Raw genomic sequence first — 62,364 nt, 5'->3', positions numbered from 1 at the left:
AAGAAGGACATGGACCTGTTGTAGCAGGGGCCTTGAAGATGACCAGGGAGCTGAAGCACTTCTCCTATGAGGACAGGCTGAGAGAGTTGGGATTGTCAGCCTGAAGAACAGAAGGCTCCGGGGAGACCTTATAGGCCCTTCCAGTACCTAAAGGGGGCCCTACGGGAAAGATGGGGAGGGACTCTTTATCAGGGGGTGTAGTGATAGGACGAGGGGTAATGATTTTAAACTGAAAGAGGGTAGGTTTAGATTAGCTATTAGGAAGACATTCTTTACCATGAGGGTGGTGAGGCACTGGAACAGGTTGCCCAGAGAGGTGGTGGATGCCCCATCCCTGGAAGTGTTCAAGGCCAGGCTGGATGGGGCTGTGAGCAGCCTGGTCTAGTGGGAGGTGTCCCTGCCCATGGCAGGGGGGTTGGAACTAGATGATCTTTAAGGTCCCTCCCAACTCTAAGCATTCTATGATATTATATATAGGGTTTGTAAAGCTGCTGAGGTATCTATTTGGTTGCGATGGGCATCATGTAGCAAATCCAGCCTTTTCAGCAAACCCCGTTTTGCTGTTTGGAGGAGAGGTTGCAGTTGGTGTTTCTATTGGAAAGCCCACAGTTGTGCTGATCTGCGATGGCTTCAAATTCTGTTGGTGCAGAATGGGTAAGTTACACGGCTACAGGCCTGCAGAGGAGTGACATGCTCCAGGAGAAAAAACGTTACACAAAACACTTGTGTACTTCCAAATCCTGAGTACATCTGAAGGGAATGTGGCACTAACATTTCATGTCATCTATCACAAAGAGTTCAAGTTTGCTTTTTCTTTTATATTTATTAGTGAGGTTTATTTGGAAGATATTCTCGGATGTAGCCAAGAGAGAGGTTATCGCTAATGGAGACCACGACATCTGCTTTGCCCTGCCCTCCTGCCCAGGAGAGGACTGACTGGGAACGGACAGACTGCCCAGGTATCCCAAGCCGTCACTTCTGGGCACGGGAAAGGACCATTCATGGATCCTGCTCGGCCCCGGCTCTCACACATGGATTCTCTTCATCACGGCTGCCTCAAGCGCTCTGCGCCGCGGCGAGAGGCCGGCCCCAGGGAAGAGGCAGCGGGGTTTCACAGCCGCTGGCTTATTCGGGAATGGCGGCGGGGTCCCCCCACGCCGGTTCCCCCCGTCAGGTGCCGGTGTGGCGGGGGGAGGCCGTGCACGGCCTGGCCCGCCTCTTCCCGGCGGCCGCAAGGTGGCGCAGGCCCCGGCCCGGCCCGGCCCGGGTGGGCCGTTGGAGCGTTCAGCGAGAGGCGGGAACCGGCCGTTACGGCCGTTGGCCCCCGGCGTGAGGCGCGGCCCGGCTGCCCGAGCTGCTGCCGCCGGGCAGCGCCGGTGCGGGCTCCGCGCGCCGTGTCCCTCGTCCGGGTGGCAGCGGGGCGTCTTGCGGGAGTTCCCTGCTCGGCCCAGGGGATCGGGCTTTTCATTGCCCTCCCTCGGCGCTGGCAAAAGCTGAGCCATTCGGTTCTGTTCATCTCTCCGTACCGCACCTACACGGCCTGCTAACTCTGCTCTCGAGTCACAAAAAATAAGCATAAACCCCCTCATTTTCCTCGCCCAGTGTTCCTCTGTGCTGCGGCAGGAGTGCACGGGGCTGGGTCTTTAATGGCTTTCCATCTCAGTGGCCAAAGAAAGAAGAAAAAAACGTTTTTTACCTGGGAAAACCTAATGGCCGGGCTTGTCACCGGCTAATGAACTGTACCCTGGTGGGGCTCTGACCACCTGGTGGTGATTTGAAGCCAGGCCGGCAAATCAGCTAGCAGGCGGGGCTGGGGCTTGCAGGCAGCTGAGCTTGGCTGTGGTGGCTCTTCCTTGCTGACCGCGTGCGGAAGAGTACATGGGAGTCCACCCTGGAACGGCCGTGCGCCCAACACCAAAGAAGAGAAATGGGGAAACAGAGGCAGAACATCACATAGGTACAGGTAGCTCTCATTTTGCTTGGATCAGTGTGTCTCAGCAAAGCGTTTAATCAGTCTTGGTAGTCTCTTGCCTGGGAAGAATAGCCAAGTGGTATGCTTAAACCAAGGGGAGTTTGGGGGGGAGTACTGGGCGTGGGGCCCGTTCCTGAGGAAAGGTGGCCAGAGAGAGGTCTGGGGACACAAGGAGCAAGGGTGAGAGGCCAAGGAAGAGGCAGTGTTTGAGTCTCTTTGGCCACAGGGAATTTCAGAGCACTTGTATAACTAGAGTACCAGCCTGGCTCAGAAAGGCTCCACCATGGCTGTAGGTGATATTGCCAGAGTTATATGTATGCCTGTGGTGGCTATTGAGAAGCTCTGATGGCAGCTTCAGGGTTATGGGAGATGCTTCTTTGTTGCCTCAGAGATTTTACCTGCCATCAGCAGAATAAAGCAACTGTTCAGGTTCTAGTTTAATTACCTCTTTGTTTGTATTCTGTTTTATGATGGTCAGTTGTTCCTTATGTAGGTTTTATTGTGAGCATCATCATGGCTCCAAGGCTCTTGAGAAGAGGTGAAGGGGGAGCAGAAAGCATTATGAGCCTAGACTGTGCTCAGCACAGATGAAGGGCTGATCCCAGTTGGCCAATGTGATTTTGGACACCACAAGATGCTGACTCTTCAGTCAGGCTTAGTGTTGTATCCTCTGACTAATCGACATGCAGGTGTTTAGAGTAGCAGTAAGCGGGTCAGAGAGCCACCATATCTTCTCGAGCATGCTCCTGCTTGCCTGGTCCTGTCTTTGTCCATTGTCACTCTCCTACATCTTAAGAACTAGAAGATGGTGGGGGGCTAAGGAAAGGAGCAGTGCTCCCAGTCTGTTGAAAAGCTTGTGTGACAGGGAAGGAAGTGGTTGGATATTTATTCTGGGTGACACCAGCTGGCTTGTGTGTGGATATGGAGTAGCTTTTCACCCCCTCTCTGTCTCTCCCTGATACCTTCCCAGAGTTGCTTGCCATTTCTAGAAGGCAGCTTAAGGCAAAAAAAGGCAGGCTTAAAACCGCTTTAAGGTGAGGGGGTTAGTGTTTTGTGTGGAAATGGAGATGCCTATCATTAAATGCTTTCCTGAAGGAAGAGGTGTTAAATGATAAGTTGTTTCTCCACTGTGGAGAGGGAGAGTAAAATTCCAGATTTCACACCTTTGCAGACCCTTTGCTTGGCTATCATTGTTGTCCTTTAAATGACCACTTAGGAACAAAGAAAAGCAAACCAACTGGAGCTCTCCAAGCATCGTTCCCCGTGTCCTCCCTGCCCTGCTAGGCACAAGGACTCCCTCTCCTTTGGATCTAAATTCTCCTTCCATTTTTGTTCCCCCAGTCATCTACGTGATTGCTCTTTGGTTGGTACCCTTGCCAGGCTGTTACCATTTACAGGGCACAAGCTGGGCAGCCTCTTCCTTCCCCTGAACACAGGTCCCTGATTGTCACCTTCCCAGGTGTAAGCTGTTGAAGAGGCTGGTGCCACTGTAGCACTTTGTCCCCTAAATACACTCTAGCTTTTCATGTCTATGAGATGACAGATAAAAGACAGAAATACACAGATTTTTGGTTGTGGATTTTTGTTTTGTTGGTGTTTTTTTTTTTTTAAATTGGAGGGACCGGAGGCACTATTATAAAATAATAAAAAATACATTATTTTTTGAGAGTCATCATCCAAAATTCCTGTACTGTAGCAAATCTTCTTCCCTGGCACCTTTATGTCTAAGCAGGAGGGACGTCAAAAGTAAGAACACAGAAGCATTAGTATAATTATAGCAGTGCCTGGTAACAACACTTTCATTAAGGACCTCTCACATGTTTTCACATAAACTCCTATTTTCAGATTGTAAAACTCAGCCATAAAGTTCACCTACTTGCTGACACTAGGCACTTAAGGTTTAAGACTATCAACGCTTCAGTCAATCAAATTTCTGGTTAAAGCAAAGTCCTAAAAATCATCCTACGTATTGTAATTTGAATTTTCTCTTTTTACAGTCTCTGCAGTTTAAAATACAGAGTGATTGAGTGAAATTATTTATAATGTGCAAACTATACAGGTTTCCAAATGAAATGCAAATGAACAATTAGTATATTTGATTTACTACCTAAATTTTTTTTGGCCTTAAAGCAGGTCTAATACTGATGGGTGCTGAGGACCCCTCAGAAGCCCAGCTTCATGTTTTGAAGATGATAGGAATGCCTTTTTAGTAGGGAAAGGCGATGGAGATGGGACAGACAGCTGTACAGGGCTAGCACAAAATAGTCACTGAGCAGCCATGAAACAAAAAGTTCACTAACAAAAAATGGGACAGTATTTGCAGCTAGGCAAAAATCCATCGCCAAGCTGGGGTTTGTACACATGGTCATAGCTAGAGATAAACCCTTCTTGGCAATTTTGCCTCCCTCAAAAGCTGATATAGCAAAGTATTTGCAGTATCCCAAGAAAACAAGGATTATGATGAGCAAATTTAGTTGCACTGCAAAGGAACTGAGGATGAAATTAATTTGTCTAAAGGCAGAGCTCTGCAATATGCATGTTTCCTTGTAACTCTATGCTTCGTTTATAGCCGTCTCAGTTTAGATACTGTTATCTGAAGGAGGCAATTCTAGGAAATACTCAAAAAATCCATCTAGGGAACATTTTGAGGATGTCCAGAAATCCACCGATCAGGTGCATTTCAAAAAACCTCTGTACTGCATAAATCAGGGCCATCCTGAAAACACCTCATGCCTGCTCCCTCAGCAAAAAATACTTTGAAAGTGCCTAAATTGGTGGAGTTGGCTAGAGGGCCCCCTCTGTGCTCATTTCAGTATGCTTTCAGCGTCCCACCTTATGGAGGAATAGGAAATGCCCAATCTGAGGACCAGTAAGGGAATGCCCAGGCCATAAGGAGTCCAGTTTGAAAACTACAAAGGTATCATTGCCTTGGGAAGCTCTAGCAAGTCTGCAAAAATCCCGGATATCATTTTTAAATGGCTGAGCAGCACCAGACTTGGATTCCTTTGGATGTGCACAAGGTCCCCAAACAGAGGCCACCCCGATGTCCCTCTCCAGCATGAGTTCTGTTTCAAAATTATTTCAGTGGTCTGATGGACAGACATTTATATCCATTGCTTTTAATTCTTTCTGTGGTATTTTGAAAATCTTTGTCCAAAAATGAAGCTGTATTGAAAACAGTCAAGAAGTAACTCTTCACTTTCTAACTGCCCCTCGGATCCAACGACAAAGCTGGCTTGAATGACGAGATACAAACCCCGCAACCTTTCTTCCTGACTCACAGTCACTTGTGAGAAACTGAAAACCTCCAAATGATGTTCATTTCCGAAACAGCCTCTTCAAACAAAGAGGAATCATTTTTGAATGGAAATGCCACTTTTATTAAGCTGGATAGCATTTGCCAATTTTTTTTAATGACAAATGAAGTAAATCTGTTGGATGTAGAGTAATTTGAAAACCTATAAATTGGGAGATGACATAAAAAGTCATAATTGCAGTTTTCACTGCTCCGAGGTGTATTCCTCAGGCACCACAAGGTTTTGAGAAATAGCACAGGGGACAGGTTTAAAAGAGATGACGCTACGTTGCGGGGAGGTTGGAAAGGTGATTATGGGATGTTGTCTAAATAAAAAAGGGTCCCTTTAAAAAATAACCAGCAACACTGATTGCATGTCCCAGTCCCTTCTTTGCCATCTTTTCTCTTTTGGTCTGTGTCATGGTTTAACCCCAGCCGGCAACTAGAACCATGCACGTACACCCCGCTCCCTTCCCTTCTCCCAGAAGGGTAGGGGGAAGAGGGGAAAAAAAAGGGGGAAGGGAGCAAAAAAAATCGTGGGTTGAGATAAAGACAGTTTAATAGAAACAATAACATAAAAGGAAAAATAATAATAACAATAACAATGGCACTGGTCACTCTCACCACCCAGTGAATTGGCACCTTCCTGAGCAGTGATCACGGATTCCTACCCCCTGGCCAACCCCATTTATATACTGAGCATGATGTCTATGGTATGGAATATTTCATTGGCCATTCCATTGTTCTGTCTATGCTTCTATGGGAAGCTGAAAAAAGTCCTTGAATAGTGTAAACATCACTTAGCAACAACTAAAAATAATAGGTATTATTGACATTCCTTTCAGAGCAATCACTAGAAAGAAAACTAACTCTTTCCCAGCTGCAACCGGGACAGTCTGGTCCTCTGACCCTGAGGAACTGAGCTCTGAGTTGTTCTCCTTGGGGTTGGGCTGGCGCCAGGCTGTGCACACACCAAGACTGGCAGCTTCAGGTGGGGCAGGAAGGGCAGGTATCACCCTGGGTCTGGGCAGTCCTGCCCAGAGGTAGCACACAGGACCTCTGCTGTCTCTCTATGGGTGCTTGAATTCTGTGTGCAGTTTTGAACCCCCCTGCAATGTGAGAAAAACATGAATAAACTGGAGCAAATTCAGCAGAGAGATCACGAGATGGTCAAGGGGCTTGAGCACTTTCCATGTGAGGAAAGACTGAGGAAACTAGACTTGTTTAGCCAGGAGAGAGAAAAGGTTAGGGGAGATCTAACAGCAGCCTTCCCAAGGTCAGCAAGAAGATGGAGACAGGCTCTACCCAGTGGTGCATGATAGGAGGATAAAAAACTGAAACATAAAGTTTCAGGCGTGAACTGAAAGAAGCTGGGAATAAGACAAAAGTGTTTCACCATAAGGACAGCTAGGAAGTCTCCACCTCTGCAGATTTTCAAGACAAGACTGGACAAAGCTTTCAATAAACTGATCTGACCTCGTATCTGACCCTGGACTAGAGATCACCCGAGATCTCTTCCAATCTGAATTATCCTGTGATTTAAAACCAATCAGAGGAATCACATCCCAAATGTGCTTCTGCTGAATTGAAAGGTAGTGTGGGCAATTGTTAAGGTGTAGAGGTTTACATTCCCAGCATTTAAAATTATGGGTTTATTTCAGCCTGATGGACAAAATCAGCCAGGTTTCAGCCCTAAGAGTTTCCTAGCACATGATGATAAGGAAGAGAGAAAAAATGATTAAGCAACTCCATGGAGGGAAGTGAACTTTCAGCTGTTCTAGGCTAGTTTACAGAATTTAAGGTGTATGTTACCTGTGTTCTTGAGGAACTTTACACTGCCAACGTGATACAAAGCACTGTTACTAATCCCAGGAGTAGACCCTTTATTGCTAGAAAATAATCATTACAGAAGAACTCAAAACAGTAATTCACCCTGAAGCAGAGCATGATTTAACACACTCTCCTCCAATGCTTCCAGAGTGCAGAGGTGGAAACACCACAGGGGCTGCATTCCTCCCAAACAGTGCACGTGCTTGTAAATGTGCTCTCACAGCAGGCAACTAGGAAACCATCAAGCCCCTGAATATGATACAGATTCAAAATACTGAAGTGATGGGCTTGGTTGTCAGCCGGAGTAAATTAGTGTCATTGTCTCATCCAAGCCAGGTGGCACCAGTTGAAGATCTGGCCCACTAAAAGTAGCTGGAGACTCTAAGAGGTGCAGAGGAATTACTGCTAGTAGGATCATTTAGCGGGGAAAGAAGATCAGCGGGTGATTTTCATGTCTGTCTTCTCTCATCACTGCCAGAGCGCTGTGTCGTGATGTGAGAGCCATAGCTCTGCTCATGGTAATAATACTGGCCCCTGGTGCTTTTGTTCTCAGTATGTGGCAGCCCTGCAAGGTTGTGAGAGCAGCGCTCCACTTGGCTGCCCTCCACAGCAAAATAGGCCACAGTCCCAGTGCTGTTGCAAGCCGGTACATGTGGTGGGCAATTTTCTTAGAGACTGGGCTAGAGATGCTGGACATGATTCCCTGCTGCCAGGTCTGTTCCTAAGTATTTAAACTGTGAAGCAGCACGATGCCCTAGTGATCGGCAATGCTGCATCTCATGAGTGTTTCACCTTCTGACACCGAGGAAGTAATTGCTCCCTGATGACTCTGCCTGATCTGGCATAGTTTGACCCTTGGTATTTGTCTCTAGGAGATGATCTTTGGGCTCTCCTTCTGCCTTCTGAGCTGACCAGGGACCATGACCTCTTCCCTGCCTTCTGTAGTAGTGAGAGAAACAGATCTTACACCCACCTACAGTCTTTTTTCAAGTTTGCTTCAGAGAGGGTACACATTGGTCATAAATCAGTAGGTGGCCTTTGCTGCTAGATCAAGAGGCTCAGGCATTCTTCATTGCACCTAAGCTACTGGTACATCTGTGATTTTTATGTTCAAGAAGTGAAATTATAGGATATGCAGGAGGCATGTATGGCATCTATCGCTTTCAGCGTCCACTAAGTGTCAAGGGCCAAATCCTGCTCATTTCAACTGAATCAAAAGACCCAGTTTTTTCATCTAAGAACAGATGCAAATTAAATGGCTGTGAATTTTACAGCTGATTTTCAGACACGACAGAACTAGGATCAACAACTTTTGTTCCACTCCAATGGAGATTTCACAGCCGTGTGCTGCTGCTACTTGTTAACATTGCCTTAATTAGGCATGGCATTCCACAGCACTTTGGTACTGAAGCAGAGTTTTGATGTAGTATGAGGAGGTCTTCCACGTGTTTGAGAAACCTTACTCAGTAATTGGAAAAACACAGTGGGTCGAATCCAGGTGAAGCATCACAGATCAGTCATTAATGTCTCCTCGCAAGGATTGCTTTCATGGCAAGGCCACCTCGTGAGGAATCGGAGAGCAAGCCACGGCTGGAATCCTTTACAGAAAGCCTACCGCCTTCTAATGGTGGCACAGGGCGAGTTCACAAGGAGCTAATTAGATCTATGTAAATAATTAATGGTGAATGCAGCCTTCTTTTTATGTCTGATTTATCAAAATCCATGTGGCCAGATCCCTTCACACCCCCAGGGGTCAGGGGACTCTGTGCCAAAGAACCACACCAGGGGACTCAGCAGGGGTTGCAGTGCAGTGCTGGACAGGATGGCTGCTGTGCAGATGGCCAGTGGATCGGTGTTGACAGGGTATGCTCACGGGAGTGTGCTATATGTGTGCACTTCAGTGTGCCTGGGGTGCAGCAGTGCCCTGTGTGCCCCGAGTGCTGCACAGCCAGTCCATGGGCTCCTGCTGAAGCAGCCGTAGGGATGGAAATGCCAGGGGAGGAAACAAGGTGGGCAATTGTTCCTGAAGCTGCTGTTAACGTGGTACTGGAGTTACCGTATTAACATTCTGGAGTCAACATGCTATTTTATGTCCTGAAGGGGCGGCAGATTTATTGTCCTCCTTTATGCTGGATTGAAATAAAACAGGAACATAGGAACCCTTTTGCTTCTTTTTTGGTTATTTTTAATCTTCAAAAGTTACGGAGCTTCTAGAAATTTTAAAATAGTCATGAACAGAGGTCAAGGCACCCTAGAAAAAAAAAATGAGTAAAATCTAATAATGTTATATACTAGCTCCCCTAAATAACATCGCCTTCTTAGTCTGATCCCCCTCCTTTTTTCTCTCTCTCTGAGCTTTGTCTCTTTTAATGTTTCTGTCATTTCTGTCTAGCCTATTGGACACGCTTTTGAAATCTGAGGGATAACTAATCCTAATGTTTTTGTTGCTGACTCTGCACCTTTGGGAATAGACAGGAGTCCTGATACGAACTGAATGTTTAAGACAAAGATCAAATGGAAAATGGGAACAGACAGTATCCAAGTGGATTTCAATACAGGAAGACTAAGCAAACATGCGTCTTAAGGAAGAAACAGAAAAGAGTATGTTTTCTAAGTGAAGGAAAAGATGATTTTTCTAAACGTACATAGTGACACTAGTGTAATGCAGTTTCCTATTGCAGGTGAGGAAAAATGTGCCTTTTAGGAAAGGTCTGAGAGCATATGGAGATACGTGGGAGTGTAGCATAGGAGAGCTGAGAAATGTTGGGACCTGAACAAATTTTCAGTGGTGTTAGCACACAGTAACCATCTGTTGTCTCTTTTGCTTCTGGAAGGCCTCTGTCAGCAGACAGGAAGCAGGAGCTTCGCCTCATCTGTATTTCCAGCTTTCCATGGGAGACAGGCTGTTTGCTAGGCAGGCACTTTCTCCTCTTTTGAAGGCGGGTGAGTAAAGAGCCCATCCCCTCTGCATCACCTCTCATCGTTTATACAAGCTAACCCTCGGCTATTGTTCATGCCTATGTGAATAGTGCTCTGTACAACACCATGTGCGGCTCTGAGGCTTAGATGGGAAGCTTGTGAGCTGCAGATGGCTGTGCAGTGACAGCGTGGGGCTGCGGAGGAGGCATGCAGCTGAGCAGAGATGCTCTGGAGTAACGGTGCAAAGATAGCTGGCTCCCCACATGTCCTCCCTAGAGCAGAATCTCCATCCACAGTGACCTGTGTAGACTCCTCAGACCTCTTTTCACTTGTAGGGAAAACAGAAAAGAAACTAAAGAGGCATGATTTAACATCCATGCAAGAAAGTGTAATCAGACTTTTGTAGGCTTTGAGAGGCAAGGGAGAAGTTACGGAGGTGAAATTTCTGCCATGGAATTTGGAAGATGATTCTGGTAGTCTGATATGTAGTTAAATTAGATTTGATTTTCTAATATGAAAATCTCAGGGAAGTCAAGCCTCTCCCTTTCAAAGTAATTCTTTATTGTTTCCTACATTGCTTGAATTACGTTAAAAGCAGCAATGTCTGCAAGCTGTGAACCACGAGGTAGATTTCTCCTGGTTTTCTGACTTGGAGATTATGTACCTATGAGTTGGCCAAAATAAAAGGGCAGTTTTTATATGAGGGATTATGCTTTCTGGCTGCCTGTGGCTGCAGGGAAACCCACCCCATGACCCAGGACATTCCTCTCAGCTCTATATTCTGTAATGAGAATGGAGATGGCATTTTAAACTGTGTAAATTATTGCCTGCCTCCTTGTTTAGAGTGGTTTGGCCAGTTACTGCCAAGTTATTGGCCAAACCTAGTGAGAAGAGAGTTCAAAAATTATGCTGTCACCTCTGCGCTTGTCTAAACTGGCACAAAGTGAAAATTGCGTCTTTCTGTTTCATGTTTTTCTCTCCGTTTGTAGTCTTTGAAGACGAGCCATTTGAGCTATTGAGTCATTTGAGCTATTTGAAAAGTTAGGAAAGACCAAGAATCTGATACCCGTTTACACTCACGTCACAATACCCTGTACTGACAACACAAATGGCCTTTAAACTGGCTGTAAGTGTACATATACATGTAAAATTTACAGATAGTAAATTAGTATTTATGTGTGCAGGGACCACTATTGCAATGCAGCAATAGTGTAAGTTATACACATATGCGCGCAGGATGGGGAGTTCACCCAGGGCCCTTGCTAACTTTAAAACTGCCCCCTCCCACCCCAACTTGTAACTGTCTTTCTCTTCTCTTTCCTCCTTAGTTCCTTTGCCCTTGATTGCATCTATGTCCAAGAGCACGAGTTATCCAAGGGCTAGGATAACTAAAAATACAATCGACTTATAACACTTATCACATTTCCCACTGAAAGGGCATTCTTGCTGTTATTTCAGTTTGTCTTAACCACTTCCATAACATACATGCAAACAAAGCCCACTGAAACACGGAAAGGAAGTACTCAGTGGATTGTACGCTGTAACTATGTACTGCAACTTTGTTAGGGCTTAGATGCATGTGCATTGGTGAACAGGTGAATTGTTTGAGATGTTACCGGATAGAAAGTCACTACAAGCTTGGTACAAGCTATTTGTCATGGTTTAACTGCTGGAGATGAGGATGCTGAGGGAGAGGGCTGTGGGAGGGGAAAGCCAGCGATGGCAGCACACGCAGAAGGTCCCGTCCCAGTTCTGGCTTGGTAATCACAGGACTGACGCTGTACTGCCACTTCTATTCTGTCTTTTCCAGTGTTTTGCTTGTTACAACAAGTAACTTTAAATCTACCAAATTTAGGACTTGAATCTGGAAACACATCATCCCCCCCTGATTTGGGGGATGGATCAGGCCACATACCCAGTTCTAAATATTTGCAGAATTAGAGCTGTCAATCACAGAGCTTTAAAATATTTACAGAAATGTCTTAAAATCAACATAAGTAAAATGGCTTGTCAGTAAGGGCTGTTGGCACTAGTGTGAGATTAAATAGTAAAAGAATATCCAATACTCAAGATCCTCTGGAACACCTGGAACTTCTACCTAATTCCATAATTTGCTTTGATTTCAGCTTTTCTAAGAACTTGAGGGGTTTTAAATTAAAAAAACCCCACCCAAGAAACACATACGTTAACTGTGGATATTACCTGACCACTACAGCATACTTGCAGCCATAACTCCTTTTAAATACATTGGTTGTTTTGAGCAGCCCAACACAAGGGAAAATGAGATTTCTGGTTTCAGGACTGTCTTTCTGTCATCTGCTGTAAGCTGTAAATTCATTTAAATTTTCAAATTAGTTGAAAACTTATGCCCAACAGAATAAATAAAACATTTATCTTTAAAAAAACCCCACATTCGTCATCACTTCCACCTACCTTAGTATCTAGATAGCAATAAAAATAAAAAATGATTCAGTCTTCCGTACATTTGTTTAATAATTATAATCATTCACTGGGCTAAAAGTATTCAAAGGAAATTAAATGTGCAAGTAACAGGCCTCATGACTATGCAACAAAGTGGGAAATTTTCAAATCACAGTTTTAAAGCATGTGTGTTAGTTCACTCTTCTCTATTATCTATTTAGAAATCACTGTCACAGCTCTCTTATTAATGTATGAGGCAGAAAATAAATGTATAATAATTTCAATCAATTTCATAATTTTTAAGACATTGCTTTTAAACTCTCCATAATCATATGCAAAATGGCAAAGTCAGTTCCACTTAATTTATTTCATATGTTATTCCAACAGCATCGCAGATAGTTCATTGTTGCATATCTCTCCAAATAATGAGTTCAGGACATCCTTTCCTTCACAACACTTCATCCGCATGCTGCACACTTCATATTGGGTAATTGTCTGATGAAGAAGGGAAGCAGGTAGCCCGAGGCTATTAGAAAGAAGAAGCGTCAATGAAAAAATGTTGGACACAGGTGTTACCCCCTACGGACAATGGAATATTTGGAGGATGAATAGAAAAGGAAACATGATGCAACTAATCAACAGATGATTAAAAAAACTGTTTAACTTGCCTCCCTCATCAGGATGCTACCCGTCACCACAAGCGTTCTCTCCCAGGGTGGGAAACTTCCGGACAACCATGAGATTCCCATAAAAGGTGCTGGATAAATTTAACTGAGCTCTGTCTAAATGCTGCACTTGTGGGATTTGCTGGAACAACGATTAACATGAGCCTAACAAACCACTTATTAGCTAATCAGTGTATTTTTAAAAAAGTCTAAAGAAACTAAAAATTCACCAAAAAAGTGTTTAAAATTACATTGGAGTAAATTTAATTTCTTGTCCACTTGTGTGCATGCTTTGCTGGACTGGCAACATAGTAATCACATAAAACGCATCTACTCAGAAATACCCCCGTTTCTTCTCAATCTACCAAATGTGAGTAGCCCCCCCCACCCCCAGTGAAGCACATGTTCCTCTTCTGATCATTGCAATGTAAAAGAACAGTACGTTCTTCCTCTGTATATTTGGAGGGGCAGACTGCTTGGGAGGCTGAGAAGGCATCTTGTCAATTTGCTAAAATTCAATCTGCTTCTTTACAAAATGTTTTATGCTTGACACCGTATTTCAAGTGAAGTTCCCATGTGAAGTTTTGTTCAGCTGTACCTGCAGGCTTGAGTGGTGTTGCTAATTGCAACAGTAACATTAGCTAACCACCAATAAAAAAGGTTAGGAATGTTTCGTAGCCCATTAAATTGCTATCATTTTTCTATTAGAAGATGAAGTCTGTATATAGAATTTCAGAGTAAATAATCATATCTTGATTAGATGTGAGAAAATAATTTGCTTTGAGGCTGGGGGGGGTGAGGGAGCTTCATTGGAAATTCAGGCAACTAATTTAGGTTCCACCCTGAAGGTCATTCATAATTGTCAGAGTTTGGCATGTTGTGTTTTCTCTGCTACATACCATCATGTAAAGCAAAGAGAAGAGGAGCTGAGCAGTACTGTATTGCTGTGTGGAGCCCTTTTACACTTGGGAACGTGCCAGGTCTGTGAATCCCCTGTGTCATTTGAAAAAAAACCCCACATCTATCAAGTAAGAGAGACTGAGACTCAGCCTGTGAGCCACTGAACTAAGACAAATAAATTTAAAAAAGAACAGTTATAAATTATACTGGCATTTCATATGGCCATCACATCTGAGTATCTTCTTTATAAAATCAAGGTGGGTAATGCAGTTTCTTATGGATATTTAAGATTCTCTGAGTTTTTACTGTGTGTTTCTCTAGTCTGTTTCTCTGCAGGGAGCAGAAATATCCACCTAACTGCAGTCAGACACTGTTTTAGGGACCTTTCTGTAATGGTATAATACACTTGAACTACACAGCAAAAGAAACTTTTCACAGAAGCAAACTAAAATGCAAAGCTGAAACTAGTAAACCTTTGGCAGCGTGAAACTAACACCAGCATCATGAGTGGGCATTACAGCAAGGTAAGGGGAAATGTGCAGGTTTTTAATTTCAAATCTCTCTCGTAAAACATATCCAAATATTCAGGGCATTTTTTTTTGTAAGCACGTAAGTCAAATTTAGGCCTGCTCTCAATACACAAGAAGCCCAGTGGGAGTGAGGGGCAAAATACTGACCTCCGAGAAGCCCATGGCAGTATTTCCAATGACTTCAATGAAGGCTGGATGAAGCAGGATTACTTATGTACTTAAAGATAAACCTGTGAACAAATATTTGCAGACCCAGGGGCTTTTTGTTTTATTTTCAGAGTGGCAGAGCATTTCTGGTTACAACGGACATCAAAGGGAGCTGTGGGTTGCTCAGCCTTTCTGGAAGTGGAGGCTTTTAGCTCTGGAATTGTCTGCTCAGTCTGGGGCCACCAGGAGTCCTACCTATCCCGGGGGACTTAAGGGTGTTAAACTGGACTGGCTCCTGGTTCTGCATAGGACATCTGATCCCCTCACCAGTCACACACCTCTGACCTGGCATGTGCAACTGGCTATCTAGGGAAGGAAGCTCAAGTGCAAAACAGGCTAGCCTTCATCAGCTCACATCCCTACATGTAACATGCAGTAATTCAAGCATTTCCAAAGGACCCTGAGGGCTGGGAAGTGTGGCTGTGATCCAGGCATCCAGCGTGGCCCAGGATTTTGTGCTCTTGTTGACGTGCCGGTGGCAAGGACAATGTGGCCATAACCTGGGTAAGATGGGGCAGCATTCAAAAGTGAAATTTTTTTCTATCTGTGTTAACAATCCTGTGCATCGTGCTGTTGACACTTGAGTCAACCTAGGTCTGTGAAATGAACGTGTATTTCTTTATCACTGAAACACGAAGATGACCACATCTATTCGTGCTGCCTTTCAGCATTACTGTAAGAGAAGATTTCAAGGTTGTGCTTTGTTTGGGTTTTTACAGGTTTCCTTCCCAGCTGTAGGATGGTCACTAAATCTCTGTCTCTCTCCCAGGCTCACCCCGGGCTCTTTTGTTTTCTTATCAGCAGTGGGAGTGGTGCAGGAGTATAACACTGGTCTGATTTTCCGAGGATCTGAAAACACTCCGCTGGCATTAACTTGACTGGAGTTTGAAGGGTCTGATTATTTAACAGGTTTCTGTCTTCAGTTCTGCCAGTGTAAAGTTGGTTGAAAAAAGGGAAAATTGTAAACAATTTATAAAAACTATACTCCTATATTCTGGCAAGCATCAGAGCTGGTTCTGTTTTTTCTTATCACGAAACATTCCTCGTATTCCATTAACTCTAGGAGGTGTAACAGCAGTATGCTTTTGACAACATTATTCATTGCTTTTTCGTAACTACCTTTCTGCATATTCAAAGTGCTGCAGAAACACTAGTTTTTTTGTTTCCCTTTTTCTTTTTTTAAACAGGATCTCTGAATTGAGCAGTATTTGTAACTTTTAAAACATAATAATACATATGTATCTGAATTATGTGAATAATATAGAGAGTAAACAATTATTCACAAACACTTTGAAGTAAAGTTCTTTCATGTCACTTTTCCATTAGCATACAAATATCGTGCTGGAAAGCTGTCAAGATTTTTATCTCAAGGAAGCACTTACTGCTCCTCTTTAAGAAGATGAACCCTCCCATTAAGATCACAATTCTTGTGAGCAGGAAAAACAGCAAGTGCAAACAAACCCCTCATGCTTTTCAATATGAATTTTTAATAAAAATGAAATTCCTAGAGTATATTGTCTTAATGAAGTCAGCAAGATTAGTCAAATGCTCAAAGTTAAGCATGCGCTTCTGCACATGTTTAATTAGGGTCCTGAACAAAAAAATAATTTGCAGGCTCAACTGCAGTTTACACTCCCTGTGGCTCCTGCCGTGTTCCAACACTTGCGTGAATGGTGGCACTCATATCAACACGGCCAACGTAAGTATGCAAAGTACTTAATCAAATTGTTCCAAGTGAAAGCTTGCTTCTTGTGGCAACGCTTAATAAGGTAAGAGAAAAACAGATTCGTTTCTATGCAGATATTTTAAGAGGATATTTTATTTGAACTACTGTTCGTAACAAATACTGTGAGTAAGTGAAAATGGGACTTAGGTGAAGCAGGTGATTAAAATGATGTCCAATATTTAATTCATTTTAATAGCATAAAAATTATTAAAACCCAAGTTGTCAGGATCCTGCTAGCTAAGAGTTTTATAAAATTGTTGGGGTGGTTCCAGCCCTGTTATAAATTGTCAACACTTTTCCTATTTCTGATAAAAATCAATTGCTATTTTTTAAAAGATACTGAAAGATTTATGAGCAATTTCATTTGCTGGTGAGTCTAAGAAAATAGTGGCTGCAATATAAATATAAGATCTTTTTAGAATACAAATTCATAAACAACCTGGAAAATTAAGGACTTTGATCAAAATTGTTTCTCATACTTTGAATTCTACAAGAATCATTGGAGGTCTTAAATAGAGGCCCTATCCTATAAATACTTAAACTTGTGTTTATGCACATTCATGTCATCAATATTCTTTTATTTTGCGAGAAAATGGGCAACACAGAATTGAGCATCTGCATGTACATTTTTAGAAAACACCTCTCCACTTTATTAAAGCTATCAAGGGGCTGGTTTGGATCTCTGATTTATGATTTTTTCCTATAATTTCTATTTACCATGCATTTTATTCTTCTGTTAACATCTTCCCCACATAAATACCATACTATTTCATGTGAATTTTAAGTTTTTACAGGAATGCAGATGCACAAAATAAGCTAACTGATAATAAAAATCTCTACAGTCTTCAAGCTTTCTTCCCTAATCATTTCAGGTGTTTTTTTTTCCCTGCCTGAATCTCATATTAGCACTTTGTGAAGTTACTAAATTCTGCCACTCTTCTTATTCAATTACATACAGGTGTATAACATTTTGCATATGAAATTGCTCAGAACTTGCAGAAGAAAAAAAAGGAAGCCACAAAAATTGAGTCCTGAGTTCAGATCACAGACAGATTTCAGGAATGTCAATTTGTTTGCCACTGATCCTTTCTTTCTAACGAGAAGTCGTCAGAAAGTGGGGCCTATTTTTTTCTTTCCCCATAACATACTGGGTAATGATGCAGAGAAAGATAACAGATTGCAGAACTAGTCTGCGATGGTCCGAAGTCAGACTTTAAAATTAATTGAGTCCCAGAATGCAATTGTGACATAGTAAGATTCAAAGGGAAACACAAGTGAAAATATTTTCTACAGGTCCACCTGAAAAGCTTGAGATCAAAGGTGTATAGGTGGCAATAAGAAGGAAATAAATTTGTTATTAGTATTTCTCTGGGAATAATAAACATTCATTAGCTTCTCTGGAGGAGTTAGAGCTATTGGTCATAGGATGAAAGGCATGAAAGCTTCTAAGCTGTCCAAATCATTACTATCTAAACCATACCTTAGATGATCAACTGGATAAAGAAAACAACGAAGTCAGGCTGTTACATTTTAAGACCTTTTTGACTGAAACATTTTTGAGCTGTGCACCCATGGTCATAAAGGTACAGTCAGCCAGAGATTCATGCCTGTGAGATGCTTGGAGATCCTCTGCTACACAGAGGCTGGAGCCATTAGCGATTAAGGATCCTGCAGCTGAGTCGCTGGACAAGCAAGCAAATCAAATTCTGTGAGAAGAAAATGTGTTTGTGTAAGAACTCAGAAATCTGAAAAAGAAGGCCCCCAGATGTTTGAGAAAGGTTTTAAAAAACAATTGGTAAGCTACTTTAATGAGGATGAAAGCCATAGCAAAAAAATGCTCTAACAGAGAAGTACAACATCACAGAATAATATTTTAATGCAGGCCTACAGCATTGAAAGGTTCTTCAGGGCTGCAATGGAAGGACAGGGTCACGGAGCAATTTCTAGCTACTTCTTGGGAAGCAAAGAAGCAGTGGACTGTCTGGGCTCTGCCAGAGGAGCAGATGAAGGCAGCACACGTAGCTCACAGTATCACATAGTTAATCCCTGTGCAGAATGGTGAGCATGCACAGGTCTACAGTTCCTATTTGTCATAAACTCTTCCCATCGCAGAACTCACCCTTACATTTAGGAAAAGAAAACATTATTTCCACAGACTACCAAAACCAAATAATAACTGTCGTGGAAACAGAGTTGGTTTTGAATGGGGAAATACACTGGGAAGCTTTTTGTCAGCATTCCTGTGAATGGTGGAGGTGGGATTATCCCCCTTTTCTACAGGCAAAAGTTAAGACACCAAGAGATTGTCACAGATGCTGCTAACTTTGAGTGCATAATTTGAAACACTTAATGCCTCATTCTGTGTAATACTTTGTATGCAAAGGACTATATTACACCCAAAGCATCCCCCCGTTTATGTTACTTGCAGCTGTGAATGCTCAATATCTACAACCAGATCCTAGGCCATCTGGAAAATGAGGATCATATCCATGTAAAGTTCTTCAGAAGTTTGTTGCAGAGTTAGGGATAAATTTAGCTTAAGCATTAGTGTTCACTTGCATTATCCATAAAAGCATCTTTTCCTGCAGTTATTTTGCTCATTCCCTGTAAGCCTTCTAAATCCTGCAAAAACTAGGTATGAGTCCTGAACTCATCAACTGTTTTAATGCACAGTCCAGTTTTGTTTTAAGGCCACATCCACACCAGGCACAGAACAAAAGAGGGGGAAGGGAGGGGTTTCATGGAGAAAATAACAATCTAAATGTGTTAATTTATCAAAATGTCAACAGCCAGGCAGAAAATGAACTGAATTAATATTGGTTCTAAAGGAAAATTTACTTCTACTATTTTCTAATTTCTCAGTCCCTAATTTTACAAGCTTACTAATATTTTAACATCAACTTTCCAAGGCTTCCCCAATAGTCTATCACTTAGACTAATCTTCTGTCCCATATATTATCTTCCTCCCTTTTATCTCCTCTGCATCTGAATTAAACATCTTCTTGCCCATGTTCTTAGCAGCACAAACACAGAAAACACCGTGGAAGTATGATTCCCATCCTGAAAATGATGGCAGTCCTCACAGCAGAGTGCAGTGGCCATCCAAAGCCTTACAGTCTGCGTGTTCACCGCACATAAACTCTAGAGAGAGTTTAGCTGCCAAAAACCCCAACAAGCACAGGTGTGAGTTGCAACTTCCAAGAATTATGAGTAGGCAAAGCTTTTTCGTAGGGTCAATGAAGGAAATGCTTCTGACAGAAATAAGAAATCCACTTTCACGTGCCAGTCCCTATTGCAAAGTATTTATGGGCAAATGTTGCCTTTAGTCTCACCCTTGGAAATGAGTGGATTTCTTTTGAAATTTTCACTCACACACAGACAAAAAAGAAATCCCATGTGAATGCCTGCTCTGCAATGTTTCACCTTTGCAGATGAGATTTGATAAGGTCCTGAGCGAGGACAGATAAACTAACAGAAGCAGGTGCTGCTGCATGCACTGCTTGGACCACAACATCTTCATCTCAGCTGGCTCCTCTGATTACTAAGGTTGCACAGCACTTCCCAGTTATTATTTATTTTTAATTTGCCTTTGCTTTAACAGCTTTTTCAGTTCCAGATGAAATCTTCCATTCTATGTATCTGCCTCAAACTGAGTTGAGACCCACTGGGTTAGCCATTTTCAAGAATGGCACTGAAAAAAAGAAGCAGTTCATGGGACCCTTTCTGCGCTTTCACTGAAATTTCAGAAACCCGCAGCCTGGGAACAGGAATTTCAACTTTGCTGTCAAGGAGTGGCTTTTGTGCAATATGCTTATATGCAGGCAGTCGGCACATACACCACAGAGAGCTCTTTCAGCCGAACTTGTAAATTCTCCAAAGATGCTTCTGCCAGGGAGCATAACTCCGTTCCCTCGCAGATCTTATAGGTGTTAACACGGGCTTTAATTAAACGTATTCTGTTTGGCCTGGGGCTACGTAGGTGAAATTTGACTATGCTTGTAATGGCTGCTCCCAGGCACAGTAACTATTTCTGCTTACTTTCATGGCTCCTTTTCCTCTTTCCCTTGAACATTATAGAAGAATAAAATGTCTGATGAAAATGCAGAAAATGGGGGGGGGTGGGGAGAAAAATGAGGGGAATGGAAAGGAGTCAATAGAATCAAGAATTCTGGTGAGATGAGGATGGACTGAGGAGATTAAAACTGGCTGGGAATTGGAAAGGGTGCCTGGCACTGGTTGCACAAGAAGAACAGGAATGTGAACCAGTTTGCTAGGCAGGACTGAAAATGGAGGTAAAAAGGAAGGAGAAAAAGTTTCCATACAAGGAATCTGAAACTAGGATCCTGTAAAGAAAACACAGAAGACAAGGAGCTGGAGTGTAAAGGGAGAATTGTATTGTTAAGAAGCATTTGCAAAAGTTCGAAGTCATGATGATGTGCAGCAGCTTGTGTAATGCTGGACACTGAGTGAAGCGCCCTTTCACCAGACTCCTTGGCTTTGACTTCTGAACAGCAGACAGTTAGCCACAGGGTAGATAACGTGAAAAAACTCCTTGCAGCATAGCATAGCCTTGCAGCAACATAGTTCCAAAGATCCTCCAGGTTCTTCCAATAAATTGGGTGCAATTCTGACTAATTTATTCTTCTTTGTGAAATCTAATTTATTCATTCGTTGCTGGTTCCAGAATTCCTCAGCCTTCCTTTCTGAGGGATGTTCCATGACTGAAGCAGGCTTCTCTAGTCCATCACTGCATGATCTTTGCAGCACATTTACTATATGTCTTTCTCTCCTGAACTTATCAGGCAGCTGATCTTATTCTACATATCCATTTACTTTCTGGTGTTTCACAATACAACAATAAAAGGGATGGCAAGGAATGAAAGCAGGAACCTGGTCTCTCAGTCTTTACCACAGCCGGGCGGGGACTGGCCCGTTGTAGCTGGAGGCTGACACTGGATGCCACTGGGTTTAGGAAGGGTTTTGCAAGGCTGGATGAAGAGTCGGGTGTGGAAACGTGGAAGTGGTCGGGCAAAGGGTTGGAATTGTGTGCAAAGGAGATACTGCTTCTCAGAGGAGCCCGTGACTTGGACAACACGCAGACCTGGGCAGAAAGACCGAGCCTGGAGTTCAGGAGTGAAAATAGGAATGCAAGAAAAATGAGAGTGGGATAAACCGCTGGGACTGGGAAAAATGAGGGCAGTCCCCAGTTGGAGGGGATAAGCAGAATCAGTCAAACATGAAGAAATTAACAGCCTGTTTTTCCTCAGCCATTAGAGTACGATCCCCTTCAGATCTTGGAGTAAAGCGCACAGAGCCCTGGGTTCGGAGCACTGAGAGTCTAGGACTCCGTGGCTGTGATCGATGTGTGGCTAGATTGTGATAAGCTATGGCCGTCTACTTAAATATGATCTCACAATGGATCTGCAAAATGGCATTAAACTAATTAATTTAGGCTGTTCTTAATCCTGGCATTTCCTAACTTTGGTGTGTTTGACCTTGCCACATTAATAACACTCTTTGAAGTACTCTAGAGACTACACACATATACTATAAATGTATATAGCATCAGTCTCAAGTAATTATTCTGTATTTGTTTTAAAATGAAGTTCAAATATCCTTTGATTTTAAATATAGATTTGGCTTATATGGATCTCCCTTTCAGTTTTTTCCTCTTTTACACAATTTCCGAATCGTAAAAGTGCACTATAAAGTAGATTGCCTGCTGCAATTATGATTTATAGAATAGTCCCAGGTGTCTGCACATTAATTATGACTTATTATTAATATATGCATTAACCGATCATTCATTTTGTAATTACTTTGCAAGGATCTAGTCCATCAGTGCTAGCTTTGAATAAAAGTGCACAAAGAACAGAAATCTACTGAAGGACTTTCAGTGTACGTTGCTGATCCTGGACACAAGCTGTGTCTTATTCATTAGCATTTCTTCTCAGTCACGAAAACTAGCCTCGCAAAGTGACCTTATTCTAGGAGCCAGGGCTTTAAGAAAAACAAAGTATTTTGAGACTTGTGATTAAACCAGGAAAAGTGGCAAGATTGTGGATGCTACAGGTGGTTCCATATGGCTGAATCTGATTCTGCAATAGCTCTCCTTGTTGTTTGAATCATTTATCATTTGCTTGTTTTTACTTTTAAATGCAATCTTTCTTTTGTACGAGCCCTTCCTCCCCAGTTCTCTCATCTATCCGGTGTGCTACATGAGCACCTTTTGTGTTCTGTAAAACCTCTCTTCATGATCCTTCCTTACTGACTCATTATTCTTTCAAAATGTCTCTATTTTCCTAACTTTCACAACTTTCAGAATCTCTCTGAACTTGCTATATTATATATTGCTTTTTGAGGTAATGACCATGAAAAGAGAAACAGAAAACGTAATTCCAACTTAGTCCTCTGGTCTTTGGAAGGTCTGTTTTCTCTCGTCTTCCAACCTTGATACCTGATGGCATTGTTAGAATCGTAGAATGGTTCAGGTTGGAAGGGACGTTACAGATCATCTATTTCCAACCCCCCCGCCATGGGCAGGGACACCTCCCACTAGACCAGGCTGCTCACAGCCCCATCCAGCCTGGCCTTGAACACTTCCAGGGATGGGGCATCCACAGCTTCCCTGGGCAACCTGTTCCAGTGCCTCACCACCCTCACAGTAAAGAATTTCTTCCTGATATCTAATCTAAATCTACTCTCTTCCAGTTTGAAGCCATTACCCCTCGTCCTATCACTACATGCCCCGGTAAAAAGTCCTCCTCCAGCTTTCCTGTAGACCCCCTTCAGATACTGAAGGCCGCTATGAGGTCTCCCTGGAGCCTTCTCCAGAAGAACAATCTCTCCAGTTTCGTTAGAGGTTAACAAAAGTTTGTTTGTGATTATTTTCTTGTCAACATTCAATGGACTTAAGTGCTTTTACTAGCTATGAAGTGTTTACATGACTGGGTTGCATTTTTAGAGGACGTACACATCTTTTGTTACATAAGATGATTCAGAGTCCTGTAAGTCTCCTCAAGGGGCTCTGTACTGACCTGGAGGAACCCTTCTGCTGGCTTAAACAGGCACAAACCAACATTTCTTACTGCCCCATTGCTGCCCAACCCACGCTATAGGGAAAGAGGGTGCCGTGTTGCGAATAGGCGGAGGTGGGGATCCCCTTGCACTGGGGGTGATGAGGCCCTTTCCTGAGGGCTGCCTGGAGAGAGCAGCCAGCCTGTCTTGGGCCAAATGTTTTAAAAGGCCATTGCGGTACACGGAACTCGACGGCGGACCATGGCTTCACCAGGGACCTGTGCAACCCCCTCACCTAGAGCAAGACCCGGGGCGCCGTCAGGCCACAGGCCCCTTTTCTACAAAACGGGCGGCAGCGCCGTGCTCGCCCTGTACCCACCTGCCCCCAAGGCCATCCCTCAGGGCCCCTTGCACCATGCCAAGCTCCGGCGGAGCAGCGGGTCCCGCGCAGCGGATCGACACCCCAACCCCTGAGCCCAGACTGACGGGCGACCCCGCCCCAGCTGGGGCGCCCCGACCTTCACAGAGACGAGACCCGCCCCGCCGCACGCGCTGACGGTTAACGGCTCCTCCCCCCCCCGCGTCACGTGAGGCGCGGGGCGGGAAGGCGGGACGGACAGGTGAGACGGCGGCGGCGATTGGGAGGCAGGCGGTGACCTCGGCGGCGGGCCCCGCCTCCGCCCCGCCCCGCCCTTCCACCGCCCCTATATGAGGGGGGGGGCGGGCGGCAGGGCGGGCCTGAGCGTGTGCGGGTACCGAGGTGAGCGGGGAGGCGGGAGCCGGGAGGTGCGGGGCCCTGCAGCGGCTGCCACCGCAGGGGAAGCGGGCGCATGAAGCGACGGCGGTGGTGATGGTGATTCCCCGGGACGGTGGCGCCAGCGGGAGGGAGCCCGCTGCTGCTGTTCTCTTTCCCCCCACTCCTCCTCCGTCGGGCGGGGGGCCGGTGGCGGCCGTGCCCTCCCCGGGAGGTGCATGCTCGCCGTCCCCGGCAAGGGCGTGATGAGCGGCCGAGCCTGGGCTCCCCCCTCGGCGGGCCAGGGAGCCGGCGGGGTGCGGTGACGCCGGCGGGGACTGAGCGGGCTCGTCCCGAGGAAATGCGGGTTTTCTCCTCCCCCCAGCCCCCGGCCTCCCTCGGTGTGGGCGGCTGGTGCCTGCCGGGGTCATGGCGCTGCAGGCCTGGCTGGCAGGGAAGGGACGCAGAAATGTGGTGTCATTGCTTTCCAGGAGCAGGTGCAAGTAGTTGAGGATGAGGGTGGTGGAGCATCTCTTACAGAAATTCTCTGTTCAAGGTTAAAGCCCGGCCCCTCCCATCAAAGCCTGGTGTCTTGCCACGGCACAAGCACATCTTTTGGGTGGGTGTAGGCAGAGACCAATTCCTTGTGAAGAATGATGCTGTTGTAACTGAGTGTGTGGCTTGCTTTATCAAGCTTTTTTTTTCTCTTCACTTCTTCAATTGAAATCTTTTTCAATTCTTAGTTGGATTGTTGCAAAGGTCATGAAGGGGTAAAACTGATTTAATGGGGGCTGAGAAGAAGAGGGGCTGTCCCTTCAGGCATGCCACTTCTAAATCTCCATTCAGGCTGCAGCCTGGATAGGAGGCCGGCAGTGTGATTTGCAATTGCTTGCTTGCAGTTTTTTTTCCCTTGTGGGTGATGTGTGCAGGAAACCCGCCTAGTTTTATATGGACACTATATTGGGTTTCTGGAATCATCCCCTGTGCTGTCTGATTCTGCCTATGTAAAGGATTTCTGGTGTCTGGATGGGTGGGGAGACTTGAACAATACAAAGTTTGCCTTGCTTTGAAATTCCTGCTACGGATATTTTGAAAGGGGGAGGGAGAAGAGTGAAAGATTGTGATGAATTCTCACTGAGGCTCAATTTTGTGGCTACATTTTCTGAATGTGTGGTAAGAAAAGATGTAACTTATAAAAAAAAAAAGGGGGGGGGAGAGAGTTAAATAAAAGGAGTTTTGTTGCAGCTCCATCCATTTCAATGGTGCAGCTTTCCCAAGCCCCTTTCCATTGCCCATCATCACCTTCAGGCCGGTCAGAGGAGGGGGAGGAGAAGAGCATGAAGGCGGCCAAGCAGCAGGTGAACCCGTCTGGGGAGAACCAACCTCCCTCCAGCCCCCTGCAGTCTGCGCTGAACTCGGCAGCCTCTCCTTCCCAGGCGTATGAGACTTACATTGATAATGGGCTTATCTGCCTCAAACACAAGATCAGGAACATTGAGAAAAAGAAGGTAACTTGTTTTTATTTGGTATGGCATATATTTAAACTGCTAATTGTAAAACTCAGTGCTTGTTTTATAATAGCTGGAATAGCTGTGTCTATATAGGGAGTAATCATTGATTTATTTTTTTAAATAACCCGTGAAAGGACCTAAATGTGGATATGCTAGTGGCTTTTTATTATCATTTATAACCCTTGTATAGTAAAGAATGGTGTTCTTTATTCTTATGGTTCTGAGATGGGCTTCTTGTGTTTGACATTGTGAGTGTAACGTTGTTTCAGGGAATCAGGAATGCAGCTAACTGTAAACTTGTTCTCAGCTGCTGGCTTTGCAGTGCATGTTCAATAGCTAGTAAAAGTAACTGAATGTTGATCAAAACCGGGGATGCTTCTCTAATAGACTGAATCAGGTCAGAACTAACTTGGAACTGATTTGGAGATGGATTGTGGTCTTGCAGAAATCCTCATATTTCTTCTATTGATTATATGCATCTAATATTAGGATGTAGAAATGTATGTAAAATTTGAAATTAGGAACAGTGTTTCCTCTGACTCACGGAAACATTAAATGGTATTAAATATGTATTGCATTTCACATAAATCTTTGACTTCTATATTTTAAATATAGACAAATGTTATTCACTAGAAAGCTTTTAAACAGAAAGCCTCCAGAGTCTGCTCTCTTGCTTTGAACTGGGCTTTTCTGGGGTGGGGGGAGGCAGAATAGTCTTAAGAATAAGAATAGTCTTAAGAATAAGAAGTGAGATAATGATATATTTAAAAGATTGTGGCTATAGCTGGTCAGACTTTTGCATTCTAAGACTTTTCAGTTGATTGGCAGGTGACTGAAGACTATGTGCATGACTTTTAATTGCAAAAAATGCTATTTTCTGTAAGATAAAATAAATAATTGTGCTGTTGCTTTTGGTACTGTGTCAGGATTACAAGTAAAGCAAATGTATGAATATGCTGTGCTTTCTGTGTTATATCCTAGGGTGAGAAAAGGGAATAGATCAGACTTCTGGCCATGTGGCTAGGGGACTTGATCCACCTGCAGGAGATGCAGTATTACTGCTGTCTCATGTCATGCATCATGCTGTTATTTTGAATAATGTCAGATAAGCATGGTTTCCTTGTGTGATTAACCAGTTTTGTGTTGGATTCTAATTCTGTCCAAGGAAGCTTGTTGTGAATTTTTCAGGTATCTTTCACTTGCTGGCAAGGCCATATTATTCATATGAAAAATCAAAGTGTGACTTACTAGAATGAGAAGAAAGTTTTCTTAGGCTCCTGTAGGTGCTATATCAGTAAACCCTTTGTGGGTAGATAGACAAATGAAATAGTATTCAACTTCCATGGCAGTAAACTCCCCTTTCTTTTCCCTGTGTGTATAAAGAAGCTTGTAATATCTAATAGTTTAGTTTTGTATAGTTTACATCAGCTTTTAAAGACTGCTTCAGTATATTAGAAACAAATCTTATTTCTTCCCTAAAGATATTAGTCCAATTTCTTAGGAAATAGTGCTATAAAATCCTGATGACATAACTGAAGCCAGATTTTGAAAGACCTGCTCTAAAAAATTAAGTAGGATTATTCAAGGATAACTAAATTCCAGTATTGTCTTGGAAAAACTAAAAAAGCCTAATTCTAAATAAGGATGCTGGATGTGGTTGGAGCTCCTTAAAGATCTAGGGTCAATGCATTGGTTTCTCTTAAATGAAACAAAGATAGCAAGTAAGACATGAAAGATCAAAGGTAGGAAAGGGAAGTAGGCAGTCCTGGAGGTTGCCAAATGAAAGGTGTAGCAAAACTTTCTACATTCCTTTCCCCTGAAATGAGAGGAAGTAGTAAAATTCCGATTCTGTTGCAGTATGCAGATGGCTTAAAACATAGAAAGAGTAATTTCACTCATACCCCATAACCCACATTAGACAGAAATCAAGATAAACATTTTACTTTGGATTTTCCTACAGCTGAAACTAGAAGACTACAAAGATCGCCTGAAGAAGGGAGAAGCCCTCAATCAAGACCAGTTGGTAAGTTTGCTTTATGCAGGAGTAGGTGGCCTCAAAACCTTCAAATGTGTCAGAAGGGATAGGTTGCTAAAGGAGGTTACTTTTTACAGAAGTAATGCCTGCAGGCTTGCAGTGGTATTTCTCACAAAACCAAATGGACAAATTATAGGTACTTAAGCTGAACGGTGAGACTGCAAGCTTTAAGTCTCTTACTTTAACCTTCATGTTGTGTACTGAAGTAATAGAAGGTCTGTGTTTATCTTTGCTCTGAAGACTTTCAGCTTCAGTGCTCCTGCACTTTTATTTCTTGATGAGGTGTCCATATGCAGCTTATCTATATGGCATTGCAGTGTTACAACCCAAACCTCAAGATTTCTGAGGTAGTTAATTAACACTCATGACTTCTTCACTAACAGGTGTTACTTGAAATTGCCTGTTGGCTGCACAGTGCTGCTGTTTACAAGTAGCTGTTAAAGTATAATTGACAAATGGTCTGTGTTGGTACAAAAGATGCTGGCTTAACTTGCATGAGTTCTAAAGGCTTCCCTAATACAAGAATCTAGCCAAGAGTTAACTGACTTAGTTGTGAATGCTCCCTTGTCCTTCTAGTGCTGCCATTAGGTGGCTGGGAGTTGCCAGCACTCTCAAATGATGTTAGAAAAAATGTCTGTTTTGTACCTAAGGTACTAGAGTTTGGAATGCCAGGGAGCAAGATCATTAATAAACAAATGAGATCTGCTTCATGGATCTAGCTTAAACTTGCCTGATGTTAAAACAGTGGTTCTGGCTTTTCTTCCACCTTGGACTAGAATGGATTCTAGAACTGAAACCAAGTTTCTATAATGTGAAAGCTGTTCCTTCTTAAGTATGTCTGAGTAGCAGTATCACATAATCCAAAGGGTTTACTGCCCTAGTCACCCAGGAGTCCCATTTTTAGAATGTTCTTCACACATGCTAAAGAACAATTGTGTGATAAAGGGCACCAACACTTCAGTGGTAGTGCTGATCCTGCTAATGAACCAGTTGGAGAAATCCTTTATTGACTGTTAGCTTTATCACAGTGCAGCTGTATGAGAACACAAATACTATTTCCTTACTCTGAATAATTTGTAAATGAGAACTAGACATAAATGGGATTACCCTACTTTTAAGTAGCAAGTTTACCTATTGGAATGAATGATCGTTTAGCACTTAACCACAAAATCTGTAGTCTCTTGCCATCTCAAGTGCAGAAGTAAATTAATTAAATCTGATGGTTTGAAGTAGGATGATGACCTATTAATTCCTCTAAACTCAATCTGGAATCAGGTGGGCAACAGCCTTTTGTGTTCAGATCATAGGTGTTAAATACAATCTGTTTTCTTCTGTCACTAACAGTGAGGCTATTGAACAGTATTGTGTGTGAGCTTGATTAGTCTTGAACATGTTTTAAAGCTACTTCAAATTTGACTGTTTCTTTGGTATACACCCTGGAGTGTGAAAAGCTGTTATGCGAAAGTGAAATAAGATGTGGGGAACTAAAGAGGTGAATGATTCTGTAGATGTTTTTCTTGCAAATGCATCCAGCAGCACTAACTTTGGAAAATGCCAATTAACTTGGTTACTGGCTTTCACTATTCCCACCTGAGCTTAACTTTTTAAGTATCAGTATTTTTATCTCAGCTTCTGGGATAGCTCTAAAATGGGGAATTGGATTCAGTCTTGCTAGTGAACTGACAAGTGGTAGTCAAACTGTTCAGATACTATTATAGAAGCATGTATGAACTCAGTATTTAATTTAGTTAAGATCTACACTTCAGTGGTTAAGATACAGAAATACTGCATTTGTACCTTTCAGATGTGAATTCAGATGTATGTACAAATACTGGGACCTGGTGACTGCAGCTAGAGCTGAGCTTAATAATTGGGACACATGCCTAAAGAAACCTAACTGCCTATAATACAGTGGAGCTCTAATGTGACTTGATGTCCTCTATATTTTTCATTGTTTCTCACACAGAGGAAGAAGCGCGCATCTGGTGATGAACTTATTTTGCAAGCAATTTGGATTAAACTGTAATTACTTATGGTATATGCCTGCCAGAGCCACTGTGTGTGCTAGCCTTACTTTAGGAAACATTTGTTTCAAAAATGCGGGGCTTCCAGCAAGTTAAATGTGCTCTCTGGCAATATTGTGCTGTTTAGCAAGCTGAGCAGACTTTCCTCAGTACTGTTCCTCCAACATGCTGTTAATGAATGTTAATAGCAGGTGTGACAAAAGAAAGCTATTGCTTTCCTGCAGGCTGAGTTATAGCTTGTCATCAGAGCAGTCGTAACCATTCCTGACGTTTTCAGGAAGGGAGTTTTATTCTTGGATTTGCATGGTTAAAAGCACAATTACTGCAATCTGTCTAGTAAGATGTTGGTGTTAAACTGTGAGTCTTCCTCAAGTGTTAAATGTGTAGGCATTAAGGCCTTAGGAATCAATAAGTGCTAAGTGAACTTGCTAATTAGTTCTTAAAAGTTGCTTGACAAATTTTGTGAGGACAACTTAAACTACCAGATGAGTGCTTTACAGTAACTCATGCATGTTGTTGTGCTGAGTAGCATTTAGGCCTAGTAATGTCTAGTATACTACAAATAAGTGAATACAAGTAACTGAACATCAAACCGATAGAACAAATGAACGTGTAACTTGCTTTCCAGTTGCTTAGGAACACATATGGAATTTGCACATGTTCCAAATCTTATTGGGACAGTAGATTAAGCTTTTGTCACTGCACTGATGAAACACTTATCAACACTAACACTACTTTGAAAGAGCTTTATATTAGGCTGACAGGTCCACTCTAGGAAAACTTCTGATATCATCATGTCATGAGCATAAACTAAACTGAGTGTAGAGCACATGTGAACAACTTAAATAAAACTTAACTTGTTACTTCCCAAACATGCCTTATGGTATGAGGATACGGACAGCATCTCTGAACTGCAGCATTTTGCAATCTTTATAGCTGTCAAGGAGACTTATAAAAATGAACTGACTCCTCAGTGGGGGAAAAACTCATGAAAAAAAATAGGGTCTATCAAAATGCAATTAATCTACTGTAAGTAGTCTTTTTTTGAAGACTGGCTGCTAAGACATTGGTTAAAGTCATAAGTGAAGACAGGAACACTGCTTTAGTTGTAGAAACTAGATTTGAAAGACTTTTTTCCTGAAAGTATGACTTGCCTTTTATCTTGTTTTCTTTCTAAAGTTTGTGCAAATTGTCTATAAAGGCATACAGATAAGCATCAAGGTAAAAGATCTGTGCTGAACTTGTCCGTCTCCTGTATTCCTTCTAGGCTTTCATATCAATATCTGATTTTAAGTAGCTGTTTACCTCATTGCTAAGACTTATGGGAACAAAAGGGAAAAATGAAATAACTGGTATCCAGGCTTTCCTGTTTCAACACTAGTATACCAAGTATTGCACAAGATGTTGCCTGGAAAGTCTAATACAGACAAACTTGTAGGATATCTGTGCAGTGGTGTGGGCTGGCTTTGTATGGCATCTCAGACAGTCACAGCTCAGTGATAGTCACAACTAAATTTAAAATACTGGTTACATAGTATCTTTAAAGAAGTTAGTTTCAGGGCAGTACACGCTAAATGAATAGTTGTCAATGAGAATTTAAGTACAAGGGAATTGAGGTGCAACCAGTAGCCTTAAGCATGAAAAGTACATTTTTATCTATTCCTTTGTAGGAGGCAGTAGAGAAATATGATGAAGTAGTACACAATTTGGAATTTGCCAAGGAGCTTCAGAAGACTTTTTCAGGACTTAGCCAAGATGTAAGTATAAAATGCTCTTTCCTATATTCTAGGGGTGGGGGTAGCTGCAAAGTTTGTGCTACATTTATATGCCAATACACACAATACTAGGAAGTTTCTTTCTTGGAACATGGAAGAACAATGTGCCTAAACTGTCTGGAGTAGTGGGTAGAGCAAATGTTGACAACTTTGAGTACTACTGGCCTCCACAATATGGTTATTCACTGTGGACCCCTGTAAGAAATTGTGCTTAAGCAAATTGAATCACTGGAACTCAGCTGCATTTAAGATGACTCCAGTTTACTTAAGTTTGAAAGCATTAATGATCTTACTGGTAGATTGTGCCTGAGGTGGGCTCATCCCTTCTATAGCTGTAGACTGGCAGTGGAGCATCCCTACTGGAAAGGACATGCGGGTCCTTGTGGGCAGCAGTCAAAGTAAATTAAGTGTACCCCTGGAGCAGTGAAGGCTAGACTTAGACTGAGGACCAGTACATAAAGGAGAACTGAATATTTGGTACTTGTTAACCAGTTGTGTCTAGTTCTGGTCACTTGGTACACAAAGGCTATAGATAAATTTCAGTGAGTCTAGTGGTGGGCAGCTGTGGGCTGAGACATGTGACTGCTGAGTAGAGCCTGGAAGAACTGGGCATGTTGAGCCTGGTGAAGTGAAGGCTTGGCACGAGATGTAGTAAGATGTCGTCAAATACCAAAGAGATTACTGGAAGGATGGAGCCAGTTTTTTTGCTGAGATGGGGTAGGAGAAGGAATGATCATAAATTGAAACAGTAGCTTCCAAACTAGGTAGGAGGAAAATAGTCATTCTGAGGATAACTCAGCACCAGAGCAGACTGCCTAGAGAAGTAGTAGAATCTCTCCTTGGACCTTTTCAAAGATCTGACTGCACAAAACTTTAAAGAATCTCGTCTTGATTCAGTGTAGCCTTTGTTCTGGAGGCTTGGCTAGATGACATCCCAAGTTTCCTTTCAAACTGAATGTTTTGATGTTTCTAGTGAGGGAAAGTGCTGAGGTTAAATTGCTTTGGTTTCAGTGAGGACCACAGCTCTTAATAAAATTTTACTGAAGCTTGTGGAGCTTGTCACTTGTTCTGTTGTAGTTGTCTCTAATTATGGCAGTCTCCAAGTGTCTATGTGACAGATGTAGAGCTTTGTTTAGGTCTTTATTCAGGGTTTAAAACACTACATACATTATTTTCATGTAAGCAAGTGTTTTATCTTTGGAGAAACTTGTCTCTTGGCTCGAGCAAACACTATCCTTATGAGAAGATCTGATCCAAGGTGATGCTTGGGATGCTAAACATAATTAGTCACTGCTCTGGCATTATTTCTCTGCCTCTTCCAAAATGCTGAAGGACTGGTAAAATGGCTTGTCTCAGTGTTGACTGAGACCCAAACAATTTTGCTAGAGAGGATTTTCTTGTATATGTAGTAATTCCAGGTAGTGCAGTAAAACTCTCAAAGGACTATGTGAGCAGAGACTTAGGAGCCTTTTCAGCAGTGTTGCTCCTTTGAGTTCCCACAGTCATTGTATGAACATAAACTACTGTGCTGAATGTCAAAATGTGGCTTGCTTCATATTGCTTTCCTCTGTGTAGCTGTCCATTAAATATCAGAAATGAAGGAATGTGACCCAGTGTATCTTTTGGTAGGTGTTTTTAGTAATCCAGCTTTAACTTCTACCAGTTCATGTTTGTTCTTGAACTTAGGCTATATTTAAAGGCTAACCTAATCCACTTTGTTTTTTCCTTGGCTCTACTTCTACCAGTATGGATTATATGGCCAATACCCATTAGTAGAACACTAGGGGGCATTCTGGCAACAACATCCTTATATCCTTTACAGTGCATTCTAGAAAACTAAATTTTCCTAGACCTTGCAAAGAAACATAAGGTACCCCATATTGAGGCATTTTTAATTCGGCGGTTACTTGGATAGCTTCTGCTGCATAATTCTATTGGTACATTTTGAGAAATTTCTCCTCAAATGCATGGGGGCTCTTTATGTTCTGTGGCTTGTGTTGTTGCTTATTTAATGAGTGCTTTAGTCTTCTGCCAACAGAAATAGGAGTAACTATAGGATTCTACTGTCTTCTGCCAACAGAAATAAGAGTAACTATAGGATTCTGCTGTATCACTTAAATTGGAGTATTCAAAAGTGAAGAGGCAGTTGTCTCACTAGGAAAAATTTGAGATACCTTCTGCATTATTAGCTTCATGTGATAAATGTTAGAGGTCAGTTAGGCTTGAGTTTGTGCAGTGGTGTTAATTCTATCAATTTCTTATATTCAGTTTTGAAAGCTACTGTTATAAAGTAACAGCAGGCATAATGAGGATCTAAATATCATAAAAGCATACCACAAATGAAGCTACTGGTATCCGCTTTGATTAAAAGCTAGATGTGTAGAGAATTAGTGGATAAACAGGGAGCTCTTCCAGAGGAGGAGCTTGAAAGATCTTGGGTATTGGAAGAGAGAATTAGGAACTTGTGTTATCTAACAAAAATTAATAGTTATTTTGATCAATGTATGGTGATCAATACTGAGCTTGGTGTGTTTTATCCTAGAATCCTGTTACTAAACTAAACTGTTGAATTCATGTATTGAAATAGCTGCTGAAAGCACAGAAGAAGGCGCAGCGAAGAGAGAGTCTGTTGAAGCTTGAAGCGGAGAAGAAAAAACTGCGTACAATACTTCAAGTCCAGTATGTGCTGCAGAACTTCACTCAAGAGCATGTTCAAAAAGATTTCAAAGGTGGTGTGAATGGTGCAATATACTTGCCTTCTAAAGAACTAGACTACCTCATAAGATTTGCAAAACTGACATGTCCTGAAAGAAATGAGAACTTGAGGTAAGCTCAAGATTTTCATCTAATTGGTATGCTTCATTCATTACAGTAAGTGTCCTCTGACACTGCCATGTCTTGAAATATGTTTTGGGACGTTAATTAAAATTCTGTTCAGTAAACTTGTGTTAGTCTGAGACTAGGAATGTGGCAGATTTACCTCACTCTGAGCATCAAAGGAAAGCTGCAGTAATTACAGCCTCAGTTGTGAGTTACACACAAGCCCTGCCGTCTTATGTCTCCCTGTGGGGTTGAGGGGAGATAGTCCAATACCATTATATCAGAGAGGCTGGTGGTATGTTGCTTCCCTGGGGTCTCACTGTTCATGAAATGGAAAAAGTGTGGTAAACACAGGAGAACTGTGTATCTGGGAAAAATATGCTTCTTTATTCCAAAGGAATGTAAGGTAGTACTCCTGAGGCTCTCCTGCTGTTAGCTTCAAAGTAGCTTTAAAAATTTGACTGAAGTTTTTGATACCTCTGCACTAAATGTTATACATTTTAAGGTAACAGGTTGTCAACAGATGTATGTCAGTACTAATGTGGCATCATGTTTGTACTTTGATGCTTATGTTTAGTATGACAGCCTGTCTGTTTTTAAGATAGTGTAGTAAGAATTGTATTTAAATATTCAAAAAAGCAGTTAAGTGGTAAGTTGAAACACCATGGATAAGAGTAATTATTTCCATGTTCAAATATGACTAAGTTCCTAAAACTTGTAATCACTTGTCATATGTTAAACATGCCTAATCTTTGTTCTGAAGTTAACATCTAAAGAACAGCTACTTATAAAAAGCCACACGGAGTCTCTCATCCCAGTGAAATAACTTTTTCTAGCTTATAATTCTCATTGTATTACACTTCCACAAGAAGCATAATCCTTTCCTTTGGGACACTAAATTTCATCATGGTGCACCTTAAAAATAAATAAATCCATTGTCTGGAAGGGGTGGGGTGGATAATGGGTCTATGTCAAAGTTTCTCAATGACTAGTGGAGTGGCAGGAGGTGTTGATGGTTGCCCCTGCACATGTGCATCCAATAAACAAGGTGATCAGCTGATTAAATCGCAATTGTTTCCCTGTCTGGGAATCCTGTCTTGGAATGAAGTCCAGCCATATGGTCTTGTGGGATAATGGTAGGCTCTCTAATCTGTCTTAATTACCAACAAAAGAATTTACATTTGCTTGATTAAATCATCTGCAAACAGATATAGATGAATCACTTTCAGTAGTGGATAATGGATTTAGGATTCACTCTATGTATGCAGTCTTAATGTGGAAGGTTAAACATTAGTCAGTGTCTTAATGAGGGATACTGGGATACTACAAGACTTGATCTTGGCTATGATTCTACCTGGTGAAACTGTCACTTGTTTTAGTGTTGAAGACCAGATGGAACAATCATCTCTTTACTTCTGGGACCTTCTAGAAGGAAGTGAGAAACCTGTGGTTGGAACAACATGTGAGTGTCTCATCCAGAGAAATAACTTACAGATCTGAAATTTGTGTGCCGCTTAAACATCTTACAACAAATTAATATATGTGGATGATACTAAATTAAGCACTCTGAAGTGCTGTAACTCAGTTATCCAAAGATGAACTGCTGTTTGTTCAAAGTTCTGTTTAAGCACAGATAAAGAATGATGCAGTAAGCCTTTACCTGGTAAAAGAAAGCATGTTCTTCTACTGACATACTACACCTTTTGGGGGAATAATGATTGTAGTAATTCAAAAGCTGATGCATGAATACCTTACAGAACTAGCAGTGGGAAGCTTTTTGGGTAGTTATGTGCAAATGGTTAAGACTGGAACAGTGTTCCCAGGCATGAAATGCTTAGTTGAGTATACTGATACATATTAGAAAGCTTCAGTGGCCCCAGGCTGAAGGTCCCCCAGACTGAAGACTTTGCCTTGTAGGAATTCCAGGCTCATACCCATTGTCCGACTGCAATGCAGGATACCACACTGAAGAATGATAGTCATAATGGAACTTGCTGTGATCTCTAATCATGCACAGTGCAGTCTTGCTTTGACCTGTTGCAAATGTCCTCCTTTTTCAAGCACAACAAAATTTGTGGGACTCTACATATTTTCTTCCATCTGTGGCTTTTAGTTTCAGAAACCCTGTTTGTGAGCTAACATGTATTCTGTGTTCCTGTTTAGAACTTGCTTGTGAGGAAACTGTCCTTCCTTGGGTTGTAGTGTCTTTCCTATTGCAAACAGACCTTGCTTGTCCCATTTGTTCCAGTCTTGTAATGGCTGTGTGGCAACAATCTTTCATTTGTCATTGACAACAATGTTGTTGAAACTGTTATATGAGAGCACTAATGTACCCTATCTAATTTCCACATACAGATAGTTGAACTGACAACTAAGTCATATAAATCCATGTAGTCCTAGACAAAGTGTATATTGGCCTTGTAGAGTTACAAGCTGGTAACTTTATCCTTTGTATCTGTTGACATGAACTGATAGTTGCCTGGTTATCTTGGACTCCAAATTTCTGTAGCTTTTTGGCTATCATCTAAACTTTTGTGACTATTTTGTTAGTATTTCAATCCCTTTAGTGTCAGTCTTCCATTCTTTTGTGTGCAAGCTAAATGTCAGATAAAGCTATTATGACCTATTAGCATTCATTGCCTTGGAAGGCAATTTTTATATCTGTATTAAATTCTAGCTGCTATTCTTGTTTATATGGTTGTCACCGGTAGGAATGATCTTTCACTGAATATTCTTCCTGTTCTCAAGGCTGCCTCGTCTCTAGCTCCTCTGAAACAATTTCTAGTATCACTGCTACTTCTAAGGTCTTACTCTCCACTCCAAGCTGCTGTCTCTTTTTTCACATGAAGGAAACCGGACAATGCTCATTGGAAAGAGTACACAGTTACGGTTTTCTTCAACTATGTAAACTCTGACTTTTCTCCAAAACTTTAGAGGAAAGTTCAGTCTGGAACAGTCTCTTGCTTTCTTTCCCCCACTTGTTTTTGCAGTTAACTTTTCCTTCTGAGACTTACCGTCCTCTCACGGAGAAGAGGGTCTTGTAGGGCAGTTCTATAATGACTTTGTTTCGCTTTACCTAAGCTACAGTCTGCACAACGTGTTTTTAGTATCAGTGCTGGCTAGTTTATAAGGGTAAACAAGTCCCTTTTGAAGCATGTGGGAGACCAGGGGGCTCAGTGTTTAGCTGCAGTCTTACCTTTGGATTGTGAAGATGTTTTCAGCTGTAATATATAAGGCAGTTTAACAAATACTTTCTTTTACTAAAGCATTTTATTGCTGTAACTCAGTACAATGTGTGAACTTGGAGAAGCTGCAATTTATATAACAGGAGGAAGTAAGGAGTGTTGAACTGTAGTCTGAATACTCCTTAAATTCAAATTTTCATGTCTTAACTTCATGGATATTTACTCTTCAGATAAACACATGAAGGACCTGTTATCCAAACTTCTAGACTCCGGCTACTTTGAAAGTATTCCGACTCCTCGCACCACTGTGCCAGTAAAAGAATTGGAAGAAGAAGTAAATAGAAAACCTGAGAGAACAAGACAGATGTCAAAAGGAGAGTCTGTCAAAGAACCAGGTGGAATATTACAGGGTTCAATTTCTGTAGCATAATGTTGGGATAAACTTGAACTGAGCATTGACTTTGTGTAGTTTGATGCTAAATCTAATCCTGTGCTGTAGCTTACTTGCAATGTAGTAACTAAAATGGAACCTGCAAGGCTTTCAGCCCTGTTCTGGCTAATACTGTAGAAAAAATCTAATTCATAGTAATAGGATGTTTTTGCCTTCTGAGCAAGCCTCCATGTTGAAGATGTAAGAATTCTCCAGTGTAGGGAGATGTTACATATTACAATAACCAAATTATGGATAAAACAAAATGTTTCATGCTTAACTTTAAATGTCTCCAAATGTAAAACCGAATCAGAAAATAAAAGCTTGTCTAAAAATAGCATGTTGAATGACAAGCTGAGCTTTCAGTATATCTGGTTTAGCAATTGGCACTCCTAATTAAATATGATGAAAGACTTGCTACTGTTTGGTCTGCCTTTCTGCATTTGATCAGTTGAAACAAATGAACATCCTTTCTCTAGAATCCATTATGGAGCTTATGAAGTCTGAAATACAGCCACAGGAGGTAAGATACTCCACTGCTAATTGCTTTTCTTTAGTATTGTGATTTATCAGAAACATAACTGCACTTCTGCAGCCCTTTTTTTTTTTTTTTAAACTTAGAAAGGGAGTCTGAACAGCAACTTAAATGTTGCTTTATGTCGGAAGCATTAAAGACTTGGTTGTGTTTCTATTTCTAACCCCAAATTTATGGCTTCTCTGCAGTATTTTGGGATAAATGGTGCAGGTTTACATGAAGCAGTATAGTACTTTAATGCTCTGGCACTTTTCTGAATAAACCAAAGCATCAGCCTTTAGAGTGGAAATGCTGATCTTGTGTACTACAGGATAGAGAAAATACACATCTACTAAACTTGTCTCTAAAAGCTAAGCTTATTGCAGTAGAATTGATATCGGTGGGGTTGAGAATGATGTAGGTCTTGCTCTGATTTGTCAGAAAAGTAGGGATCCCAAGACAGACTTGTGTGCACAGGCATGTGTAGACCTGTTTCAACAGCCCTTCAGACTCATGAGTTAAATACTCAAGCTTCAACTGACGGTAGCATAAAACCAACTAAACTTGGTTCAAAAGGTGACGAGGGGTGTCCTTCTGTAAGTGGAAATACTGTCTCTTAAATTGCTGAATCCCTATTTCCCAGGTATCCCACTAGAGGGTGTAGTCTAGAACAAGTTCTTGTAACCTATTGGTAACACTTACCTGACTAAAGCTCTTCTGGTGATCTGTCAGGGAAAAAAATAATCTCAGCCAGTGAGCCCTGTACATTCTTTGCTTCATATACATGCTTCCTGTTTATGACAAAGTAGTAACTCAGGAAAACTTCATTGAACTCTCAGTGACAGTAATCACAGCCTGGACTTGGAGAAGTCCACTGGTACTAAATCTGAGAACCTGACTTCTTAGTATTTGCACTCTAAGAATGACAGTTATACTTGGTTATTGGAGCTTCAAAGGGTCAAAGATTTAGGGTTAGACTGTGCTGCTACGCTTAGCAGAATGTCTACTAATATAGTACCACAGCATTTTAGATGCTTAGGAGGAGAGCTACCTTTATAAAAATCACAACTGCACTTGACATTGTCACTGCCTAGGGAACATCAGTTAGCATTGAGGGTAAGGGTAATAGATAGATTTACCCAGCTGAAGTATGCTTCACTGGTGCTGTTCAGGACTGTTTCATGCTTCTCTGTGGCATGCCAAGCAAAGCTAGTCTGTAGTGTTGTAGGATAAAGCCGTGGCTGTCCACATACTTACTATGGCTAGTGTTTAAACTGTCTAGGCTCTGTTTTTAGTCAGAAACTTTCAGTAGCTGGGTGACCTAACTTAACTGACCTGAACTGTAGTAGCAAAATGTTTTCTTGGGAGCCATTAAGTTTCTTTGGTCTATATAGTTTCTCAACAGGCGTTATTTGCCTGAAGCAGAATACTCTGTCAAGAAGAAGCCAGAAGAGCCCAAATCTTGGGAAGCTGAGTGTGCTAGAAAACAAGATCCTCCAAAGTCCTGGGAAATGCTTGTTAACATTGAAGAGCAGAAACAAGAGACCTTAAAGCCTTGGGAAGCTCGTGTTAGGCAGCAAGAACCAAAAAGACCAGATTCTCCAAAGCCTTGGGAAGCTCGTGTTAAAGAGGAGGAACAGAAGCATGAGTCTACAAAGCCCTGGGAGACCCGTGTTGAGGAGGAAGAACAGAAGAAGCAAGAGGCTCCAAAGGCCTGGGCAGCACGTGTCCGAGAGGAGCAGGAGGCCCCCAAACCTTGGGTAGCAAAAGTTAGGGAAGAGCAGGACCAGAAGAAACAGGAATCGCCTAAGCCATGGGTAGCGAAAGTTAGGGAAGAGCAGGAACAGAAAAAGCAGGAGTCCCCAAAACCTTGGGTAACCAAAGTTAAGGAAGAACCAGAACAAAAGCAGGAATCTCCAAAGCCTTGGGTAACCCAAACTAGGGAGCAACCAGAACAAAAGAAGCCAGAGCCTGTGAAAACATGGGAAATGCCTGTTAGGGAAGAGCCAGAGCAAAAGAAGCAGGAGCCTGTGAAGGCTTGGGCTGCACATGTTAGGGAGGAGCCAGAACAAAAGAAGCAGGAGACTCGAGAGGCTTGGGGAAAAGCTGACAGGCAGCAGCAAGTGTCATCACAACAGTTACAGAACCCTCCGAAGTCCTGGGGAGCTGCAAGTGTTGGGCCAAAGAAGTTTGATATGGAACCCAAAGAAGTGAGTTGGCATATGTAGTATTACCTGTCGTAAGCTTTTCACATAGTGTATTGGACTAAAGCTACCTATTAGCAGAGGCTTTATAAGGTGCGTTTTGTAGGCCTGTATTTAGACTCCTATTTCGCTTTTGGGGAAAATAGTTCTGGCAATTAAACTTTACATATGAATAGCAAGATGGACTGCTTTGCTTTTTACATCAACACAGTATTGCTGTGTTGGAGCCTTGAATAACTGCTTTATGCATAAGACAGAAGAATTAACTTAGTTCATGCCCAGCTATTGGCTCTGCCCACTGTTATCAGTACAAAGCAGGTATGACTCATCCAGGGATCAAATACTTTGTCTGTGGCTGCATGCAAATAGCACTTCAGTAATTTTTTTAGGCTTTTGATTAAAATGGCTGCTGATTCAAGAGAGATGTAACATCTAGATCAAGCAATACCAACTGTACAGGGGCTTAAACATGTATTTCCAGATGAATGCATAAGCCATACCGCTGTCCTGGAGAGTCTAACAATAGCATAGTTTGTTTTAGAAATGTAAAATGAAAGTTATTGCAGGGCTTACAGCTGAGCAGGCTGCTAGCCTGCTTTCTTTCTCACCTGTGCTTGGGTAGTAACAATTCTGATACTGTGAAAATAAGCAGGATAGTAGGCAAAGCAGTTATGTCATTAAGAGCAGTATTTAATTTAGAGTTAGACTTCAGGAAGAAAATCGAGGGAATTGAACAATTTTGTTGTACACAATGCTGTTAGCACTACTACCTTGTTTCTGCAAGAAAGCAGAAATCAATTCATTCTGTATTACTCATAGCAAATGATGAAGCTTAAATCTTGTCAGTAAACTTGGCATAACTGAAAAATGGATGTTTTTGTGCCTAGAGGCGGGAGCGCAAACAGAAGGTTGAACATGAAATTAAAAGAGTAGGTAACATGCAGCACTGGGTAACAATGGGATTAAGGTGTTCCAGCTTGATTCACCTTTACACTCAAGCTGAGTAGAATCTTGTGTCCACTGGTGGTGGTACAGGTACAAAACCTGGTTGCCTCACTAAGTAGCTCTGAGCACAAGTAAGGTGTTGTGCACCCAACTATGCATAGTATTACTGTAACTGAAATTGTCATCATACTGGAATAGTCTCAAGCACTTTAAGACGCCTTGGAATTTCTGGTGTCAGATTAGTTTAAATGCAAGATGCTTCCCAATGAAATGAGTCTCTTATTTTTGTATAGGATGGAAAGACGCATGGTTTAAGTGGTGGGCAAAACTTTGCAGTAAGGAAAAAGGAGGGTCTTCAGTCAGTTGGGGAAACTTGCTAACTGCCTAGGGATCTTCATAGTAATATGCAAGTCAGTCAAATTAAACTAAATGGAATGTTGGAATGTAAGGCTACTTAAGATGGATTACTGAATTAAGTTAAGCATATTTTTAAAATATTCAAACTTTGATTTGCATAGTAGACCACAGTGAAATACCAGCTGGCTATATATTTGTTTAGTAGCTACTGACCAATCCTAATATCAAAAGAATATTGAATGAGTAAAAATAGTGTATTTTCAACCTATCTATCTCCCACAACCACTTTTCAGAAAATAAATGTCTAATTTGACTTGTGCATATAAAGAACAATTAAAATAATATTTTAAACTTTTTGGATAATGAACCCTCTCTTGCTGTTTATGTGAAGAGGAGGCAATGCAGTGCTATAGCTGGATCCATTTCACTCCCAGGGAGAACCTAAAATAACCTTGTGCAGGGATCTAGGCATGGTAAATAAAAGGCTTATGTCACTGCTGCTGCTTTCTGGAGATGAAATTAACCTTTCTTTACTCCCTGCAATAACTGTTACAGCTCTGAGACATCTTTTAATAAACTGCTAGGTTTTGAGATCTTAAATATGCTTATTTAACTTAATGTACTATGAGGTACAATACCTAAGAAGTTGGGCCTAAGGCAGCAGAGTGAGCTGATGTACAGCCCTGTTAAACTGTTACTCTATTTAAATGGTTGCACAACCTGTGGACCAGCAAATTTGGTTAGAGCTGAATTTGTAGCCTGCTGTGTGAAAGCAAAACAGTTTGTCCCTTGCTGTCATCCAGTGCCATTTAATTCATACCTGCTGTGAATGCTGCTCTGAGTAGAAAGCAAATGTTAACTGTATATCTACATGGCACAGCTGGCAATCACTGTTGTGATTACAGTTTAGGTATTACCATTCCAGCTTATTTAGTATTCCACAGCTAAAAAAACCTGAAGAGGAATTGAGGTCCTGTATCATAGGATGGGGTTTTACTACTATTTGTGGTGGTTGAAATGTATGTTAGTGTTATGTATAAGTAGACCTTCAGTCTCTAAAAAAAAAATATAAATCAAGCTTTAACAGGAATACCTAGTATGTTAACACTTTGACTAGTAAAATTCCAAAGTGGTCAGAGTGCCCTTTGGCTTATTGGCAATGGTTTAACAGGTCCTAAAACAAATTCTAGGTCTTTCAGCTCCATTTTTAGTCAGGTTTTTTGGTTATATGTCAAAACAGTTTTTCTTGAATGTATAAGTAATGTTGACGTTAGGTTTCAGAAACATTATGACAAATTAGACCCTAAACTTATCAGTACTGTGTAAAATGAATGTGAATGTTGTTTGAACCATAGTGTTAAGTGATGTCAGCATGTGTAAGTCTGATGTGAGCTGGCCTAACAGGTGACTAAACTCACAATCTGCTACCAGCTTGTAGTGACTTCCAGAAATGTATCTGACTGTAGGCTAGAAAAAGAACTTGCTTTAAAACCATCTTAAGGATATCAAGTTCCTGCTCTTTTTCAAAGCATCTATTTTGTAAAGGCATAAAACCTGACATACTTTAACTTTCTGATGCTTTTTTGTGTATGCGCTGTATTACACTTAAATATTCTCATTTTGAACACTTAAGTACCAGCAAAACAGCAAATCAATGTGAGATAACTTCACTATAGCTGCTTCTGGCTGGTGTATTTTAATATTTGCAGGAACTAGAAAATAACTTCTACAGAATGGAGAGTCTTAATGTTTTAATCTCGGCTTAAAGCCCTAATATCGCATATGTAACCCTGTATGCTTGCTCTTCTAGTTAAAGAATGCTACCAGCATAATGAATGGAGTATGAGCTGGGGGAGGAGATGAAGACTAATAAATTGTAAAAGCATACAGAAGATTGTATCATCTTTGCAACTACAAGTGAAACACTGCAGTCTCCTCTGCTTCCATGCTTTTGGGGCTGTGTTTACTTGTTTTTGTTTAATGTACAAGTCTAAGTTATGTAGCTAGTGGACAATAACTTTGGAGACTGCCAGACTTGACCTGGTTAGGTGACTTAAAGGTGAAAAGCTTCTGTTATCCATTTTCAAACATTTAGAACCAGTGTGGTTGTGTCTAAACTGTAGTGAGGAGGAAGAGGGTAATAGAAGCATTAATCAGTTTGACCCATAATGGATTTACCATGACAGCAAGTGTTTTAAGATTGTCTGCTTGTGAAGGCTAATAAAGTGATGGACAGGAAGATTCATATTCCTAGTAAATTAATCTAAACTTGCTCAGATTTAACTTTATTCAACTGTATCTTTTGTCCTACAGTTAGATCCTTAATAGCTTTAGTTCCTGTTCATTTTTGGAAACAATACAGCAATATAAACTTGCGTAGTGAGTAGCTAAAGGTAGTGCTTGCGCATCAGAAATTCCTATTAAGATTGAGTAGTAAAAAGATGCACTCTTCTATGTAGTAATAAATATATAAAATAAATATATAAATATAGTAATAGAATAAAGTAAAACTTCTTACAGCTCAACAAGTAGCTGTTGTGTGGGACACATAGATATTAGAAATGGAATCCTCCAGACTTAATGTATGTACATGGATTATGCTTTGTGAGGCTCACTAAACCCTGCGAGCTTCTTCCTTGTGCATGCTTTTGGAATCTCTGCAAATGCTAATGATAAGGTTCAGAGATAACTGTTGAAGAGTATTTTGGCTTCTTGTCCTAAAATTGGACAAAGAGCATTTCATCAATTTGTTTTGAATGTAGTGTGACAATTAAATGTCATGACACCTATACCCCTCTGCCATATCATCTTCTACTGTCTTCATATAAATACTCAGCTATGTTGCTATACAATATATTGAAGTAGTAACCTTCTATTAGAATGACAAATGTTTGTACTCTGGGAAAGTAAAGGCTTTCACATGTTTCTCTGTCTCAAAATTTGGGCCAGTTGAAATAATGCAACTACTTAATGTCTTCGGATCTGCCTCCCTCTAGCTGTGTAGACAAACATAAGAGCAGCAAAGCTTTAGAGAAGCACTAAAAATTATGGTTTAAAAATACTTATAACGAGCCTACTTTTTCCCCAAGTTGCTTTCAAAAGACATTAGACTATCTAGACAGTCTTAGTATTATTGTCACTCTGTAAATAGCAGGGCTTCTGCTGTTTAAATAGTTTACTATCATGAATTTTCTGATACCTTAGATCTGCCTATTCTCTGATAAAATATTTTCCTCTTTTAAAGTTAAGTGAGAAACCAGTTCAGGTGAACTCTAATGGACCATCTGAAACAACAAGGAGCAATAAGGCCCTGCAGAAGTCTTTAGCTACAAAGTTAGGCTCCCATGTGGGAGCACAGGTGTATTTTCCATGACAAACTTGAAAAGTTCAATGTAATACTTTCTGCAGGAGCTGGTGCGTTGAGAGTATCTGGCTTGTTATTGGAAGCACTTTGGTCTAATCCTGAGTAACCTACTTGCAATGTATCTCTCGGGTGCAGTTTCTTCAGAATGTCTGGAAATGACATCCTAAAAGATCTGTACTTCCTAGCATTGGCTCTACTGGGAGGAAGTATGTTTTAAATCTTGAGTGATGCAGCTTTGATTTTTAAGTTGTTCTGCCCTTCAGCTTAAATATATGGGTTTCCTTAGATGGAGGTGCCTAATTTTGCACTAAATGCAGGCAACTTATTGTCTTCTGTACAGATGACTGTAAGAAACAGAATGAAACGAATTAATTTGGTGGCTTAACTAGTTGTGGCAACAGGATGCTGACTTTTTTAACAAAGTGAAATCTTGATTTAGGAAATACCAATAACAGCACAGAATTCTTTGGCCCTTGGTGTCTGACACCTATAGGTTTCTCTGGAAGTATGTTGGATAAGGCAGCGTGTTTGCTTCCAGTATTAGATTTAATATCTTTTCTCCTTATTAGGTGCCTAAACCTGTACATCAGCCAGCTGCAGAATTTTGCTCTACTTCAACTCTTCCAAAAGATCCAGTATTGAGAAGGGAAAAACTTCAGGATCTGATGACTCAGATTCAAGGGACTTACAACTTCATGCAAGTATGTTTTCTCTGCTGTTGTAGCACAAAGCTCCAGTTCCTACTGGGTTAGGGAAAACAGTGCTGACAATGAATGTTTGCAATGAATGAATCTGTCTCTAGCTAACAGCAACTTGTCAATTGAGAATGTTTCATTTTTATCTAGAGTTTAATTTTTTTCTCTTAACTGATGATCGTTTTTCCAAAAGGAGTCCATTCTGGATTTTGATAAAGCTTCACCAAGTGCCATTGGTTCATCCCAACCACCTTCAGTTACTCCAGCAAGTAGTCCTGTAGGTAGGTAATACTGTAAGTGTAAATTGTATGTAAGATCTTGTAAACACTAACAAGGTCTGCTTGGGCTGTAGATCAGTAGGCCTGGTGAAGACACCTTGTCTAATTAAAGAATAGTAATGTCTGATTAAAAAAAATTGCAGCTTGAGCCACTCACCTGCTTATTTGTTGCTGGAGGTGGCTTAATTTGCTGCATCTGCCTGGAAATGGAATGCTTTGTATAATCACTGACTGGCATATGCACCTGAACCCAGCTACAGAACTGACATGCTGCATCTGTGTAACAAATTTGTCTAGATGTATATAGACAAGTATATAAACACATGAATGAGCTCAGGATAAAGAGCAATTATCTAGCTACACTTAAAAAAATTGAACTGTCTACAATGGTCCATGTTAAGAAACTGGGTGGCTCTTGGATTGTAAAACACAATTACCCAGTTTATTAAATACTTAATTGCTTTTTTATCTGGAGAGTAAGTATCTCTATAGTGATAGAAATATTTTTATACTTGAATACCTATCCTCTTTTACAAAAAACTGAAGTTTTCATTTGAGTGTAGCTTACTGATGCTAAGTCTATGTATTTGCAGTGCTCACTAAAAATAGCGTGCATCTTCATATAACAAGTTTTCAAAAAGTAGAAGTGAACACTGAAACTACATGTAGTGTTTGAATTTAAAAGTAAATGTTGCTTAACATATTCTTTTTTTACAGCTTCAAAAGAAAAGAAACTGCCAAGTCAGAGTGATTTTCTTCAACAGCCCCTTCAAGTAAGTTGAAGTTAGGACAGAAGAAGCAGAGCTGTAGCCAAAGAATGATGTAGAGGTTATTCACTGGAATAGACTTAGTACTTTAATTGTTTTTCTCGTTGTCTGTAGTTTTGTAATAAACTTCATATAACTTAGTAGCTTGCACACTTAAGATCACTCATGCTGACAAAGTTGGCTGCTCTTATGCCTAAAAAAGCAGCAACAAATGTTGGAAGTTTCTTGAAGTAAAACAGCATGTTGAAGACATGCTGAAATAGTTTGAATATTTAACCCACAGATTTGAGACATAGCTAATAGTTGAGTGCAGGAGAACATGCTGCTTCTTTCCTAGGCAGTGCATGTCTTCAACTTTGAGATCCTCACTCATGCTGAAGATACAGTGTCTCAAGCTTTGACAGCCATGGTTAAGTGAACCTTAAATTCACTTAACTGTGCTTGCATTGTCTTGCTACTTTGGTTTTTAAATGGGTTTCCTCACCACTAATGAGAATTCCTAAGAAACTTTGACTAACTGGTCAAAGCACTTCAGCTCCTGCCTCGTTCTGAGGTTTACTTGGAGATGCCCAGAGTGTGAGTTTCAGTGAAACCAAACATTTAAGATAAACTTTCAAAACCTTATCTCAGCTTTCTCTTCTTGCAAGGCTGCTTCATCATCCATGACACTGCATGGTTCAAATACTTCCCTAGCATCTGCTGATCAGACTCTTTCTGGCTCTGAAACTGAAGACTTGGTGACACCACAGGCACCACAGGTAATATACCCCGGAGTTCATTGGCGTTTAAAGATCTGTGCAATAGCCAGCCCTAACAGAAAGCTGTGGTGGGGCCTCTCCTGAATAACTGTACTTGATCAACATACAAGGACAGAATGCAAGTAACAGCAATAGTATACCCTACATTCAGGAATACTTAAAGATGGTTGGAAAAGTCTTCCTAATACTGCATGAGTGCAAAGTGAACAGCCTGCCCCTTGAAATGGGAAGGGTGTGGGATGAAAAATGCAGGCTAGAAAGTGTGGTGTGTATTCTTCTGGGAACATATGAGCAGCATAAATATTTGCTTTGGTTAGTGTAAAATACTTCCTCTAATGATAACATAGAGGATGCATAAATTGGGATGGATATTGTCATGAAATAGCAGACTTCTGTGTAAGCTGAAGACTGAGATGCGTTCTCTCAAGCACTAACTGAAGAAATACTGGGAATCCGAGTTCCTGATTTTTTAGCCAAGACCTCAAACATTCCTTCCTTAACTGTATTTATGTGCAGTTAGATGTTCAACTAGCATTCAGATATTATTTAGGGCTGGAAATAGTATTTCAATTTAGGCATATCACTGCTGTAAAGATCTCTTGCTAAGTGTTGCCATGTTCAGAAACACATGGGTCTTTCCTTTTGGACTCTCTAATACAATGTATGTAGATTATAATGGAGAAATGTTCATGCTTTTAAAATATGTTTTGCTGATGTACATGCTATCAGTATACTGTGCATGTAGTATTTACTCCTTAGTATACTACATAGTTGAATAGAAGTCTTGACAGGGATATTATAGTGTTTCTACCTCTTGAATCAGCAGTTTTGGCCTTGTTCTTGACACCTTCTCTCACTTCTACAGTTTCATAAGACTACTTGTGCTGCAAGGATTAAATAATTTTGCTGTTTAATATGCATTGAAGACTTGTGCTGTGCTATAATGTAGAACATGTGATTTGGTAGAATGTTCCAAGTTTTTTTGCAAACTTACTGTTTGGGATTAGGGTTGCTTGTGCTCAGCATGTCTAGTTCCTTAGGCTTGAAGTGTGGTGTCTTTCTTTTCCATTCCTACTTTTTATGGTAAGTAGTAGATAAGCTTTGTTTGGTCCCAGCACAACCAGGGAATACACTATGTGGTGACAGTGCACTCTCCTGCTATGCACGTGCAGTTCTGTCTGATGCACCTGTGATGGTATACATGGTCAGAATGGGACTGGTAGTCTTTAGCCCTAGGCTGTGTATCTAAGCATAAGCAACTCTTAAACTTAGCATTACAAGCGTGAGCTAATTGTAGCACATGCAGGTTTTGCAAAAGCAAACAAAAGTTTGGCTCTGAAGCCTTGTTCAACAGAGCTTACCAAAAGTTTAACATCAGACATGTCTCTCCATGTGTGTTACAGACTTCATTGCAAATAATAGACTGAAGCAATCTGCAATTCTTAAAAGTATCTGACTTTGCAGGGCTAGTTGTACAACCTGTTGTGTAAGAAGGGTAATCTGAGTCTGAATCTCTAAAGCATGAAGCTTTTGGTTAAGATGACTGTTTAGTACATTTACTTTGGACTTAATGTTTGTCATGGTCTTTCAAAATCCACTTGTTTCAACTTGTGCACTGGTATTTCATATCTCGAGTAGAACTTTGTGCTTTCTGCAATACTGTTTGTAATAGCAGGCACATGTATGGCTTCTTCCAGGCATCAGTATCGCTTTCTCAAGAGACTGAGAAATATACTTCCCAGCCACTGTATCAGACAAGTTCACATATTTCTGAGCCACTGATACCTAAAAAGGTTGAAATTGCCCAGGTGAGCTATCATAAATACAGGTAAGGCAAATATATTGGTTGCTAAAATGCGTTTAGAGCATTACATTCCTTTTAACTACTGATTCCTATAAATATTGGTATTCTGAATCAATACTTCATTTTGCCATCTGCACAGATGAGATTTAATGCTGGTTAATACTTTGTCTGGACAACTCAGCATTGTTTCTAATCTGAAACATAATTAAGTTGGGGGGAATCAGCCCCTCTAAACTTCCTAAGTTCCTTTGGAAAAGAGAAGTCACTTTTCATATCAGCCATAGTATAGTCTTCCAGTAAATGGAACAGAAGGTGTTCTGTGTTTCCTTAGTGATGGGGGAAAAATACCTAATGTCTCTTTATTGTGAAATTATTACAATGAGTGGTATGTATAGTAGCTCATAGGCACATTTCACTTAATCAGCAGAGACTGCAATAGAAGTACTGTTTGCTGAGAATGCACAGCAAGATTTGAAATTGTAAGCAAAAGCTATTTTGTAGCTCTACTATGTCCAAATGTCATCCTGTAGAAACTGCTGACTTCTGTCAGTCTAGGCTTTAGAACAAATTAACTGCTTCTGTTACTGCCTGAATAACTATCAAGTGACCTCTCATTACATCTGTTCTTCCCTCAGGCAACTATTCCCCTCACAAGTGAGCCACAGTCACCATTGCCTACTTCAAGCACCTCCATGTCGCCGGTACCACCAGCGCAGACCTTTCAGTCTCCTCCAGCAAGTAGCAGTTCTGTCACAATAACAGCAGCTCCCTTCCAGGCTATGCAGACTGTAAGTGTGCAACTTGAGGCCATAGAAGAATAGTTGACAATAATGCTAATAACTTAGTTCTAATACTGAGGAACTGGTTCCCCTTGATACAGCACAGAACTTGATAGATAACTTTGTTTTAATGTTTCAATGTTAAAACCTAGACAACTAGGTTTTAATGTTAAAAACCTAGATTAGAACTCTGCTTCTCCGATGCCTTCAGAACTTAAATCAGATAGTTTAAGAATAGACATCCTGGTTTTGCTCTGTATAGTCCCAAAAATCTAATACTGGGATATTCTAGTAGTCACAAGGAACTAATAAGGAGAAGTCAGACCTGAAATCAACAGATTTATAGCTGTGCCACAAGGTAAAGTTGATTGTACTTAAACTGTTCTTATGTGTAGATTTCACATAATGGACTGCAGAGGAGAGAGGAAATGCTGAAGTATATAGCTGTTAGGACTAAAAGCTTTCTGAAACACGAATGCATCTGCTTTTTAAAGTGTTTGCTTTAGTGTGGGGTAAAACTCAGTCCACTGGAATCCTGGAAAATGTGTCCTTGATAGACTGGTGTAGCTCATTATCCTATCTTGTTAACAAGCAGTTGATATAGATGTCTAGGAAATGGTCTACATACTGAGTGTTGTTTCTTGTAAATAGATACTATTTTTTCAGGCCATAAATCATTACTAATGTTCTGTAACGTTACTAACACTGCTACTGTGTAGTAATCTGCATTGCAAGCTTAGAGGGACTCAGAGGGAAGGATCTTCATTTAGTTGTTAGTGTTTCCTTCCCTGTATTTGGGCTTATCTATTCCTCTGATACCTTCTTCAGAAGGTGCTAGAAACCTTCATTTAATGTTCTTGATCAAAAGCAAGCTTAGAAAGAGGTCATTTGAGATTCTATTTTAACAAATGTACAGTGCAGTTCCACAACTTGCTGGAGAGTCTGCATCTTGTGGTACTGAGAGGTATGTAGTAGGTTTTGGTGGAAGAAGGTAGCTAATAGCCTCTCAAAGCATAGGAATTAGTGACTAAAACATCTGTGACATCCTGGTGTAGTCTATAGTAAATAATGACTCTTTCCTACTTGGTTTTCGGTATTTGTAGAAGAGGTTCAATTAAAACCTTCCTCAGAGGTACAGAAGTCTGATATACATTATAAATAAGGCAAGTGGTGGTAGGGAAGTGGTTATTTCTAAGCCAGATCTATTTAAATTATGCTAAGTTGCTAGGTGGTGATTTTTCATGGAAGTGGAGAAATAGCAGCATGCTATGATCAAGGAATCCAGAGTCTTCCTGGGGACCTAGTCTATAAGATAAGCAATCTGTCATGATATAAATATGGAGTCTTAGTCTCAGTCATTCTGATTACATCTGAACCTAGTGTCTGTGTTCAGAGTCCTTTTGATCAAAATAGTATCACTGAAAGTTTGCTTGAACTAATGCTGTGGTGTTTTCAGAGATGTTAAATGTTCAAGATTTCTCTTGGGATTTTGGGATCAAACTGTCAAACACCTGGCATGAAATTGCTAGGATGTTAATTCCTCTTGTAGCAGTGGCAGTCTTTAACTTTGCGGTGCAGGATTTTCCTTCCTACACTACTTCGATTCTCATTGCAGCCAGGAAAGCAGCCATTGGATTTCGGTAGATAGCTATGAGTCAGATGGTTTCTTGCCAAATAGTGATAGTACAGTGACAGTAATGGAAGCCTCTGATTACATGTCCTTAGAGATGTCTGAATGCCCTATTGCTGCCGTTGTGTGTATGGAAGCTTAAAGGCAGATTCTACCTGTAGCCAAAGTACTCTTATTAGAATTCCACCTGTAATCTTCACTGGTAGGAAAAAGTAGACCACTTGCTACAAATAGTCCAGGCTGTGGTTGTTGACAGCCTGACTGTAGAGCATCTTCAAATTTCTTTCAGAAAGAAGATTGCTTTGGATCTCTTTGACCACTCCATGTAGTAAATTAGAACTAGAATTTGTGTTATTTTATAATGGTTCAAGCTTTATACTCAATACTTCAGTACCATGAGGGGTTTCTGTGCTGGCTCCTGGTTAGAGGAAATACTTGGCTGCTTAACCCTGGAAAAAGTGTTAATTTCCCATTGTAATTAGAGGCTTCTGCAAATGACAAAACTGTCAAGCTGTGAAGCTGTTCCTTGCATCTAGCTGAAGTTAGTCTTGCCTCTGGTATGTCTTAAGACAGTTTATAGTCTTGGAAAACGGTTAGATACACCTCTATACTCCGTATCAGTACTGGTGACAACTCTTTATAAGGAATTTAGATCCTTTTACTCAAAATAGACTACTTTCCTATTTGATCTTGATACTAGTTATCACTTGACAGCATCAGTTCTGGTAATTTTGGGTTATTTGCTATAAAGCAATACAGTCAATGGAGTGACTGAACTTTGGTAGATTAGATTTAGCTAACAGTAATATCTGTGCACCACTGTACTGCCCAGGCTGTAATGTTAAAATTTGAATTACAGGACTCTGACTTAGGCTACATGTTTACTCTGAGGGAACTTAAAAGAAGAATAGGAAAGTTGAGGCTCAATTTATCAAAGGGGTGAAGGTTGTCTAATACGGTATTTATCTGAGTGGACAGAGTTGCATCAGGTTCCAAGATGTGTATAAAGACCCAAATTCTTTCCAAACATGAATATCTCATCTCAGTGTAGGCTGTCCCAGCTTCAGGTCAAAAGCTGTAGGACAGGTATTCAATGAGTCAGTCCAACAGTTGACTTCCCATAGTAGCAAAATAGCTTACTGTATGGTAGCTATTCTGTTGATCAAACATGGTAGCTATGATAAATCAAGGTATATTTCTTGGGTAGTAGCTACATAAATACAAGTAAACTCTAGAAGCTTACTGAGAAGGAAAAGGTTGGGTTGAAATACAGTGCTCTTGATTCTAAGAGACAGTAGGTGTTCTAGAAACTGATCTAGGTGTATGGATTTAAACCACAGTATAGCAGGATGATGGCATTAGGCAGAAACTTCAGCTGGTAGCGTTAAACACTTGTCTTGAAATATGTTGTAGGTATTTAAAGTGAATGCACCACTGCCTCCACGTAAAGACCAGGAAATTAAAGAGGATTCTTCATATTCAGCAGGATATAACCAGAGTTTCTCTACAGCAAGTACACAGACTCCTCCTCAATGCCAGTTGCAATCTTCTCATATTGCAGAACAAACCTCTCTTTCACAAGAATCTCTGTCTTCAGGTGAGAACTGTGCTTGTCTCTCTGTACTTCAAGTAGACTTTAAAGTTCTTCAGGTTATAGTAGTGTTTCAATTCCTTAACATGTGCTGTGAGTATATGCAGGTTCTTCTAACTCAGTGAAATTCTGAACCACTGTTATGTAGCACCTGTTAACATTAGGGTTACATCAATTCTAATCTAGTTGATGGTATGGTATGTGAACTTAATTTCAAAACTGCCAGCAGAATGGAAGGCTGTTTCAAAGTAGTTTCTATACTAGTTGTGTGGACAGTGCCACCTACAGGCCTGAAAGATAATTTCCCACCTACTGGGAAACTCAAGTATGCGGTGATAGTTGTCAGTCAAAAAAGTGTTTGCTTGGAGTTGAAGCAGTGATGGAGTACTTCATTTGGAGCCATTAATTTGGTCTTTGGTAACAGACACTAGTGCTGTCTGTAGGTCTAGGAGCTGCAGAATGCTAAATAGGATACTTGGGAGAAACTTTCAGTGCTGAGGGGGATTACCCAAAGTGATAAGTGTTTTGTGCTACTGGTACAAGACTAAAAATGTGTCATCTGAGAGCTGCTTAGGATTTAGAATTTTCTTGTTTTAAGAATGGGCTGTCATCTTTCCTTTGAATGTAAAGCTCACAATGTAGTTATTGTAAAACATAGGGCTAATCTTGACTGTACTATACTTGCCAAAATTTTCATGTGTATATTACACCTTACTATATTAGTGGTAAGCATTCTAGATGTTACTGACAGGACAGGTCTGCCACTTCTACTTATCACTCCAGCTGTATGTTGTGATGTTGAAGTTCTAGCTTTCTGTAGCAGAGATCCATGTTGTTCCTAATTAGGCCCCAAATTTGTCACTTACTTGTTACCTAGGAAGGCTAGTTTCCTAACTAGGAGGCCTCAAAAACAGAAGTTACTGTAATTTAGTGTGGTATTGAGACTCAGCTGAGCTGCAGGAACTGTTCATGCATGTGCTTTTAGCATGAAGCAGATGCAAGCTGATGACAGCCTACTCTGCAGCAAAAGATAATCCTCCTTTTACTTGTTTATATAGTGCTGACTTTATTAGCTGGTTGAGTCTGAGTGTCTGACCCGAAGAATACTAAACTTCTGATAAGCAGGGTCCTGAGCTACCTATTCAACACAAAACTGACCTGCTTGACATTCAGATACCGTACTCAGTAAATTTATACGGCTGACACTAAGAATTTGAAATGAGACTAGACCCTAAATTTGCCTGAAACAGGCTCTGGGGGAAAGGAAGCTGACAGCTAGGTATCTGGATTTATAAGACTGTATCTAAGTGACTGAAGGTCACTTACAATTGCTGGTTTTCTGCCAGAGGACTCTTCATAGGAATTATGGTAGAAATAGACTGATACTGTGTGAAGTGAGACACAAGAAGATTGAGCTTTAAAGAACAACATAAGTATGGCAGTCAGGAAACGATGTTTAGCTTGAATGCTTCTCATAGAGACTACAGGTGATCAACCTCCCATGCAGATTTTTGATGGAACATCATAATTTCTTGATTAATCTTGTGCAGTGGCTCTGCACAGACTTCAGAAAGGGATTCAGACTGTCACCCTGGATCAGTTTTAAGCTTTCTGGATTGATATAAAGCACGGTTGTGTGAAAACCCACTCATGCTTGCAAGGTCTGTATTTAAAACTAACCACACAACCACCCTGTGAGTGAAAAGCATTCTCGAATACGTGTTCCTTGGGGTTGAACTGCCTACTAACATGTGGTAGGAATGTCAGTTGAAGAGACTGAACCCAAATATCTAGCTTTCCACAGTTGTCTTATTGCTATCTAGATAAGATTGAGTTTGTCTCATTGTTTTAAAGGTTGTCAACACTGAGGTGACTTAGTTTATCAGAAAGACCACTGAGGTCTTGCTAGTAGAACAGTATTGGTTATAAGTGAAAAATATTAATTAGATGTTACTTGATTTTATTCTAGCTTGGTGTTGTGGTTTAACCCCAGCTGGCAACTAGGACCATGCAGTTGTTTACTATCCTGTGCTTCCCACTGTCCCTCCCCCCTCAAGTAGGTCAGGGAGAAAAAGGAGGGGAAAAACACTGTGGGTTGAGATAAAGACAGTCTAATAGTGCAGTAAAGGAAGAGAATGCAATTGCGCTCACCACCTGATGATCGATTGTGGATCCCTGTCCCCCTGGCCAACCCCAACTTGTAAACTAAGCATGGTATCTCCAGTATGGAATATTCTTTTGGCCAGCTTGTCCTGTCTGTGCTCCCTCCTAGCTTCTATGGGAAGCTGAAAATGTCCTTGACCAATATAAGCATTACTTAGTGACAACTAAAACAGTACGTGTTATGGACATTCTTCTTATGCTAAATCCAAAACACAGCAGCTACTAGGAAGAAAATTAGCTCCATTCCAGCTGAAACCAGGATACTTAGTTATTTTTTGATGCTGCTAGCAAGCTTGTTCTGATGTAGGCAACTGAATTTTGTTGAATGCCTTAGAGGCTTACACTGACAGCCTGGGCTGTCTACAGTATACTTTAACAAGCATTAAACTCTACAGAACAGAGGGGAGGATCCTCATTTATTTGCAGTAATGAAGGGGCACAAACCAGGATATTCAGAGCAGCTTAATCAGTCTCTGAATTTACTAATGCTGCCCTTGCTTCTAGGTGTGGTAACTTACTACAGTTATAAAAGCTTTGAATTCATCTTTGCCTTCTGTTTTAAGCAGTGAATTATCAACCTGATGGAGCTGTTCCTGTTAGCAATGGTAGCCTTGCCTTTTATCCAGCACAGACTAATGTTATTCCCAGACCCCCTCAGCCTTACCTTAACAGTCGTGGGTCTGTCAGAGGATCTGCTAGAGGTGGAAGGTCACTGGCTAATTCATATCGTTCCCCTGGTGGGTACAAAGGTATGTATGTGTTTACTACCACCTCAAAAAACTTTAAAAAATCTAATGTAATAACACTAGAACATGATTTAACACAACATGTTATTACATTTAGGTTCTATATGTGGAACTTCTTAAAACAAGGCTACTTAAAAAGCAATGTGCAGAGAATTAGGTCTTCATTTGTAGAATTTAAGCAAGTTCATTCTGAGTTATTTGTAGTCCCTGTACTTTGGGTGTCAGGTGAACTGGCAGAGAGATCTCATAGCCTGTTGAATTACGAAAGTAGAAACTTTCACTAATAGGTTATTAAATTACTTAATTTTATAGAGTGTTCTGCTTGCTGTTTCATTTGCCCTTCTGAACTTTTTACCCCCTTTATTGTTTCTCTTGGCATCAGTCTTGCTAACATCCTGGGCAGGTGTTTTCTCTTCAGATGTCACTAGCAGTATTTGCCCAAAACAAGATACTCTTTGCTTAGCACTGCTGGCTTTTAATATTACCAGCAGAAACTGGGATTGAGGAGAGGCTCCCAGTAGTGGAGAACCCTTCTGGATTAATAACAAATTGAAGGGTTTTAAGAGAAAGATTGCTTGGTTTCTCCAAATCAGTTGCTATTCTGCTGCTAGCTGAAGTACTATGATAAGTTTCAGCTGACTCTTGGCAGATACCAACTTAAGGTTGTTGATAGCTGTGGCCTATTCTGCTTTGAAGTGGAAGGGCACTTAGTCTGTGATAGAAGTTGTTTCAGGTACTGGGCTGAGACTGCTCAATAACTTGTTGGAATGTGTACCAGAAAATAAGTTACCTGATTTTAACTTAACAGCAGTTAAGGATGTGGTTAGTGTAATAGCTAAAGATGCTAAATATTATAGTACTTAAATGTATAACAGGCATAGCTAAGCATCTGTAATAGCAAAAGAAAGCATGTCACAGTTCTGCTAAATCCTGTCTCTGGATGTAGCAAGCTTTTCAGCTGTTCTGTGAAGTCCTATTAATATCAAACAGGCCTGATATTAATACTTCTAAATGTGTAATTTTGTTCCATACATTGGGTAGTTCAGGCTAGCTAATGAAGTGCATTCTTTATAGGAGTAGTGAAGCTCTGAAATAAGGAATAGATGTGTAATTCATAACATAATATACATGATAACTGCCAAAAGGGAGCTCTAGTTGTATTCTGGACTTGTAATTCAAACAATGAATAATGCTGAATAATCAACCTTATTTGAACAGGTTTTGATGCTTACAGAGGATCACCTTCAATAGCTAATGGCAACTATGGCCAGTTGCAGTTCCCTGGTAGAGATTATGCTGGAATGCCATATTCTCAGAGGGTAAGCATTGACTTCATTTCCAGTAGCCTTCTTGAGCACTGTACAGGAGAAGTCTTCTAGCACTGTAGCTTTTCATTGTCCTAACAGGTGCACCCTTTTTTTTTTTTCTGGAGTGGCAGACAGCAGTTGAAATAGGAAGTCAATTCAGACAGATAACATTTCTGTATGACAGGCTGATTTTAGTCTGAAGGGAATCTGCAAAATGCAAACAGATGGCAAAGATGATGTGGCATAATGAGTCCATTTTACTATAGATTTTTAAATTTAGTCCTCAGTGCCTCTGTAGTGTAAAAAAATGAATTCTTAAATGGATTACTCAATGTGGTTAGGCAAAAAAAAAACAACCTAAAAAAATGGTGTAAGAAAGCAAAGGTTTCCTGGTAGAAGGAGGATCTTTAGCTTTGAAATGTAATATATGCCTCTGTACAGACTTCTAACAGACCTGGTATTTAAGGTAATGCTCAATAAACTTAACTGAATGTCTAAATCAGAAGATAACTTGCTAGAACTGGCATTGAAATAGCTCTTTAATTTCATACAAGCTATTGTAAAATTAAATTTTCCATAAATCAGGCTGTTTGTCTACATCTTAATTCTGAACTCCATCATTCTCTATTCTAGAAATTGAGTTAATTGTGCAAATGAAACAATATAACTGTATTTAGCCTGTTTGTTTTCAGATTCACTCATAACAATCTCAGAATTGTAGACTAGTTTGGGTTGGGAGGGACCTTAAAAGGTCACCTGGTCCATCCTCTCCTGCAATGTGTATGGACATCTTCAACTAAATTAGGTTGCTCAGAGCCCTGTTCAACCTTACTAATACTTCTGTTCTTTTTAGGATGTTAATTACCAGCAGTGCTATAAACGAGGTGGGATAACTAGTGGTCCTCGAGCAAATTCAAGAGGTAAGGCTAACTTCGGGTTCCCAGAGGTACACGTACGTGCTTGGGCGTAGCAGATGCTGGAGTGTTATTGTGAATAGTGAGAAAGTGTTCTCTCACTGGTCAAACAGATCAAGCTTGGTATAAATTAACTAAGAGAAAAGCTTAAGTACTGTTCTTAGCAGTCAGCATTGCATAGCAGTAGATCTAATTTCACCTTTCAATTTGGCGTCTTCACATATCAAAGTTCTGACATGATGGTACCTTACTGAAATTTCTTCACAAATAAACTGACCAGGAAATACTCACAGGTGGCTCCCATATTGCATTTGTCTTCATCCCTTAATTGTATGGTCTCACTTGATTGAGTGAGCTATCAGATCACAGACTTTGTAAGATAACTTTTTCTATGAAAAATAGTGTGTTTGGGAATACAGGTTCACTCTGTACTTCCATGCTGGAGTACAAAAACCTAAAGAAATACACAAGACTAGTTGTTTCAATCCAAGCATAAATAGCATGTATTTGGAAAAGCTGTAAAAAAAAAAAGGTGATTTAATCCTGGAAAATGTGATGGAAAAGGCTGAACTTACAGTGCTATAGGTGAAAAGCAAGATGAATAACTATAGATCACTAATTCAAAGAATAAAGGGAAATTATGACATATCATGGAAACTGTTTTAGGATAAAGCAGGTTCATGTCTCAATCAGGGAGGACTCAGAACATACTTCAGAAGAGAATTAAGAGATATAAGATAGATATCAGTAGCAACTTTACTTAGTTTTATTTAATATCTTGAGGTGTTCCTTTCTAGTAGAAATAACAGTGGCTTGAAACTTGAGAGTGAATGCTTTAAAATTCTTAGATCTATTAATGTTTTCATTCTAGACCCTTTTAACTTGGATATTTGAAAAGATTACAGCTTCGTTTTGGGGAATGGGGTGCTCAAAGCTTAAAAGCAATTCTCGTTCTTCAAACTTAATATTCTAGCATCGTAAGATGATATGACCTACTAAGAATGCAGCTCTAGAAGAATAGCGTTGAGGTAACTTGAAGTGCAAATTCAGGTCTTGAAGGTGACTAAATGACTACTTGGTTCTTGGTAATCCTGCTAAATTTTGTGGAAATTATAATTTATCTCTACTCAGAAGCTGGCATATGCTTTTTTTATGGTAATATATGTTTGTGGCAAACACTAAAGCTAAAACTATTCAAAGCTAGTGCCCTCTCCTACTTAAAAGTATGAAGCATCATTGTTCATAGCTAAATTATGGTCTGTCCTGCTGAATGCTGCAAGTGTGGTGAATGTAAGCCAGCTTCAAAGTTCTGTTCTCAGTGGGGTCCTCTGACAGCTTCCTGTAGTTGAAAGACAAATCTGTTAGAAAGTCCATACACTTGCTGCTTAAGACTATGCCCATAGATTTAAGGGTTTTCTTCTGCTATAATACTTACTTATCATTGCTAATGATCTTTAACAGCAGGGTGGAGTGATTCCTCTCAGGTGAGCAGCCCAGAACGAGACAATGAAACCTTTAACAGTGGGGACTCTGGACAGGGAGACTCCCGCAGCATCACCCCTGTTGATATGCCAGTGACAAGCCAAGCTGCCACCATACTACCAGTGCATGTCTACCCCCTCCCACAGCAGATGAGAGTTGCCTTCTCTGCCGCTAGAACATCTAACTTGGCCCCTGGAACTCTAGACCAGCCAATTGTGTTTGATCTGTTGCTGAACAACCTTGGAGAAACTTTTGATATCCAGCTTGGTAGGTTCAACTGTCCAGTGAATGGTACATATGTTTTCATCTTCCACATGCTGAAACTGGCTGTAAATGTTCCCCTCTATGTGAATCTTATGAAGAATGAAGAGGTTCTAGTGTCAGCATATGCAAATGATGGGGCTCCTGATCATGAAACAGCTAGTAATCATGCAGTCTTGCAGCTGTTCCAGGGAGATCAGATCTGGTTGCGTCTGCATCGGGGAGCCATCTATGGAAGCAGCTGGAAATATTCCACCTTTTCGGGATACCTCCTTTATCAGGACTAAAATCCAGTGTGATGTTTACAAAAGAGCTGCTCCAAACACCTTGGTGGAGGGGGGTGGGACAAGCTTCGCACTTACTACTGACTTTATAGAAGATATGTGGTTCCATTATTGGGGGAAAGGATGGTCCTGTTGTGCAAGGTGAAATCATGGAGTTGGGGTACTGAATCAGCACTAATTTGGCACTTTATCAGTTGTGATGTAGCCTTGCTAATAAAGCTGTGAATGTATATTGTTTGCACTTACCCTAAACTGTGTTAATGTCCAGCTTACTACACTATTGATTGCCTCAAGTATGGGCTATTCACAATGCCTTGTTGTGCCTCAATAAAACAAGTTAATATGCATTTTAGTATTAATCTTGCCAGTAGTCTTTATTTTTAAAATATATCAAACTGAGCTTTATTCCTGATGTGGGGTGTTACATGCATGTTAGCACATAGAACTGGTCTTCAAATTACAATAATTCAGGGTAAATTGTGTAGTTTAAATGGGATGACTTGTTTAGTTCTTGATTGATGCCATTCTCAAGAGTGTTCCCTTGATCAAAATGAATTCAAGATCTAGTTACATACCTGATTTTTAACTGAAAGTGCCAGAAATCAGGAGTGAAATGCTAAATACTTGATTAGGACTGCTTATTTTAAATGCATATCCTGTCAAAATCTAGCTTTGTCACTGTTGCCAAAGGAGTGATGCACTCCACTCACAAGAGATTTAACAAAGTTTGATAGTGTATGTGACAGTGGTTTAACAAGGCTTGATGGCAGGGTACACTTGGTTATTTACTGCAGAGAGGACAGTTGGACAAAACTGTCAGGGAGAGCCTCCTGTTGAGTAATGATGTTCAGAGAGGACCTCTTTGTTCTCTAAACTCCTCGGAGAGGAGTCTAGGTGTGGCAGGAGAGCTCAAAGGGCTGTTTGCTATTGATGGGGTAAAATGATTGACTTATAGTCATATTTGCATACTGACCACATGTTAGTTTCTTTCAAATTTGGCTTGATTACCCTTACTGTGGTTAGGTGGGCGCATTGATCAAGTTAGCCCTTGGTTATTGTGTTATCTGCTTTCCCCCAAACCCACTTTGAGCTGGATGCAGCCATCATGACCAGATGTACCCATTATGACTGCTACTGGTGGCTATTACTTGAAGAGGGTTATGGGAGGTAAAGGTTGGGCTGGGAAGGGGGGAAGAACCCTGTCATATTGACTTTGCTTCAGTAGTGGTGTAGTTTGCTGAAATTTTTAAACCTCAAACCAGTCACGGGAGGGCTTGCTGACACTGTTTTTATGCAGATCTCATTCAGCTGTAATACATTTTGAAGTTAAAACTGACCCTTGTGTAGTGCAAACATGTGGCTTCTCTCCCCCATGAGACTGGAATTGGTTTGTAATGCCAGTATCTCTTCCTTTCAGAGAATTGCTGAGGAACTTGGTATTTGTAGTTGACGTCTGGTGCCTGTGTCTTAAACCAAACCTGAATACAAATGCTAGGAAGTGTTTATGACATTCCTTTCTTACAGCT

At 40.9% G+C, this 62,364-nt stretch overlaps 1 protein-coding gene across 6 annotated transcripts; it reads left to right on the top strand.

Moving 5' to 3' along the window:
• The first annotated feature begins 24,182 nt into the window (after window positions 1-24,182).
• Window positions 24,183-61,156, top strand: CAPRIN2 (caprin family member 2). 6 transcript variants are annotated; one of them, XM_063319186.1, is made up of 20 exons: window positions 24,183-24,242; window positions 25,484-25,723; window positions 27,687-27,749; window positions 31,456-31,542; window positions 34,148-34,386; window positions 35,760-35,842; window positions 37,796-37,960; window positions 38,475-38,518; window positions 39,904-40,719; window positions 45,949-46,080; window positions 46,268-46,355; window positions 47,070-47,125; window positions 47,767-47,877; window positions 49,575-49,685; window positions 50,317-50,469; window positions 53,504-53,687; window positions 56,408-56,593; window positions 57,809-57,909; window positions 58,751-58,817; window positions 60,273-61,156. In XM_063319186.1, exons 2-20 carry the CDS (start codon window positions 25,553-25,555, stop codon window positions 60,839-60,841), a joined length of 3,426 nt encoding a protein of 1,141 aa, XP_063175256.1. In that variant the 5' UTR covers window positions 24,183-24,242; window positions 25,484-25,552; the 3' UTR covers window positions 60,842-61,156. The 6 variants fall into 6 exon arrangements, with proteins under 6 accessions (XP_063175256.1, XP_063175269.1, XP_063175238.1 ...); XM_063319199.1 differs by having other exon boundaries at window positions 24,225-24,242; window positions 25,524-25,723; XM_063319168.1 differs by having other exon boundaries at window positions 24,225-24,242; window positions 25,461-25,723.
• Window positions 61,157-62,364: the final 1,208 nt, after the last annotated feature.

Source organism: Chroicocephalus ridibundus, chromosome 1 (assembly GCF_963924245.1).
Source record: "Chroicocephalus ridibundus chromosome 1, bChrRid1.1, whole genome shotgun sequence".
Lineage (NCBI taxonomy): Eukaryota > Metazoa > Chordata > Aves > Charadriiformes > Laridae > Chroicocephalus > Chroicocephalus ridibundus.
This window is presented reverse-complemented; position numbering and strand designations above follow the sequence as displayed.

Coding starts and splice junctions, on each gene's coding strand:
- CAPRIN2 (XM_063319168.1), top strand. CDS start 25,475: ATGGTGCAGCTTTCCCAAGCCCCTTTCCATTGCCCATCATCACCTTCA. Junction 27,750..31,455: donor CCCTCAATCAAGACCAGTTG/GTAAGTTTGCTT, acceptor ATTCCTTTGTAG/GAGGCAGTAGAGAAATATGA. Junction 57,910..58,750: donor GAATGCCATATTCTCAGAGG/GTAAGCATTGAC, acceptor TGTTCTTTTTAG/GATGTTAATTACCAGCAGTG.